Source organism: Lactuca serriola, chromosome 9, assembly GCF_051521515.1.
Source record: "Lactuca serriola cultivar US96UC23 chromosome 9, Lser_US96UC23_V15, whole genome shotgun sequence".
Classification (NCBI taxonomy): Eukaryota; Viridiplantae; Streptophyta; class Magnoliopsida; order Asterales; family Asteraceae; genus Lactuca; species Lactuca serriola.
Window position 1 is genome coordinate 205,720,476 of NC_136416.1, and position 72,089 is coordinate 205,792,564.

Sequence of the window (72,089 nt, forward strand, 5' to 3'; positions counted from 1 at the left end):
CGGAGATGGGTCGCCCGGCGAAGGACCGTTTAATGTTCGGAGGCCTCTGGTTGTTTTCAAACAAGGGTTTCGGAGTCGCCATTATTGTTTGGTGGAGTGCTCCGATATCTGTAATTTGATTCGAGATGGAGACGATGGACCTTAAAGTAAGTAATCTGCAAATATTTCTTCAATTTCTTGAGATGGATATATCTTGTAATAGCGATTTTAATGATCAATTGAACAAAGTTTATAGAGATTAGTTGATATATATACAAACGGAAGATTATCTGCACCAGCGACGCCATTAACGATCTGTTGGTGTTTTAATTTCTTCATTCAATTAGCAGTCATAACCTTATCTGAATTTATGATATCCACAAAGGTACCAAATCACTACTATTTCAGTGAAGATCTCTGATTTAGTCCAATGTCGAAGAGAATCCAATTCATTCATCTTTGTTCTATTATAGTTGATGATCCAGATTCTGAAAAATCGAAGAGATTATGATGCTGATATTGAAAATCGAAGGTAGGTAATGATTATTCGTTTTCAAGAACATGGTTAATTCATTGTGTTACATTTTTAGAGGCATTCCTTTTGTTTTTGATTGTTTCCTGGATACCTTTCTACACACCAAAAGAAAAAAATATATATAATGCATCTTTTTGATTTTACAGCTCCTTCAAGACGTCTTCCCAAAATATTGAATGCTGCTTATTAAGTTATCATTTTTAGTTCCTTTCGATTCGTTGTTAATTCATAAAAGTGGCAAAATAAAGTGTTAATTCATGTCTAGCCTATAGAGGGAAATAGTAGGGTGGATGGTGTTAGCTACTGTCAAAGGAACTGTTGATCCTTTTTTTTTCTTTGTAGGGTTAATATAGGAATGACGAAAATCATATAGAAAATATAATACAAGTATCTATTTGGTTGGAATTAAATTTAAAATTTCAAAATCAGAAAGGATTAATATAGGAATATCCGAAATCATATCCGAATATATCCAATCCGAACCAGATTACACAAGTATCCATATTCCAACAAAAAAAATTACCGTAGAATATGGTCCGAATTTATCCAAAATCCGGTATTGGATTATCTGATCTAGAAGAAATATGATATTAGCTAGTTTTTCGGTTATCTAATAGAAACATAGCCTAAATAGGCATATTACTTGATGCAGCTAGGTTGAGTAGATGATAACTACACTACCACCAAAACCCACATAAGAAAAATGTCAAAGTTCCAATGTAAAATCGTATAAGAATGTGTATAATTGCTTGTGGAATTCATCAAAAGAAAATTTAAATAAAATATGGGTTAGTGTACATCAGTTCCTCGTACAAAACTTGGCTGAAGCCCATTAAATGCTAAAACAAACCATGCAAAGCCCACCTACCTTTTTATGTTTTCTCATTATTATATCATACAAATAATATTAATACAAATAATATTAATAAGGGAAACGACACATTAGTTCGTTTTGGAATTTGCCAAATCAACCATTTAAAATCTTTTGATGCTTTATGAGGGCATAAGATAGATGTTGACCTGCTTTTTAGTCATCAATATCTAGTTTTTTTTTTTTTTTTTTGTCGTTGCTACCCAATGAGGCAATGACCACTCAACTAGTTTGGGGGCTCTAAGCAAACCAAAAATTTAAAGCCCTTTGACCTTTACTATACTGAATATTATAAACCATCCCATATGATAAACATGTTAGAACTTAGAAAAAATAAATAAATATCACATTAATTAAAAGTGTTCAAACAAATAATTATACAACAAAGTACGTACTGTCATAGATAATGAAGGATAAGCCATGACATACTCATGACAAACATCAGGAGCAAAGGGACTTCTTTTCTCTTTGCATACAACTCACTCTATATCACCAAGACAAAAAAAAAGTAAATTGGAAATAAATCAGTAATGGATTATAGATTGGAAATACTTGTTTTGACTGTTTGGCAAAGTAAGATCTTGATAGTTCTTGAGTCTTCACATCCTTGACCTTGACTCCATGAGAAAACTGAAATGGAAATATGGAATTGCAACTTGGCAACTGAAATTCATTCCAACCAATTAACCAAAATCGTTCCAATATCCAAAGTCTCCAATATCCAAAGTTCAAATCTGATTCTAAAATCCAACTTGACACAATGAATATTAAAGAACTACGTCTAACCCTAATAGATAGTCTAATCGAGAAGAATCAACAATGGAATTATCAGTTATCAGTTTTGGAGAAATAAAGAATCAGAGGAAGAAAATACCATTTCTTCACACTTGACAACCTTTCAGAATGAAGAATCAACAATGGACTGATGGAGAATCGATTTTTGAACAATCAAGATTCAAGAATTGATTTTTTTGATTTTTTAACAATACAGATTCAAGAATCAATCTGACTTCAGAGTCAGGAAGAAGAAGATGAGAAGAAGAACAGACGCTTGGCAGAGTTGATGCTTAGTTTCAATCAAAATTGTGGTGTGCGTGTCTGCGTGAATGGAGAATCTAGAATCAACAATCCCTTAATTAATCGACATTTGGGTTAAGTGGGGCCCTAAGCCCTTGTTTAATGTTAATCAATGTAAGGCCGACCCTCTTGCTACCTACTATAATATGTTTCATAAGCTACATAAGCATTTGAAGTTGATGTGACTTTCTTCTTAATTCTAACTCACCCACAAGATGATATGATTTTTTTATTTTCTCAATTTCACCATTGTAATATTCTCAAAGTTGTTGATTTCTCCTTCGTTCTTCAACCCGAGAAAGCCTTCAAAAGATCATCCTCCTTATTTTCATAAACTCTTAAGCCTACAAATGATTTTAATCACACAATGACCTGTAATGAAATCAAAACAATAAATATTTAACATTCAAACTTCCAAAAACCGGAGGTGAAATATGTATAAGAACCCGATACATCAAAGCTTAAATTTTGAGTAAGAACCTAAAAATCAAAGCTTAAATATACTTGTAATCAGAATCAAGGTTATGATACGACTCAAAGGGAGGACCTGCTTCTCCCTTGGAACTCTCACTTCTCTCTGTCCTGTTACAATAGGATACCCGATCCGATGTCTTCTTGTCGGAACAACAACAAACAAAGCATTGCAGATAACAACGATTCCAATCAAAAAAATATCGAAAACCTCATGACCTTCATGTCTCGACGACGGATAAAAAGAACTCACAACATTCTGATCCCTCAACGTCATCGCTCTAAACACCAACACCGAAAATAAACTAATATTTCCTCAAATCGATTACAATTTTTAGATCGTAATAATCAAACACCTACACCCCTTTAATAGTTGTGAATCCATAGAAAAGTTGTCCGTCATCGGACTTCATGCTGTTGGTAAAGTAGGCAAGCAAGGTGGGGGTCGCCAAGAGGAGGAGGAGGGTGGAAGTTAGGGGTGGGTGGGGCATTGCAAGAGCCATTGTTGGTGAAGATGGGATTTAGGAGTTGTAAGGCTAAGAGGGTGTCTATTGGGAGGAGTTGGGCTACGTTTGTTGTGTACGAAAGTCAACCTCCTATCGGTAAAGTAAGCAAGCAAGGGGTAACCTGGTTACCCCTTTCATTTTTTATCATGATCAAGATTGTTAAATCTGAGTATAGGTATAAGCTTACCTTTACTTTGATTGTTAATCCTTTAAAAGTTCTTTAATGGTTCATGTGGTTTACATTAGTGTGTGCTTTTGATCCTTAACTCTTTTTTAATTTAGAGACTTTATATAATAGGTTTTTGTTGCGTCTTTGATCTATATATGAAAGACTATATTGTCCATATTTGTTTCTTTTTCAATTAATTTATTGTTTATAATTACAAAAATGAAAATGGTCCCACCCTCACCATCACCCCACACCCACACCCACACCCACCCCCACTACCACCTTTTTAACCCACGACCGTGCCTTCCCTTCGGCGTCTTCTCCGAGTAGAATGAAACAGATTCCAACAAAACCTAGAATTCTAAAAACAAATCTTGAAATTAAAAATCTAAAACTCAAAATCGATGAGACTTATGAAATTGAACATGAAACTCAAAAATTAAACTAAAAACGTAATCAATCTTGATGAAATCAAACTGAAACTCAAAATCAATGGAACCTATTAAAGCAAACCTAAAACTCAAAACCGAAAACAAAAAACCTGATGAAATTGAACCTCAAACGTAAAATTGATGGACTTGATGAAATCAAACCAAAAAAATCAAAACCAAAACTAAAACCTCTATGAAAGTTGATGAAATCGAACCTAAAATCACACCCAAAACATAAAACCAAAGATGAATTCATTTTTGGAGAACTATTACAAAAATGAAATTGGTCCCACCCTCACCCTCACCCTCACCCCAACCCACATCCACCCCACTACCACCTCTTTAACCCACTACTGTGCCTTCCCCTCGGCGTCTTCTCCGAGTAGAATGAAACAGATTCCAACAAAACCTAAAATTCTAAAAACAAATCTTGAAATTAAAAATCTAAAACTCAAAATCGATGAGACTTATGAAATTGAACATGAAACTCAAAACTTAAACTAAAAACGTAATCAATCTTGATGAAATCAAACCTGAAACTCAAAATCAATGGAACCTATTAAAGCAAACCTAAAACTCAAAACCAAAAACAAAAAACTTGATGAAATTGAACCTCAAACGTAAAATTGATGGACTTGATGAAATCAATCCAAAAAATCAAAATCAAAACTAAAAACTCTATGAAATTTGATGAAATCGAACCTGAAATCACACCCAAAACATAAAACCAAAGATGATTTCATTCTTAGAGAACTATGACAAAAAAATGGTTTTATCGACACTTGAATCCCTAACGAAAACAAACTTGAACAAGTAATCATAATCATCATATGCAGGAAACACCCCGTGTCGTTAAAAGGAGATCGAAATTGTGAGTATGGAGAAGATAAAAAGAGTAGGATATATAGAGAAAGGCCAAAATAGAGATATAACATTGGCAATAGTGGTCTAGTAGATGTGAAAATCGAACCTAAAATTGAGTTTCATGCCGATATTTTAGGAGAGGGAGACATTAGTTGAGGTTCACATTGGTGGTCAATGAGACGATAACAGTGGTTTATACTTATGTTGGTGTTGAGTTTCACCGGCACTACCGGTGGTCAAATGAGATGAGGTCGGAGAAAATGGTTTCAAACCCTTGGGAAGATCCAAAATTGAAAGTATAAGCGGTTTAGTGTGAGATTCCATCCTTTTGATAGGGGTGGGGAAATGAGTTAAAACACCTGAAAAATTAATAGAAAGTACACGCAAAAAAACGTATGAGGTACCGAAGAAAAACACCTCTCCGGTCACTACCCATGGATTTCAGGATCCTCCTGTACTGATTTCTAATAACGAAATCTTCGCTATGATGAAGCGATTGGAACGACAAGTCATTCAACATCAGGAGGATAACATAACGATACTCAACGGAGTGGAAAGGATGAGGGCAGAGATCTGTAAGCCTCAAGAAGCAGCACCCTTGATCTTGCAGCCCAAGATCCTGAACTTTGACAATACAAGATCCTCAACGATCCACTTCGAGATAGGATCCTCAACACCGACCTCTGTTTCTGCCTAGGGCATGACACCAAGAGAGCAAGTCCATATGATCCAGGATCCCGGTGAAATCTTCGTTACTCCCAATAATAAGGATCCTGGTAACTCCGTCGATTATAATACCTTTACTACTAACTCTATGATGGGTTTTCAACATAGCATACAATCCTGTGTGTGCATGCAACCCTAAATAAGATCTATGTCTTCTCTAATTGAACATACAATTATGAACAACAATGTATAAACCCTAGATCTCTAGTAAATATTCGAAAATTACACAATAAGGGTTATGATACGTACCTTTGATTGTTATGTAGTAATAACAATCCAAAATCCTTGCAGATGTTGAAACTTGAGAGCAAGTGGCACAAGTGTAACACCTCTAATGAATCACAAACACACTTAGCAAGAGAATGAAATATGAGAAAGGAGGAGGAAGCTTCAATTTTCGGCCACTCTTCTTAGGGTTTCATGTGGCCAAAATACCAAGGGTGAGGCTCCTTATATAGTGAGGCGACTTAGAGTCAAAGCTAGGGTTTTAAGAGGAAACCCTACTTCCTTAGCTTAAGGACCAAGCAGCCCACAACCTTCCATCCCATAGCCCTTGGACGAAAATTCTAGGGCCTTCCTAGAAATTTTCGTCCAAGCCTCTTTATGGAGGTTCTAGACCTTTTTTCCTCAACTATCAATAAATTTCCAAACAACCCCTGCACTTTTAATTAATTCAATTAATTCCAAAACTAATTCCAATTAATTTATGATTAACTATTAATTAAATAATATGATTTCCAATTAATATATTATTTCCATAATACACTAATGTATCATTCCTTTCAATTTATTAATCAAATAATAAATTCTTCCTCTTTTTCAATAGGTCATCCGGTCTAGTTGCTAGTATGAAGGCAACCCAAAAGGACTGTGCTACTATCAATTGTAGTATATACTATTATAGTTATAGACTTAGACACCTAATCCAACAGTCTCCAACTTGGATAAGTCTAATAACAATAGTTTCCAGTATAACTTCAAAAACTGATTAGCAAATTGTGGCTCTCAAAGCCGCTGATGAACTCTAACCTAGTGTGTCCTAAGACAAGTGATCATATAATCCTCCGTTTTGCAAGATATTATGTGGAAAAATGACATGGAATAGAATCAGTCTCATTTTCTGATACTTTGTTTCTCGATTTCTGATTTGTAATGACGAAGAACTACAATTGAATAATCTAATTATTCGGGAAGTAAAACATGCAAAATGAAACACAGTAATAAACAATTGACAAATGACAGTGTAACGACGGAAAATTTTAACCAAATTTTGAACTTTCAAAACACATTGATTTTAATAATTAACCATAAAATGCCACAATGTCAATTCACCAAAACTCATGTTCAAAAGAAATTAGTATATAAAAACTCCAGGATTCCCTAAATCATAAAACAATCTCCGGTGTGTGTGTATAATCAAACTGACGCCTTCCCGTGATCCTTAGAAGTACCTGAAACACATAACACATAACACGGTAATCATAAAGCTTAGTGAGTTCCCCAAAATACCATACACATCTCATTAGCCACTCTAGGCCACAACTTAATAAGACCCTCCGGTCAATGTGTCTCAGTGAAACCCTCTGGTCCCAACACAGTAAACTCATAGTAATAATATTCAACAATAATCACAAAGACATAAAGCAGAATATTACAATACACAGATAATCACATAAGGATACCACTCTTGGTAAGTATAGTGAGAAGACTCACCTCGTAAGTAAGCTAAGTGAATGAATACTCTCACACACGAATCACCAAGTCTAGCCTCCTCCTAATCACATAAGATAATTATGTCTAATTAACTCTTTAAATTACACATTTTACTAAGTTATCTCCCTCTCTTTCTTGAAGTGGGAAAACACCATTTTGCCCCTCCATGTTTTCCCAAAGACAAGGTTAACCAAACCCTAAGTCAACAGAAGTCAAACTCGAGTCAACAGTCCATGTTGACCCTACTCGTCGAGTGCACTTATGGGACTCGACGAGTCTGCTCGCCATCCACAGAACCACTCAAAAGTCTGGCTCAACTCACCGAGTTGCTGCACAATCAAAACCATCGGGACAAACCCATCCGACTCGTCGAGTCGGCTCCTTGACTCGGCGAGTCCATTCAGACTCATTTCTCATTCAGTCGTTTTTCAAGGCAGAGAACCTCCCTAAACTCTGGATCTACACTCCTAAGGCTCATCAATCATGTAAATTCACATGCTTTACGTTCATGCATGATATTTTGGGCTCAAAATGCCAAAAAACACCCCAAAAGGGTTTTTCACTCAAGATCACTATTATGGTTGGATAAAGTTGGGACTTTTGGACTCTAGGGACCTCACATGGTCCAGATCTAAAGTTCAACACTCTCAATGAGCATGAAACACTCAAGGTCCTCATATTTGGGTTGAAAAACCCTATATTCACAAAATCATGAGATCTATACAAAATAATGAGAAAGGTGTAAGCTTTATACCTTTCTTAGAAGCTGTGAAGTGTAAGAACCTCAGATCTAGCAGCACCCTCTTCTTTTTATCTATCCCGTGCATGGCTTTTCTCAAGCCAACAGTGTGACCAACTGCCCTAGTCCGACCGGGATGCTCTCTTCTTAACACTGCTGTCAACGAATCTTCTCCAGGTTCAGGGACCCAATCTCCTCGGGATATCTGACTTTCGACCTCTGCCTGTTAACATAGGCAATGCGATTATTAGAATAAAATCCAACATCAACATTTGAATGGAACAAAGATATCTAGGAATTACCAGTACAAAACATTGATGTATGCTTAAGTTGTTAGTTGAGAGATAGATAATTCCCATTGATCTAGAGTTCTATATTTGATGGTTAGTTTACTTTTATCTTACCATGATTTCTTAATGTACTGGAATTCAATTATTACAATAGAAATGATAACAAAATTTAGAATAAAAAATTATCTTACAAACTTAGTCACTGTTGCTTGCATGTCGGGTGGTGCATAATATGATCCAGACTCATTTTTAGATAGCCTACCCATGACAAAATCTTTTGAACGCTGGCTTTTTATCTTGCACAATTCTGATGCTAACTCTTCCGACAACCCTCCAGATGCAATCTCTTTTTCCCACTGAGCTTGTTTACCCCGATACCCATGTGGACCTAATCGTCCAGGATTTTTTTTGAAGCTTCGCGTTGGCTCTCGCTTTCTCACTTATTGCCTGCAAACAGAGGTAACACAATTTAAGCATTTGCATTACAATAATTAATTTCATCATAAGAATCAGATGAACTAAAGTCCAACAAACCCGAAATTCCTTTGAAGATCTCTTTTTTTTGAAGGTTTTCCATGTATCAGGGTCTAGATATGGGTAGATTGGAATTGGATCTCTTCCACTGGCCATGAAATCACGTATGAGCCTCTTCTTGTAGGATTTCCATGCTGTGTTGCAAATTTTAAGCACATCACCTCTGCGTTTATTATTTTGAATATTCCAGTGTCTCTGTTTATGTCAAAGTAAAAATTTTAACTGTTAATAACATATTCTGACTAAATGAAAACACATATAATAGGTCTTAGATATCATACTTTAATCGTTAACCACAACATTTCAAGTTCACCCTGCGGCACTTTCTTCCAAGTTCGATAATTGATAGAAATCATCGATCGTGTGAGGACTCCACACTCATTGGCGAACTTAATTTGTTTATCCCCATAATGCAGACCAAAATGATTGAAATCAACTTCTTGTGGCTCTTGACTGTCAATTAGTTGTGTGGCTATTCTCTTTTTTCTCTCGTGTGGTTGCAGTGGCTGTTGTGGTTGATCATTCATTGTATACCTCAATAGTTTCCTGGCTATGGCGGTGATGAAGCTAAGCATTGGCGTTATCTGTGTGTATTGCTGTATTGGGGATTTAACCTGGTGGTTTCTGAGTTTTAGTAGCATAGAGGAGCTTAAAAAACGCATAATGGGTTAAATGGCGGGATATCGAAAATTAATGGCGGTAATTTTTCTCCATTACACAACGTGGTTGATTGATGGTAGAAAGTACGTAGAAACCGATTTGTTTTACAAGAAGTAGTTATGGTTAATTTTCATTATGGAAACAAAATTTTGATTAATTAATAACGTGTGATGGAAAATGGTGACGTATAAGGTCCATTTACCATTAATATAATCTTGTTTTTTAATTCCCCATGCCTAATGTATAATGTTAATCTCGATTGGTATACACTTGTTTTCTTAACTCCCCATATTTGCATAAAATTAATATCAAATTTGACTAAATCAATAGAATATTTGTTTGCGGATATTAAAATTGTAAATGATTTAACTTCCATTTCCTTTGAAACTTTTCAATTCCAAACGCCCTCTTATACATAATTTATGTCACATTCATAAAATTTAATATAATATAAATTTTAATATAATGAAATTTAATAGAGATATTTTTTAGATATTATTGATATTCTAGTTTTATTAAAAAATAATGTAATAATATTCTGCTTATAGGTTAATAATAAATTTATTTTGTTGTTGAAGTTTGTAACGCCCTGTTTCGAATCATTTCCTAATGTAGGGTGGTGACCCGAAGACCGAGTATCATCAGGCTTCGAGCCTTTGATGAAAAGAGATTTAGACCAATTTGGGTGTGGGTAATGTAATTTGGATGATCCGGGAGTTCGGTTTGTGTTTTGGAGCCAAATAGTATTTCGGTAAAGTGTTAGTTCGGGCTTTTATGGAAATTGGATTTTCGTTCAGGAAGTATTAAGGCAACTATGAGTTGATAAAAGTGTAGAGCTTCTCATTACCTCTTCGTGGATACAAAGATTGTCGAAAATGGACTTATAACGAAGAAGTTATAGCCTTCGGAATTTTAGTGATTTTATGGCTTAATCGAGTATGTGAGGCGTACTAAGTAGTGTGATTGCGAGTGTTCTAGGGAGTACGTTGTGCTTACTCCAGTCAGACCCACACCCTAATTTAGGATCTTGGACCTTGTTTAAGCTCCTTAACTTACCACCAAAAACCCTATTATCTTCAGCCGCCATCTCTCTAAACCTTATAAATGAAACCCTAGCCCCTATTTGAGTGGTTTTTGAGCTTTTGGTGGTATTTCATGCATTTTGGTGATCTTTGAAGAAGAAGGAGCTTCTTGGAAAAGTGTGGAATTGCTTGGAGCTTTTGGATCCAACCTTTGTGCACCTTGATCTATCTTTTGGAGGTATAAATTTTTTATCTTGATGACTCTAGGTGTTAGATCTAGTTTAAGGAGTATATTGGGTTCATTTTGGGTCCTTAAAGTCATCATTGTGAGTATGGACTACTCCAAGAGCTTTGTATGTTGGATGTTGACATTCGGGAGGTCTCTTGTTCATAAAATGTCATCTTTATGAGTTATTGTGGTGCATGCATGAGTTTGGGTGATTATTACAGATTGTATTAAGGTTTTGGTCCCATTAAGCCTTGCAAATGAAGGGTCTAGTTTATGGTTTGGGCTAGGTTATCTGATGTATAGGTCTTAATGGGTATTTTGTCATGTAATAGAGTCGTTTGGAAGTATTTATAGCCAATAGTCTGTTTACGGTCGTGAACAGGTTTACGGTCGTAAACCTGTTACGGCCAGCCTTTCCCCTATATAGGGTGTGTCTGAGTTTGTTATAGAGGTCGTTGTCAGTCGATAGAGTTTACGGCCATTGTCTAAGTTGTACCTAGCGTTTTTTCGATATTAACGTGTGCAAAGCTTGGTTAATTCATCTCCTACTCCGTTCTTATCTTATTCAATTGTTAGTTTCTTGATCACTAGTTAAGATCCTTGACGGGCTAGGCCCATTGTATGACGGGCTAGGCCCATTGTATGACGGGCATTTGTATGACGGGCTAGGCCCATTGTATGTTATGTACGTGCTAACTATCTTTGTGACTTTTACATTTGTATGATAGGGATAGGCCCAATGATTTGGCAGGGCTAGGCCCATTATGGTGTGTTGGGCCTAATATGCAGGCTATGCCCAATGGTTTGTATGGTATGTGGTATTTTGGGGAACTCGCTAAGCTTTGTGCTTACGGTTTTTATGGTTATAGTTTCAGGTACTTTCGCTTCGAAAGGGAAGGGCCCGACTATATCACAACGCATCCACCCACGTGTAGCACCTGGTTCCTGGTACGTACTCCTTGTAATTTATATTTCGTAATTTATGCAATTTTGCCTTGGACTCAGCGAGTTGAAGGACCAACTCACCGAGTAGAAGCGGGATGAGATGCGGGGTCTGAGCCTCAGACTTGGCGAGTCGGTTCCCGGACTCGGCGAGTAGGCCCTGTTTGGGCAAAAACCCTAACCCGGGTGTTTGCACCCTATTTAAGCACACTAACTCGGCCTCCCTTGTCCCTAACACTTCCTGGAGAGTTGTAGAGCGAAATCCTAGCCCCTTTTTGTCCTTGTGAGTGATTTTGGCCTTGTGAAGGAAGTTTGAAGCTTAAGAGAGGAAGAAGGTGGTGGAAGAGTGCTAGGAGGGGAAGTAGATCCGACATCTACCCTGCAAGAGGCTTCCATTCAGGTAGAAAAGTTCCTACCTTGATCACTAGTTCATTAGATTCCCTTCTTGTCCCAAATTAGTGGTTTTCAATCCCTAAATCCTCAAACTCCATGTGTTTATGCTCTATGTTCTGAAAGGACTTCAGAAACCCCTCGTATCTGCACACGAAACTAGCAATTTAACGTGTAGCAAAGGGGAGGCCAACACCTAGATATGCTAGTCGGTATCCGGTCGAGAGGACTGAAGGGGTAGGTCGGGCACCCAGATATGCCTGACAATATATGTATGTTATGTGGTTATATGGTATGTGGTACGATGGGGGAACTCACTAAGCTTCGTGCTTACGGTTTTCAGCTGTTGTTTCAAGTACCTCTTCAGCCAAGGGGAAAAAGTTGGCACGGTAGCGGCATATCACACACACGCTTTTGTTTTCCGCACTATGAGACATTCTGGTATTTGTACTCTGACATTATCATGTTCTACGTTTTGGTTTACTAACACGAGACATGTTTTTATTAAACGATATGGTCGAATGATATTTTGTTACAAACGTTTTGCAAATCACTTAATTAAAAATGAAATTTTTGGCCTGTATTTTTGGGATGTTACACCACGTTTCCACATCATCATAACTTTGGGATTCTACTCTAATAATTGTTTACTTATAAAAATACTATTGAATATTTGGATAAGCAATTATTGAATGTTGACTTAAAGATAACTAATGTTTTGGTTGAATTAAAAATGAAATTTTTTCATCATAATTTTGGGATGTTGCAAAGTTAGTTTAATTTGAACTTAAGAACAATCATTTTTTTAAAAAAACATTTCAATACAAACCAAAATTAAAAGGGTTTTTGGACCTAAATAATTAAACTGAAAGCCTAACTACATTAAATCTTCTCTAAACAAATCCAATGAGCAAGAACATCTTCTTATCTCATTGTTGTTCGACCTGTAATAAAACAAATTGTATTAATATGTTGATCATAATAGCAACTTTACAATGAATTTTGTTTGTTTCAAATCAAATAACTAGGTTGTTACCTTTTAAAAGTGTATTATGTCATCATTCCCATAATCCTTCGTCGTGGTCAAATCTTAAGTAAGTGGTATCATCAACATTATCATCCGAAGATGGGATACCAATGGAAAATGGAGGTAGCTCATCAAAATGATCGTATTCTTCTTCATTTGTGACATCATCAACACCGAGTATACGTCGTTTACCGTGCAAGACAATGTGCCATCCTGAATCTTTTGGATCCTCAACAAAGAATACTTGGGTGGCTTGCTTGGCTAAAATGAATGGCTCAGATGCATAACCATTTGTTGAAAGGTCGACAATAGTGAAACCATCGTTGTCAATTTTAACACCTCGTTGGTTGTCAACCCATCTGCACTTGAACATGGGTACAATGATGGAATCATATTTCAATTCCCAAATTTCTTGAATGACACCATAGTAAGAGTCTTTAGCAATCATGCACCTTTCCTCGTGATTAGCCCCACTGAATTCCATTGTAGAGGCTATTAGTGTCACTCCACTATTTTGAAATGTACTTTTACCATCTTGTCGATTGGTGTAAAATGTATACCCGTTGATATCGTAGCCTTGGTACGTTGCCACAAGATTTTGCGGACCATTTCCCAAACTCACTACTACTTCATCCATACTTTCTCCGTCATAACTTGCTTTCACTTTATTTTCCAGCCATTTTGCAAAGGTTTTGTTATGCTTGATAGTCAACCATCTTTCGCCCTTATTTTTATGCTTCGTCTGTAGCATTCTTTTGTGCTCATTTATGTATGGAGCAATGATTGTCATGTGTTGTAACACTATAAAATGTGCAAGATGAAATTCCTCACGATCTGGAACGAGTCTTTTCAATCCAATTGTCCCGGTCCCTACAAGTCTACCCGCATGTCGAGATCTCGGAATGCCAATATTCTTGACACCTTGAAGATACTCTGTACAAAATTCAATCGCCTCTTCTGAAGCATATCCTTCAATAATACTACCCTCTGGTCGATTTTGGTTCCTTACATACCCTTTTAAGACACTCATATATCTCTCGAATGGATACATGTATCGTTGGAAAACTGGACCGCAAACCTTTATTTCTCTTACGATATGAGATATCAGGTGAACCATTACATCAAAAATAGAAGGTGGAAAGTACATCTCGAGTTGGCATAAAGTCATGATAATCTCACTTTGCCATGAATCCAACTCTTCGTGGCTAATAACTTTTGAATGAATCATGTTAAAAAACAAGCAAAGCTTTGTGATCGTGTGTCGAATACGGTCTGGAAGTATTCCACGAATTGCAATGGGAATCATATGTGTCAACAAAACATGACAATCATGGGATTTCATACCTACCAATTTTAACTCATTCATCAACACCAACTTCTTAATGTTAGCAGAATAGCCAGATGAAACCTTCATACTATGCAAGCATTGGCAAAATTTTTATTTTTCATCCTTGGACATGGTATAACATGCTGGAGGCAAATACGTACGTTTCCCAACATTCTCAACTGGAGCAAGCTCGGGTCTAATTCCCATTGCTACCATGTCTCTTCGAACGCTAGCCCCATCTTTAGACTTCCCTTTAAGGTTCAATAATAACCCTAACAAACTTTCGCAAACATTTTTCTCTATATGCATGATATCAAGACAATGTCGGACTTGCAAGTGCTTCCAGTATGGTAAATCCCAAAATATAGACCTCTTCTTCCAAATAGTATTGGTAAAAGATACCTTTTACTTTACCGAACACAATGTTTAGATTTTCAAGTTGGGAAAATAAAATTTCTCCATTTAATGGTTTTCTTGCCTTTTTTTCTCGATTCTACCATTGAAGACCTTTTTTTCTCTACGATACTGGTGTTTATGTGGAAGAAATCTTCGATGACCCATGTATACAGTTTTCTTGCAGTTTTTTAACCACAATGAATGTGTGTCATTTTCACAAATAGGGCATGCCTTTTTCCCTTTTGTACCGTATCCTGATAAATTCCCGTATGCCGGGAAATCACTTATGGTGCAAAAAATCATGGCTCTGAGTTGGAAATTATGCCCTATATATGCATCATACACTTCAACGCCTGAATTCCATAATATTTTCATATCGTCTATTAATGGAGCCAAATACACATCGATGTCGTTTCCAGGTTGTTTTGGGCCTCGAATTAGCAATGACATCATAAGATATTTTCGTTTCATGCATAACCAAGGTGGGAGATTGTAGATACAAAGTAGTATTGGCCATGTACTGTGACGACTACTCAGACTTCCAAATGGATTAAATCCGTCTGAACTAAGTCCGAATCGAATATTTCTAATCTCTTGACCAAATTCTTCAAAATCATTGTTGATATTCCTCCATTGAGGAGAATCAGCCACATGTCTAATCTTATCGTCTATTTTACGCTCAGCATGCCATCTCAGCAACTTTGCATCTTTGGCATTCACAAATAACCGTTTCAATCTTGGTATGATTGGAAAATACCAAAATAATTTAGCAGGTGGGCCTTTTTTGGTCACTTTAATATTTTCTTCTTCCATCTGGGCTTTCCTCTTATACCGGGAAGTACCACATATAATACACTTATCTAGGTCCGCATGTTGGTTTCTATATAACATGCAATCATTTGGACATGCATGTATTCTTTCGATTTCCAATCCCATTGGACAAATTAATTTTTTTGCTTGGTATAATGAAACAGGCAGCTCGTTATCTTTGGGAAGCATTTCATGCAAAATCTTAAGTAGACTTGTGAAGCTTGTATCACTCCAACCATTGGTTGCTTTTATGTTAAACAATTTGAGCACAGTTGAAAGTTTGGTAAATTTTGTACACCCAGTATACAATGGTTTTTCTGACTCGTCAAACAGTTGTTGAAATTCGTCATAATATTCCTTCTCAGGAACATTATCCTCACAATCATGCAACATATCAGACACATTATCACAATCCACATTCAAATCATTTTCATTGTTAATTTATGAGAAACTTGTGTTCTGATCGAGCAATGTCTCACCATGTCGTGACCAACACATATAGTTACTCATAAACCCACGAGTTATCAGATGTTCTTTTATTTTTGTAGAATCAGTGTACATATGACAATCGATACAAGGACACCATACGTAACATTCTCCCTTTTTCACCCGATTTTCCTCTGCAACTTTTAGAAAATCGGCCAAACATGCCAAGTATCTAACGTCTGAACGTTTCATCCCGTACATCCAATAAGTACGATCCATCTATAATTCAAAATATATATTTTAATAAAATCACTATACTAGAAAAAATATTAATATAATTGACTATACGAGACAAAATATTTAAAAAACAGTCTTAAAATAAGAATCCTAAAAATTAAACTCTATTGCATTAATTTTGGATAAGTAAATATCTAAAAGCATATGCAATGTACATCATACTAACTAAATTACTAAATGGATGTTGCAAATATACGATGGATTTCCTAAAAAGTGATAAAAAATATACTTACTTTCACAATTTAGATTAAACAATTAATATATTTTTTTCTTTTATCAATTCAATCAAATTTTAAATTAAATACCACTTAAATATTTCAATTTGAAAATGACAATAACAATTCTCATAATTTCGAGTGCTATTATTGTCTAAATTTCTAACACAAAAATTTATAAATAAAGTTTTTAACAACAGTCAAAAAAAAAAATAAAAAAAAATAACAATGTAAACAATAAAACAAAATATGTGACACATATCACGTACCATGATAATATATATATAATTTAATAATTAAAAACATTAAAATTTATTTTATTCATTTTATAATGGTTAGATATCATTATTCTAATTAGTTTCCCTCTCTCACATTGATTTTTCCTTCCCGCCACTCTGTATTTCCCTCCAAAAGCCAAATCCACATAATTCTCAATATGGTCTGATAGTGATGGGGTACGAATTAGTTTTGGAGATTAGAGTATTGTCATTTTTCAACAAGACATAATGGGGATCATTGGAACACGGAAATCTAAATTCAAAAGGAAAGGGAGTGACACCGAATATGGAAATTGGAAATCATAATATTGGAAGAAGAGAAATTGATTGGAGAATTCGGTAAGAAGTCGAATGGTCATCATCGCAAAATCTAGGGTACATCTCCTCTGCTTCTCATTGACCACCGCTTATAAATAACTCTTTGTTTCTATCTCAATCTCTTTCTCTGCAGAATAAAAATAGAGAACGATGGTTGTATTTTCATTCTCAATCACCCTCAGTGCCGTATAGGTGGTGGACCGGTGAGTCGTGAATGAAGATGTTATTGATTACGATCTTCTTGAGGACCTGATTTGTCACATTGATAAAACTTACCCTGAGGGTGTAATACTGGTCTTTCTACCGGTAAGTTTGTATACTGATCTTATATTCTATATTGTATGATTTTCTGTATGATAATTTATATAGAAGTATAAGAATAAGATAAATTTATTTGTTGCAACTTGCAACAGGGAGTTTCTGAAATTCACACATTGCTTGACAAGTTAGCTGCTTCTTACCAATTCCGTGGTGTAGCATCGGAATGGCTTCTACCATTGCAGTCAAGCATTGCAGCATCTGAGCAGAAAAATGTTTTTCAAAGACCTCCTGATGATATTCGTAAGGTAAATTACAACATAAGTTTCTTTTCTTTTGTCCTTATCGAAGGGCATTTTCGTCTTTTACGATGTAGTAAAACATATTTATTAGAGCTGTTCAACTTGGAATATTAGATTTGTCTTTTACAACTTATACTTTTTAATTTTTATTATCAAATATGCTGGAGAGAATGATGAAAGCACATAAAAGTGATTTCCCCTTGTGGGTTTCCAAGACTCTTGAGGTAAAATATTTGAAGGGTTATTTGAAAAAATAGCAAAGTAGTTTCATTTTACTTGTTTTTTTATAAATTTATAGCACCATACTTTCATTTGGTCATGTTACAACAAAGAAGTTTAAAAAAGTTGTGCAATAATAGCAATGCAAAACAAATAAAAAGTAATTTTTACTGTTTTAAATGATTAGTCTGTTTCGTTAATCATCTCATGGTTCATATTTTATTTTAATCTATTGATATATGTACTTAATTGTAGGCTGAAATGTAATGGGGCACTCACTTTTTTTTGCTGTCACTACTAGCTATCATGAAGAGGTAAATAATTTTGGTTAATTCATTTGCTATTAATTGCAGGCTGTGTTTTCTCCAATTTATTCATTGTGTCTTGCTTCGTTATATTGTTTGTTTGAGTAATGACTTTTATGCTTTTTATTAAATTCCCAAAGTTATATTATTTGTTTGAATTGTTTAGTATAAAAAGTGACAAGAACTTTACTGCAATACAAGTTACAAACTATGAGAAAGACCAATTTTTGTAGACTTTTCCACCATTTGGTGGTTCTTAATTGCCACTCTTCTCATCTTTTTGCTTACATGTATAAATTTCAAAGTGTTTGAATATTGTTTCTCTAGTTAGCATCATGTAGATTTCTTTAGGATTTTCAAACACATAATGCATTTTAATTACTTTATTATAATATCTTTTCAGGAATTTGTAAACTTGTTTAATTTATTTTTTAAAACTTTTTCAGTAGGCTCTTGCATCAATTTAGATTCTAAATCTTAAAGGCCATTTGAGTCACTAAACCAAAGACTTTGATTCTCTTGACTTAAACTCGTTTTTTTGATGTTTGTGAAATCATTACAATACCTTGTCTTGTTGTATTTGATATGAGATTTTGTAGACAACCCTCAAATTATCGTAATATCATTGTAAAGTAGTCATGTGATGTGTTGGTAGTTTGGTAATTATGTCAAACAGAGTTTTATTGCGATGTATTACGTACCTAAAATATTAAATAAAATCTAGAATAATAAGAACGATTGCTTAAAAGTGGTAAAAAATGTTACCTTACTTGTGCAGATTAGATCGAGCTAGAAAAGTGTGTTTTGTGGTTCAATTGATTTCTGACGGCATTCCTGTTATATAAAAGAATAGAAATATTTTAACAAAACTACTCGATCTCAGGAGTTAAATGCAAACTTATAAAATAAATATACAACAGAAATAAAAGAGTTATCACAATACCTTAAGAAAGTGATGATGAATCGATATTGTGAAAATAGTGCAAAGTGGTGATCCTGTGCTATAAAAACTAGAACCCTTTTAACAAAATATAACTTACAAATGCAAACTTTTCAAATAAAAATGTAACATAATTAAAATAATAATCATAATACCTTTAGAAATTGAAGTAAAATTTGATGGTGAACCAGGAACGTGCAAAGAATGAAAAGACGTAATGGTTAAAGAAAAGAATATAAAATTTGTAGTTTATTGAAACCAGGTGACTTATATGGATTTATACATAATCAATTGAGATTAATTAGGGAGTTGAATAACCAGCTGTCATTGGTGATAAAACTTAATCTCATAAAACAAGTTGTTGCTCATTCATCCGTAAAAAAAGTCTGGCTGTTAAGTGGGGCCTATGAATTCGAGAAAAAGGTCGTCCAAGAGTATAAAACCCGGTTATTTATTTTAAACCGGGTCATAAATGAAAAGCCCCTATTTCCTTATTAATAAAACCCGTTTTTTTCAAAACCGGGTCCTTTCTAAAGGGTCCCATTTACTTTTTTGTAGTAGTGCAAGGCCTCGATTGTTTCTTGCTACAATAGAAAAGTTCTTTTCAGCCAACCATTATAAGAACAACATGCAGATCCGAAATAAACTTGATAATCAACTATTCAACTTCAAAATGAAGAACCTTGCTGTGATATTAGGACTCGAAACTATATACCCTTTCTACATTTATAAGACAAGTTTTCTATTATTACTTATATTTGTAACATTTATGAAGGGGAGTGATTTTCCACATCAACTTTTAATCCATCCATACAAATTTATATATGTGTATTACTAGTTTTACCTTTATTTAAATCTATACTTGGGCCTCCCTTTTAAATCAGGAAAACTATTATTTTTTTCTTCTTCTTTGTCTTTCTTTACATCATTCTTATTTTATATTTAAAATTTTTAATACTTGAATTCCTTTTATGAAGTAGTGAAAGATCCATCCTTATTTTAATATTTTACATATATTTTTCTATAATCATTTTCGATATATAGATATATAAAACTATTCCACATTGAATCACTTGACAAAATAAATATAATTTCAGATTAATGTATATCAAATCACAAATTGAAGTTGTATTTATTTCGTTAAGTGATTAAATTTTGTAATAATTTTATCTAATTAAGATTTTTTTATAAAAAATGATTATAGAAGAAAAACTTCAATTATTAAAGTGAGGGTGGATCTTTGGTTTTGTTCATATTTATAAAAAATAAATTTATCTAATGATAGTGTAGCGGTGTTAGTTTTAAAAAATTTTGACCGGAATTTTTTTTTGCAACTTATCATACAAATATTGGTTCTTAAAAAAACTTTTAATTGTGTTCATATTTAATCATTTTTTTTACTCAGTATATAATAAGTTGTTTAAATTGTTCATGTTTTACCTTTTAACATGCAGCAATCGATTACAAGAATAAAATATAGACAGTTTCAATAAATTTGATTTTATATGATCTAAAAAGAAAAAACCAAATATAAACCAAACAGTAGTTCGTTAGACTTTGAGTAATTTCCCAAAAATATTCAATACCCATTCTAAAAGTGTACATATATATAAATCCCAGTATTATTCAAAGTACTCAATTGCTACTTCAAATTTAGACACAATCTACAATCTGTTGGTAAGCTGTCCGAAATTCATCACCGTTTTATCAAGAAAAATTCCGCCATTAACCTGTGTCTGGTCTCTTGTTGATGGTACTGTTTTACGACGGGCCACATATTTGTTGCTAAGCCTATTATTCTAAAAGTGAAGCACATGCAAACGTTATTTTAACAAAGCAACTATATTTTTCAGAAATAAAAAATATCATTAATTTTGCAATTTCGAAACTATTATTAAAACATCCAAACTATTTTTACAATTTCTAAATTATCCTTATAAATTACGAAATTTTCCAGCATTTTGGAAACTTATTTAATATTTAAGGGTTTTATATGAGGAGTAGTTTCGTATTTTACAACCCGACCAACTAGAAAATTGTGGGTATGTTTTTGTGATTAGTCAAAAAAATTTCAAGCTATTAAATTTTAAATCCCTATTCTAATAAAAGAATAGTTTTAATCTCCTTTTGACACGTGTCATCATATTAGGCCTCCTAATTAATATACATTTTATTCTTTTTTTGTCATGTGTCTCCTTATTAAACTTCTTAATTAATGCACGACACTTGTCAACATATTAATCATCTATTTCAAATTTTAAAATTTTCATTTTAATTACAATAGATTAATAACAATGGAATAAAAATTAAAATAAAATTAATACAAATTATAAGGTAATATAATTTCACATATTTATTTAAATTAACGATTATAATTTATTAATAATTTTGTGTTCTAACTATTAAAGTTTAATTAATTTTGTAGCCGTAGTTTTACGGTTATAAATTAATAAAATAATATTGGTAAATGTCACTTAAAAAATACGTGTTCCTAAAAGCAATTCATATCATAAATGGCATGCGAAAATTTACCTTTTATTTGCCAAATATGGTAGGTACCAGGCAAATGCACATATTCTATAATGATTGAAAGAAGGTAAAAAATCGTAAACTACAGTTCTAGTCCATATAATATTACTTATATTTCAAACTTAGTCCAACAGTTTCAGTTGTATCAAATTAAATCTAAAATAGTATTTTTCCTTTTATTGTAACAATCATGTCCAGCTTTAGACATCGCCAAAATTAATCTCACAAGTGTCATGGTGCTCAAGACGTGATGGACTTTCTGGTTATCTATACATATCATCTTCAACTTCAATTATGTTCTTGAATTAATGTGCATTTTATACATCAAACAAAATTGAAAAACGCAATAATACACAAAAATCTAATATTTATCAAAATCAAAACAAAAACCCAGTTTTTATTACAACCAAATCAGCCGCATTAAATGCACAAGATTTATGTAAATGGTGATGCATCATCTGATCGATCAGTGTTTGATCATATGCCCATGAACTTCATGTGTCGCACAACAAAACGAATTAATAATGAATATTTCTGTTAAAGCTCAAGATGTCAAGCCATATTGAAAACATTTTATTATTGTAGTACATGAGAATTTTGTGGGAGAAAAATTGCTGAAGAAGAAACCCCAACATACACACCATAATTAGCTCATGAAAACCTTCAGAGCTTCTTTCGTCATATGTGTTCTATATACCCGGATTACCTTAATTGTTTCATTAGTGATTCACCTAAAAATAATTAAAGCGATTCATGGGATTGATGGCGGTTTTATTCTTAATACCTGGTCAAACCTTTATGCTAGTCCTTGGAAGAATATTGTCATGTTCTTAAAAGGGTTAGGTGTTATTGGTATTGGCATCTCTTCTTTAATGACAAAGAAGGTGAGGAATATGGCTTCTGACTTATTTTTGGCTTGATGAGTGAATTAAGTACCCTACCCCCTTTTAGTCTTGTTTTCCTAGGCTTTATGTGCTAGAATTTGACAAACATTGCAGAGTGAATTCCAAAGGTACTTTGTCATATCTTGTGTGAGGAGTCTTATTAAGATTATTGTTATTGGTGAAAGTAAAACTTGGTGGAATATTTTTAAACAAATATAAATTTACATTCTTACATGGAGAATTTAGCATGCCCATTTTCCGTTTCCAACAAATCTCGACAATCGGGGTATTGATTTTCACCCTTCCTCAATAACGATAATCATGGACAGCATATAATGTTAGACATGATTGTTACACAAACTAACCTATTTTGTACTTGAGTTACAACATTTGAATCTATTAGACTAAAGCTGTGAATTATGCAATAGTATAGGGACAATACTATTAATTAATGATACTCTGGAAAATATCAGGCGTATAAAAGAAAATAAAGCCACTGCACACAGCGCGCCCACTCCATCCACCACCACGTAAACCGACTCATTTCTCTATAACCCCACCACGCATACATATCAATCACTTGAATTGACGTCACTCACAAACCCTAACTTCACAAATAAGTCATAACTTGCACAATAACTACCAACATGAGTTCACTTCACTCGTAATATGCAAACACTATAACCAACAAATGGACGCCGACATCGACTCGTATAACCCATATCATGCATTGTCAGTGGTAAATGTTCCCTTAGCGTCGTCCATGTTTACCTCAAATTGCACTTCTGAAATAAAAATGAAACTGGCTTCACTAACCCCGAAGAAGAGAGATGGAAGAAAGAAGTTTAAGGAGACTCGACACCCTGTTTACCGGGGAGTGAGGAAGAGGGATTCCGGTAAGTGGGTTTGCGAGGTGAGAGTGCCCAACAAGAAGTCGAGGGTCTGGCTAGGGACACATCACACTGCTGAAATGGCAGCCAGGGCACATGACGTGGCGGCATTTGCTTTCAGAGGACGATTGGCGTGTTTAAATTTTGCTGACTCAGTGTGGCGGCTGCCAGTCCCGAAGTCTAACAATGTACAGGATATACAAAAAGCCGCTGCAGAAGCGGCCAAGGCTTTCAGACACACCGAGGATGTGGTGGAGATTAAGGATTTGCCGGGAATTCAGTTTTACGTCGACGAAGAAGAAATTTTCAACATGCCGGGGTTTTTTGCCAGCATGGCGGAGGGACTGATGATAGCGCCTCCTCAGACGGTGGTGTATGGCAAGCATGGGGATAACGTGGAATTTTGTGGTCGGGAGTCTTTATGGAGTTTCTAGAACTGTGAGTATATATATACAAGAAGAAGACCATATAGGAAGATCTTATAGGAATATTTTGGAAATATTAAATGATAATTAGTATTGTGAGAAAACTTATTATAAATAAAATTATACAGGAATATGATAAATATTGTGAGATATAGGGATTTATTTGATCCTTTTATCTAAGTATATATCCAATGGCTTTAATGTGGTAATCAACATTAAGATTAACCCGGATAGGAGAATGTAAAACTAGTATTTTAAAAATCAGATTTTTAGTTGAATAGATGTTGTTTTTGATTTGATTTTTGGTTTTTGATTCGACCTTCAATTCAACCTGACTTCCATAATTCTTATGTATTATATATATATATATATATATATATATATATATATATATATATATATATATATATATATATATATATATATATATATATATATAGGTTCAAATGTTTTCATTATCTATTGTGTGTCTGTATGATTGATTCTGGACCAATCATTTTAGTTATTTTAAGAAAGTAATTAATGCTTATTAAATACTGAATATGTAATTAATACCTATTATATCTTCAACATTTAATATGCATTAATTAGTTTCTTAAAATAACTAAAATAATTGGTTTAGAATCAGTCATACATGCACACAATAGATAGTGAAAACAAAATAACCTAACCCTATATATATATATATATATATATATATATATATATATATATATTTAGGTTCATGTGAGACGACCTAATTTTGTGAGACCGTGAGACGCATTTTTTTTATTTATTTTTTTTAGTTAATTCAAGCTCCGAAAATAATATTAAATTTTTTTTTTTGATTTTTCCATTTATTTTGCATTTTAAAATTATTTTTAGAATATGTACAGTGTAATAATCTATTTAGAATATTTCACGTATTTTTTAAAAAAATGGGATTTTTTTATTATTTTTTTATTATTTTTAGTTAATTCAAGTTCCGGAAATAATATTTAAAAAAAGAATTTTTAGATTTTTCCATTTATTTTGCATTTTAAAATTATTTTTTAGAATATGTCAGTGTAATATTCTATTTAGAATATTTCACATATTTTTCAAAAAAAAAAAAAAAAACGGGATTTATTTTTTATTATTTTTAGTTAATTTAAGTTCCAAAAATAATATTTAAAAAAGAATTTTTGGATTTTTCCATTTATTTTGCATTTTAAAATTATTTTTAGATTTGCTCTCAAGGTCTCACAAAATTAAAATGATTTCAAATGAACCTGAACATATATATATATATATATATATATATATATATATATATATATATATATATATATATATATATATATATATACTAACCGTTTATCCGTGGCAAACGACGAGTATAAATAGTTTTTCCAAAAATTAATTTTGAAGAAGGATTAATTTTTTGTACAAATAATTATTACATCTAAACCTACTAAAAGGTGGTTAATTATGTATGCATTTGATAAAGAGTTTGTAAAAAAACTATCTTGCTCCATGTTTTCCTCACGATAAAAAAAAATCTGAAAATTTGTTATTGATCCTCTAAAAATATTATAAAATATATAGAATGTATTGATTTTTTTCCAGTTATTGTCTATAGGCAAAACGGTCATTAATATACTCTCCGTTAAGACAACATTGATAACAAAGTAATTAGGAAACTTTAAAAAAAGAAACAAATTTGCAATCGATACGCCATGTTTTGTTTTTCTTTGTTATTTCATAATCCACGTACTACCACATTATGTAAGTGATTAAAATTTGTACAAATTTTGTGTATTAATTTTTAACTGAATATTCTAAGTATTATATTATATCATTTTATATTTATACATAATTTTACATTGCGGTTGACGCATGGTTAAACCAAATATATAACCGATTTATTCACTAACTTTTCCAAAATCCAAAGTGTATGATCGTCCAACTAAATAAATCACTTTAATTTCCATGAGTTAGCAGTTGAGGCTTATAACTGTCACACCCCCGGTCGAGGCGGCGGAACACATCGGACTGTGCGACTAAGTTCATAGATAACAGGTAAACTGAATATATAACACAAGTACATCAATTAGCAATATATCATTCATGTTCCATCTTGATGTTTGAATACACGGTTTTTGCAAATAATAATAATATATGAATTGCCTTAACAAATAGACATATAATAATAAGTAAAATATGTCACCTGTAATTCAATCCATCGTGAATGTCTAGTGATTTCTTGAAAATACATGTAGCTTACAGAGTCAACACGTGGTTGGTGAATGTTACAAGTTTTTTGCTAATAGCAATAATACTTTTAAAAGCGTTTCAAAAAGTATTTTCGTTATAAGAGAAACCACAATAATTAAAATATTAAAAAGGAGCCGTAAGCAGTCACCCTTGAAGTATGAGTTCCATTTGTTCGAATTCAGTTTCTTTTGAGAAACTTGTCATGAGAAACCGCAAATCCACCATTCTTGAACTTTGAAATACTGTCGAGTCCGTTTCGTAACAAATTTAAACTATTGGGGGCTGTTTGGTAATTTAATTAACCGAAGTGGGACTGATTTGGTAAAAATAATTTCAAAAGAGGGGATAAAATGGTTATTTTTATTCAAAGTTTGAAGATTGGGATTTATTATGTAAAAAATAACCAAATGAAGGGTTGTTTGTGGATAAATGGAATCATCTTTAGGGGATTGGAAAATATTTTGAATAAAGAACTTAACAACAAAGGCATTTTGGTCATTTCTTAAATCAAAACTGACTTAGGGCTTTTTTTGTGTGTTCGTTTTATGATCAGACAAAAATAAAGAGGCACAAACTCGAACACAAGGCAGATGCGAAGGAAGGCATCGAGGCAATGATGAGTCGGAAGCAAATCAGTTGGGGAAGGTTCGATCCTCGTCTGATAGGTGAAGGGCATACAAAATCAGTTGATGGGTCCGACGGGGAGTTCGAGATTGTCAATCGGTGGTTGAGGAATAGCGAGAAGAGGAGATATTGACCCCCACTGCTCCTGTTTGCTTCATCGCCGACGGGAATGAAGAGAGGGGAACAGTGGGAAATGACAAGGGGTGTTCGATGGGCAAAAATTACGAGGGAGGCACCTTCGATTGGGGGTTGTTCGATCCTCATCTGATCAATTGTCAAGGAATGGAAACAAAAGAGGCGGAGGGTTGGATCCTCGTTTGACGAAGAACATAAAATAAAATAGAAACCTATATGAAGGGTGGGGGTAGGGGCAGTACAATCCCTACCAAAATGCCCAAGCTTGCTGCACTTATAGCAACCCGATGATCCTAGTCTACAAACTCCCTCATGAGTCTTGCCGCATTTCCCACAGTGGCTTCGGCCCTGCTGGCCCTTCGACCTAGTGTCGGATCCCTTGGGTTTCTTCCCCAAAACCCCAGTGACCTGGCCAGCCTCCGCTTTCCTCTTCCGGATGTGCTCTATATCAATCTCCCTTTCTCTCGCCCTCGTTATCATGTCTTCCAAAGGCGGGCATGCTGAGTAGCTGACATGTTTTAGGATGTCAGCTTTTAACATATCATATATTGGGTCTTCCTCATCTCCTCATCACCCGCATACAGAGGCACCAGTAAGGCGCTCTCCCAGAACTTGCCGGTAATCTCCGCCACCGACTTAGTCGTCTGTCACATGTCAAGAAACTCCCTGGCCAGCTGCTGAATCTCCATAGCTGGCTCAAACTCAGCCCTTAACCTGATCAAAAAGTCCGACCACGTCATAGCTTCAATGGTCAGGGCTCCCAAAGAATCACTGACAACTTGCCACTAATCTCGAGCTTGGTCTCTCAAACAACCTGTAGCGTACCGGACGTTCGACCCCTCAGGGCAGAAGCTCGTCAACTGAGCAGACTCGATGTCTACAATCCAGCTCCTGGCAACAATGGGGTCCTTCACCCCGTGGAATTCTGTTGCACCACATCCCCTGAAGTCCTTGAAGGAGAGTGTGTGTGTCCCTAACTGGCCAGATGGCATGTCGCTCCTGAACGCCCTAAGATGCTCCTCCATCAGCTCAATGATCCCTTCCTTGATTGACCCAAAAATCACCAGGGTCGCCTCAAGGATGCCTCTCATGATCTCAGAAGTGATGAACTCGTATAGTCCGTCATCAACTGGCTTGGAACCTTCCCCCGAACCTGAACCTGGTCCTGACCCAGACCCTAAACCTCCTGCTTCGTGACGTGTCACCACCATTTTGAAATAAAACACATAATCATAAGGGTCATACATAACCTCGAGAGGTCTCACAAAATCTACAAGTTCCCTGGTTCTATCTCAACCCTCCTTGACTCGAGCACGAATCCTATGCTTTCAATAGTACGGGCCCATACTACCTTCCACATCTATCCATACTTTCCTCAAGGATTGCCTTGACTTCACCAAGTCCCTTCTAATACTACTGGTTGCACTAATCTCATCCTAGGCTTACGCTAGGGTAACTCTTCGACCTACTCTCCGCCATCAGCTGCATGAGAAATCCATTCTACATTTACCTAACTAGCTTGCGAATACCAATACATATCACTACGACGATATAATTCTTCGAATGAGAGGTCCTACCCTACAACGGTTGGAATCAAACAAGAGCTGCAAAATAAGGCTAGACGTAACCTTCTTAAATTATTTAGTCCTCGTAATATGTAACTTAACGTATTTCTGTACTAGTTAGTTAATGATAACTAGAAATCCTAAAAGCACAAAGCAAGCAGCATTCGAGCATTGAGTAACAAAATCAAGCATATACTATTCAAGCCATCTTATCAGTGACTAACAAGTTCTAGCACAAAATTCGATAAGTACATATAGCAGACATATAAGGCATCTTCCAAGATCCTTAGCCCAAATTTAGCATGCAGTTCTCATACACATACTTTGGCAGCCCTACTCGTCGAGTCGAGGCCACTCGACTCGTCGAGTAAACTTCAAGTCCTGCATCCTTTCATTTGTTCATACTCGACGAGTCTGTGGCCTCCAAATCATCGAGTCCCTTTGCAAAAATGAATAATTCTATATTAACATACATACTAGGAACCCGACGTTACATGAGGCCTACTAATGGTAAGACTGACTCATCTTATACACACACACACACATATATATATATATATATATATATATATATATATATATAAATTAAAATTTTAATATTATAATAGTATAAGGGTGTATTTTAAACTTTTAAAATACTAAGATTTTTAATCTTATTTAAAATTTTTGATTTAATTTAAAATCTTCAATATAAAAAACCTTGATTTAATAATTATTCAAAATTAAACCATTAATTTAAATTATTAAATCTCATAGGATTATCCATTAAATTAAATAAATAATTTAAACTAATCCCTTTATCCCCTAGTTTTCAAAATTTTTGGAAGGGATATATCAAAATCATCAATCATCTGAATCTTAGTTGGAGACATCAGAACCTCCCACTGCATCACGGCCTATATCTTGGTCGGATCGACCAAAATGCCCTTCTGGTTGACAAGGTGCCCCAAAATTTGCACCTTGCGCAACCAGAACTCACACTTGGAGAACTTTGCAAAAAGTCTCTCACACCTCAGTGTCTCCAGCACTTCCCTTAGGTGCTCCTCGTGCTGTTCCTGAGTCTTGGAATAAACCAAGATGTGATCAACGAAGACTATCACAGACCGGTCCAGCATCGGCATGCACATGTGGTTTATGATGTCCATGAATGCGGTTGGAGCATTGGTGAGACCAAACGACATCACCACAAACTCATAGTAACCATAGCGAGTCCAAAAAGCTGTCTTCTGCACATCCTCGTCTCTGACTCGCATCTGGTGATAACCCAATCCCAGATCTATCTTGGAGAACCAAGATGCACCTTGTAGTTGGTCAAACAAATCATCAATCCTCGGGAAGGGATAACGGTTCTTCACCGTTATCTTATTCAGCTTCCTGTAGTCTATGCACATCCGATGTGACCCATCCTTCTTCTTCACAAACAGGATCGGGGCTCCCCATGGCTAACTACTCGGCCTGATAAATCCCTTGTCTAGCAGCTCTTGAAACTCTGTAGACAACTCCTGCATATCGGGATAAGCCAACTGATATGGTGCCTTGGCTATCAGAGCCGCACCAGGGACTAGGTCAATCTTGAACTCAACTTGCCTCTCCTAATGTATCATAGGCACATCCTCCGGGAATATATCCGGGTATTCTCGCATGATCGATACATCATCCACTCTCGCCCTACCCTTATCTCGGGTATCCATAACATAGGCGACATACCCTGCGCAACCCTGCTGAAGGTAGCGCCTCGGCCTCGTTGTTGAACATAAAGTTAGTTTACACGGCGACCTCTCGCCCTAAATCATTAACCCTCCCCCACTAGGAGGCCGAACTCTCACTAGCTACCGCTCGCAGTCGATCGCTGCCCCATTAGGGCTCAACCAGTCAATACCCACTATAACCTTATTCCCTCCTAGGGGAATAGGGACCAAATCCACGGAGAACTGCTCGTGGAACAACTGTAGTGTACATCCCCGATGCACCCTCGCAAACCGAACGGTCCTATCATTTACTATCTCTACATCTAGTGGACAGTCAAGCTCCCCGGAGCTCCAACAAATCGCTTGCTAAGTGCGAGCGACACAAAATATCAGGTAGCCCCCGAATCGAACAATACCAGAGCTGATATATCGTTCACTAAGAACGATCCTATAAAAAAACAAGTAAACATAAGCGATAATCAATAAAAAAAAACAGATAAGGAGAGAATACATACCCGTCACAACGTCGAGAGCTGCATGTGCCTCCTCTGCAGTAAACTGAAAATCCCTACTCCTTACCATAGGCACCTCAGCCCGGCCCTGATGGCCATCTTTAATCCTCAACGTAGCAGGAGCAAGCGCCGCCACCTGTCCTGCCGCTGCTAAACCCGGACACTGGGCCCTTTTGTTTACCCTCTGATTGCACTAAAAGCAAATCAGATCTCAAACAGCTATGGTGGTGGTTGTAGAAGTAGAATCCCTACTCATATGACCAGTTCAACCACACTTGAATAAGCCCGAACTCCCTGCCCTGCACGCCCTCTTGTGTATCTTGCCGCACTTGCCACACCGGCTGCGGCCATGCTGGCTCCTCGATCTCTGATCTGATACCTTGGGCTTCTTACCTGAGCTACATGTCTGAACCCCATCTGGTCTCCTCTTCCTCTCCATCTCCAAATCCAGCTCCCTCTCCCAAGCCTTAGCAATCATATCCTCCAGCGTCTTGCAGATGGATCGACACACAAACTAGCGGATATCACTTCGTAAATCTCATGAAATCGGGCCTTTTTCATCTCCTTGTCTGCCACGTACTGCAGAACGATAAGGGCCCTCTCCCTAAACATATCAGTGATCTTAGCCACCATCTCCGTAGTCTACTGGAGGTCCTGGAACTCCCTTGCCAGCTGTTGCACCTCAATCACAGGTGGAAACTTGACCCTGAACCTGGCCGATAAATCACTCCAAGTCATCACATCAGTAGCGACATCATCACCAATAGCTCTCCTAACCTGCTCCACCAATCTCGTGCTTTGTCCTTTAGGAGGCATGAAGCAAGTCGAACCTTTTCCCCCTCGGGACATCTGCTGGTGCGAAAGGCATTGGCGAAATTTGAAAACCATTTGCTGCTAGCAATGGGTTCCCGAGCCCCATGATAGTCGGGAGCTCCACAGGCTCCGAACTCCCTGAATGTTAGTGTGCGCGACCCCATCGTGGCCACCACTTTAGTATGGAATGCACTCAACCTCTCATCCAAAAGCTCCAAGATATCCTCCTTGATCACACCGAAGATCATAGGAGTCTGGTCTAAAATGATGTGCATGATCTTAGAAGAGGTGAACTCTCTCGTCTTCTCGTCTAACTGCCCGACTCCAGAGCCTTAGCCTCAGCGCCTGAAGTGCCAACTAGTCTAATGCATAGCGTCACCATACTGAAAATACACCATAACAAACATCATTATACATATCATCACTCGAGGGATCTCACACACTACAAGTTTCCTAGGTTCATCTCAGCCATCCTTGATTCGAGTATGGATCCTCTACTTTCAGTAGTATGGGCCCATACTACCTTCCACATCTATCCGTACTTTCCTTAGGAACTGCCTAGACTCCACCATGTCCCTTCTACTGCTACTATTTCACCCGCTAATCTCATCCTAGGCTTCCCAAGGGAAATCACCAACCCACTCTCCGCCATAAGCTACATAAGAAGTCCCTGCTATTTCCCCTAATTTGCTCGTGAATACCATTGCATATCACTAAGACAAGATAATTCTTCGAATAAGAGGTTCTACCCTACAACGGTGGGCCTCAAACAAGAGCTGTGAAATAGAGCTAGACCTAACCTTCTGAAATTATTTAGTCCTCGTAATATGTAACTTAACATATTCGATCACTAGTTAGTTGAAGATAACTAGAAATCCTAAAAGCACAAAGCAAACAACATTCGGGCTTTGAGTAAACATAATCAAGCATATCCTATTCAGGCGATCATATTACTGACTAATTAGTTCTAGCATACAGTTCAATAACCTCATAAATCAGGCACATAAGGCATCCTTCCTAGATCCTTCACCCTAGACTAGCATGCTATTCCTCATGAAGAAGAATTGTATTGAGTAATCGAAAGTAAATCAGAGTAATTCAAGTAATGATTTAGAATGAACACACAATGTAAATATGATCTGGTTTTAGCTTTGATTACTTTTAGAAACTTGAGTACAAAAACAGATAATACAAGTTGTGTCAACTCTCTTACCTACACTCAAGTTCATTCCATATTTATAGGATACTGAAAGTAGAAAAATACTAAGGACTCAACATTACGTTTCAACTGAACATGTGCCTTAGTGAATACATATGAAATTACAATACAAACACTTTGACTCTTTACAATATTTTGACCTTAACACGTCATACACATATAATAGGAACATAAGGCATCATTCTTAGATCCTTAGCCCTAGTCTAGCATGCAGTTCTTATAAACATATCATAACATAAACTAGTAATGGTAATTTTGGAGTTCTTACTTGAGCTCGGCTGATTTCATTCACCACAAGCTTTCCTTTTTCTCCTTTAAAAAATTCTTTTCTCTTTTCAAAGTTCTTTTATAAAATGATTTTTCTTTTGAAAATTTTCATACCAAATCCTCAGTTTGATTCCAGACACGCTCAAGAGTGTGCACGAATCCCTTAAACTAAGGCTCTGATACCAACTTGAAACATCCCATAAATACGGTCCAAAAATTTCATTTTAAATCATTAATAAAAACCCATAAGTATCATTCATCATATAAAAGTCATAAATCGTGTATCTCAAAAATATCGTAACATCTATCAATATATCAAAATCATATGTCAAAACATCAGAGTGAATCCTCCTAGGCTAAAAGTTGTGGTGTGTGCAATGAAGTTATCCCGAGCTCTTCCCCTTACTAGCGGAAGTACTTGAAACCAAAACTAAAAACTGTAAGCACGAAGCTTAGTGAGTCTCCCCAAACTACCACACACCATTCACATATAAAATACATTGGTCCCCGCCCTGCTACATCGGGCACTGTCTGGCATCGGCCATGTCCAGCATCGGGCCTCGTCCAGCATCAAACTGCATCCGACATCGGGCCCTGCCCGACATCGAGCAGTGCTCGACATACATATAAGCATATCTACTAATACACATAACATGATCAGAATTGCCTAAACATATACATATAAACGTTCCTCGGGCCCCGTCCTGCATCGGACCGAAATCCGGAAAGCATACAAACTTTCCTCGGGAACTGGCCCGACATCGGACCGTAGTCCAGAAACATACAGATACAAACACGTGTAAGAATCACAAAGACATCAAGCATACTAACATTCTTTGGGTACCGCGTCGACATTGGGTCGAAACCCGGAAAACATATAATCCTATATCGGGCCCCGCCCGGTATCGGACCTTAGTCCGGAACATACTAATATACATAAACGGGCCGGCCTTGGTGCATTCGACCCATTCCTACTGGAGGAAAACTCACATCACAAAGCTAACTGTGAAATCTCGTGTAAGGAATCTCTAACGACTTCTCCAACGACTCCCCGACTATCATTATCACAATAACACTTAGTCAAAATCTGATCATCCTTCTTAGGGTAAAATGACCATTTTACCCCTGGTCAAAGTCAACATTTTGGGTTGACTCAACTCACCGAGTTGACCCATCATCTTGTTGTGTTCTATAAATCAAAAACCCTAAAATCACGATCCAACTCGTCGAGTCATCCCCCTGACTCGTCGAGTTCCCTGGGTACTCATAGTCGTGATAGAACGAGTCAATTCGTCGAGTCCTTCACAGACTCATCGAGTTCTACCTTGTACAAAGTTGGGACAAATCGGCACAACTCGTCGATTTCCTCTATGGACTCGACGGGTTCCTCTGTCGGTTTGGGCCATCTTAACGGATTAAGCCCCTACACTTCAGATCTATGCTTCTTGCTTGTCATCCACATTGAAAACATCCTTTTAAGGGAATGTTAATACCCTCATTTGACGGGTTTGGCTCACACCCTAACTCTTTAGGACTTACATCTTGGTCCATAAGTCATCCACACACCAAACTAAAGCATACAAATAGAGATCTAGGCCTTAAACATAATTTGAACATGTAAAGTTTCTGCCTTTACCTCAATGCATTGCTTGCCATTTAGGGCTTAAAAGGCCAAAATGACATCTTAGAGCTTGCATGGGGGCTCCAATGGCAATAAAGTTTGCAACTTTATGCCATAACAGCCCTTCAAGGTCCTAGATCTGGGAGAATACCCACTTGGGTCTTCAATTTCCCAAATGTTAACATTCTTGGACCAAACACCCCCATAAAAGTGAAACGAAGAGATCTAAGAAATCACTAAGCAAGTTTGAGACTTGCTTACCCAAAAATGCTACAAATGAAGTGAAGTTTCTGGATCTACTCTCCTCTTCTTGGGTCCTCTAGCTGTTTCTTCTTCCACAAGGTTCAAAAGCAAACGATTTCTCTCAAAAAGGTCTCACAAGCTCACACAAGGTTCTAGGGTTTTGGGACTTGGAGGCTGTGAATGAGGCCAACATAAGGGGATTAAGATGCTTAAATAGGGTGAAAAACCCTGAAATTAAGGTTTCATTCTCGCAGTCCTACTTGTTGAGTTGAGGCTATCAACTCATCGAGTAAGTGACTTAAAATCCCGCGTCCATTCTGGTTTCTACTCGACGAGTTTGGGGCTCCCAATTCATCGAGTTGCTCTACAAAAGTGAATAAATTATAATTAAATGCGTACCAGGAACCAGGTGTTACAGTTGCTCTGACAATTCGAAGAGTTAATGGGGATTTTCCCGCTTTGTGGATGCTAAAGAACTCGATGAGTTGTTGTAGTAACTCGGCGAGTTGACTCGAGCTTTTCACGACTTTCTGTTACATGAACAAACTCGACGAGGCAGGAGATGCACTAAACGAGTTGGGGTCAACGTGGTCTGTTGACCTTGATTGTTGACTCTGACTTTGACCAAGTTTTACTTTGAGGGTATTTTTGGTAATTTGGGATTTAATGAAATGAGGGTATCTTGATAGTCAGTGCTATTTGTGAGGTGAGTTTCCTCACTATACTCAAGGGTCGAAGGCACCAAGGCTGGCCCTTTGGATTGTTATCCTGCTTTATCATTGTTGTGATCTGTTAGATCGGTATCCTAATAGATAGGATGTTCTATGTGGTTATGCTCTGTTAGATCGGTATCCTGGTAGATAGGATGTTGTTATACTTAGTGATTTGTAGATCGGTTTGACTGGATATAGACTGGTTATGTACTTAATTGCTATTTATATTTCGACATGTATGTGTGTGTGGTTGGGTTGAGGCGGTCCTACTTTGTGCTGTAGGCCAATAGACCAGGGCGGTCTGGACAGACTGAAGGCCTTGTGAGGCAGTCCAGTCAGGTCGGAGGCCTGACGAGCGGTCCGAATAGGTTGTAGGCCCTGTGAGGCGGTCTAGTCATGTCGAAGGCTCGAGAGCGATCCAGATAGGCTAAAGGACCTGCAAGGCAGTCTAGTCAGGCTGAAGGCTCATTATATATGTTGTTATTGGTTATGTTGATGTGATGGTATTTTGGGGAAGACTCACTAAGCATTGGGCTTACAGGTTTTGGTTATGTTTCACGTACTTTAGATGATCGCGGGAAGGCGAAGGCTTCATCGTGCACCTTCTCATATTTTGTGTTATGATTTCTAGGATTTTATCTGATGTTAAACTATTTTGAAAACAATTTGTAAGCAATGGATAGTTTTGGAATGTCTCAAAAGTTTAAAATTTTTGTGAAATTTGTAGATGTTATAGAAATACTCTCACAACGCTCACAATGCGATTATCCACAATCTCCACCTTGAGTGGGGAATGCAAAGTCCCCGGAGCATCTCGTAACTTCTTGTTCAACGCAAGAGATACAAACGACCGGGTAGCCCCTGAATCAAAAAGAATCTGAGTCGACAAACCATTGACCAAAAAGGTCCATATATAGAATCAAAATAGCAAAGCATAATAATAAAATAAACAAGACAAAAATTGATAACATACCAGTCACGAAGTCAGGCTCTAGCTTCCGCTTCGAGTGGAGCTTTAACTCAATTTCCCATTCCTGGACCTTCTCCACCATCTCATTCTGGGTCTTACACCCTGAAAAGCTCACAAACTCACAAATATCATCCCTCAGCATGGAATGATACCTCGTTTCCTTCATCTCCTCATCCGCAGTGTACTGTGGAACCAATAATGCCCTCTCCCATAACTTGGCGGTGATCTCCGCCACAGGCTTGGTAGTCTGCTGTAAATCCTAGAACTCTCTGACCAAACGATGCACCTCAATGGATGGTGCAAAATCCTGATCAACCCTCCTCACAAACTCCTCCCAAGACATCTCGGCCACACCTACGGATCCCACCTCACGGGTCACCCCCTCCCACTAATCTCTTTCTCGATCCCTGAACATACAAGATGTAAACCCAACCTTAGCTGCATTGGGGAAAGAGCTTGTGAGCTGACCATTCTCCATATCTGCCATCCATCGTCGACTAGTAATGGGATCCCTGAACTCGAAGAACTCAGGCACTCCACACGCATTAAACTTCCTAAACGAGGGAGATCGGGCCCCAATCTGGCCTGCATCAATCTTGGCATAGAAGGACCTGAGCCGCTCCTCCATGATATCCATGATGCCCTCCTTGACTGTACCAAAAATCACCGGGGTAGCGTCAAGGATGCCATGAGTAACCTCGGTTGTGATAAGATCGCGTAGCCTCTCATCAACATGCTCTACACCGGAGCCTGAACCTGATCCTGATCCTTAACCTAAACCTCATGTAATCATCACCATCCTCAATTAAAAATATCACAATTAACAAAAATAAGGAAGTCGAAAGGGATTCCTCCTCATCGGACTCTTAAGAACTATTAGGTCTGCCATTGATTTGGTTACATGTCATTTACTTTTAGTAGTACAGGCCCATTACTACCTTCCACGCCTACATGTACCTTCCCCAAGGCCAAACCTGAAATTCATGTATGATCCAATCAAAAATAATGACTCATAAGCACAACACTAAATCAGATCCTAGACTGCTCTAGTATTCTTAAACCTCACCAAACCAGAAACTTAAATTAATCATAGCAGTTTTCCATATGCATGCAAGTTATACACAAAGAGAATCATATAGACTGTCAAATAAAGCTTCTACCTTAAACCACAACCAAACAAGGAATAGGAATATGGCAGATCCCCTCATTCTAAGGTAGGCAATCCTAAGCATGTACAACTTTGAAAGCATACTCTTAGCAAACAATCCATGCAACATTAATTTTCATATATACTATAGCATGGCTAAGACATTGGGAACTTACTTGAGATCGGTCGATTACGCGCATTGCATTCTCCCCCTTTTTTTTTTTACAAAAGTTGCTTTCAGGAAATTTAACTTTGTTTCTTTTTAAAAAGCAATTTGTTACCATTTCCTCAGTTTGAGTTCTAGCACACTCAAAAGTGTGCCTGAATCCCTCGAACTAAGGATCTGATACTAACTTGTAACAACCCAAATTTTTACAGAAAATTTTTAACTTTTAATTTCATAAATATCAATCACAATGTGTCCAAAAATCTCATTACATATCCATATTATTTTAAAATTCATAGTACGAAAACTAAATGTGAAAACATCGGAGAATGCACGTCGCGCCATCAAGTCGGGTCCTTACCCTTATCACAAGAAGTACTAAAACATTGAAACACCCATAAAATTCAAGACAATTTAAAACTTTTCAAAACATTTAAAACCATTAAGTTATTAGAATTTGCTTTCAAAATAGTTTAAACATCAGAGTATCTCCAGAATCAATCTTGAAAATATAAGGAGGTGCACGATCACGCCTTCGCCTTCCTGCGATCATCAGAAGTAACTGAAACAATAATTGATAGATGTAAGCTCGAAGGTTTAGTGAGTTACCCCCAAAATACCAAAGCCATGCAATCATAATCATATCATATAACATATAAGCAAACGCATGCATAATGAGCCTTCATCCTGACTAGACCGCCTCGCAAGCCATCAACCTATCTAGAATGCTCTCCGAGCCTTCGGCACGTCTGGACCGCCTCGTAGGGTCTATAGCATATCCGGACCGCTCATCGGGCCTTCGGTATGACTAACATGCCCTCTTGGGCCTATAGTCTATCTAGACCGCCCTGGGTATGTTGGCCTTCAGCACAAAGCAGGACTGCCTCAACCCAACCCCCAATCAAACAAACATGTGCACATAATATTGTACGCTAGCATATATAATAGTCAACTGATCTAACATATCATCAATCATAGCAACATCCTATAATCAGGATACAGACCTATCCGGTCACTAGCATAGCATCATCCTATATACCATGATGCCGACCTAACCAGGTCATTAGCATAACATCATCCTATATACCAGGATACCGACTTAACCAGGTCACTAAGCATATCACCATCCTGACTACCAGGATGTAAATCAATAAGCATATCATGTAATAACCCGGATACAAATCCAAAAAAGTGTTGGCATTGGTGCCTTACACCCTGCCGATATAGTGAGGAGAGCTCACATGGCACTGATGAAGTCCCGCACATAAAACTCCAGCTACTGGTTGATAGATTTCCGAACTGTCAACATCAAACAATACCCAATTAATAATTGGGTTCGAAGCCCAAGGTCCAAATCACACACCAAAGGCCCAAACGTCAAGTAATGGGCCAAAGCCCAACATATGGCCTAATTTCCAAATTAGGCCCAGACCTCTACATGGTCTTTCATGAAGGCCCATCCAATTATTATAGTCCAAACTCTTGGTATCCCCATGACCCAATATCACATAATTATCAAGTCCTAGTTATGGCCCAATTTTCCAAATTGGGCACAAGTCCTTCACATGGGCCTTATCCTAAAGCCCATCCAAATATTTTAGTCTATTTACTAGTTCGTGGATAGCTCATCGATAGCCCAATCACCAAAACCCAAAAGAAATGCCCTACTTAAGGCCCAAGTGAAATTAGGATTTTCATATTAAAAGACGATTAGGGTTAAGTGTTCCTACTTAACCCATCAATGACTTAATCCATTAAGTCCACTATTGCCTTAGGTTAATTTGGAAATGATTATTAATTAACATTTTCAATTTAGTAATTAATTCAAATGCGGGTCCCGATAAATCCCAAAAATTAGGGTTTTGTGACATTAGGGTTTTCCAAACCTAGGGTTTTCCAACCCAAATACTAGCCCATTAGTCAGATGGTTGGGCTTTTAGGTCAATTAAGGCTTTATTGGGCCCATTTGGGTTTCTCTTGTCGGGAACCACCCACTACCACCTTGGGGAGTGGTGGTCAACGACGGCTCACAGCGGCGGCGGCCACCTCATGGTGGTGGTTATGGTTCTAGTCCATTTGTTCAAGCATCCAAAACGAATCAAAACACAAACAAGGCACACCGCCACCCAACACGGTGGCTGGTGGCGGCAGCCACAACCTCACAGTGGTGGTTATTAGTTTTCCCTTTTATTATTTTTATACCTATTACAAATTACAATACGAAATCTCGAATAAACACACACACACACACACTAAGATAAACACACACACAACCACCCTATTGGTTGCCGGTGGTGGCACATGGTGGCAGCCACCACCTCACAGTGGTGGTGGTGGCTGTTCTCGTGATTTCCGACCAAATGAAGCCTCAAACAATATACACACAGAACACATAAACAAACAATCAATAGCGGCGGCGAGCGGCTGCAACTAGGCGGTGGTCGGAGTGCGAAGTGGTGACAGCCACGTGGCAGCAACTGCAATGCTCAGACAAGCTTCAGAAGGGATGGAGAGGAGTGAGGGAAATCATAGCAGCAACACACGCACATACGAACATGAGTTCCACACAGAGCCGACGACTGCCGTGTCGTGTGGCTGAGGATGGCGACGAAAAAGAAAGAGAACGGTCGGAGAAGGCAACGGTCGGTCATGTTATCACCGGCGGCTAGGGTTTCAGTGGTTCACAACAGCAGCTAATCCCCGACCGTCATGCTCTCATTCCGATGTAGAAAAGATTTGCTTTGGCGGATGGCTTCAACAGTCTCCGATGGACGCGGTGTCGGCAACGGTTGCTGTGACTTGGTGGTTTCTGACCTCATCAATGGAGACGGCGACAGCCGGTGGTCTTTGTTGATAGAAAAAATAGGCGAGCGGGTAGTACCGCTGGAGATAGGAGCAAGTGAAGGTGGCGGCTATGAACAGTTAGGGTTAGGGTTAGGGTTAACGTTGTATACCCGCTCCTTAAAAGTTATTCTCCATATTGACATTATTAGTCGTTCCTTCTCCTCTTTCTTTCAATTTCGATCCATAATTTACCATTCTAACCCGCCTTCCGAAAACCCTTCCAACCAATTCCGAAATCTTACCAATCAGCCCCTCCCTCCACAAATTATTTTCAACTTCAATCAATTATTTAAAAAATAACCCCCATATTTCGCAATACATTACATTTTAGGCACAATACTTACCAAACACCCCAAGGTCCTTCATAGCGAAACACTTCCCAAGCCAGGACTTAACCTCCCGAAAGGTTGGGATGTCGTTTCCTATGAGCAATATGGTATCTACATACAATACCAGAAAGCTTACTATACTCCCACTAGCATTGACATATACACATGACTTATCCTCGCTTCTCGAAAATCCAAACTCTATGACTTTCTCATCAAAAAAAGATTCCATCTACGAGATGCTTGTTTCAATCCATAAATGGATTTCTCAAGTTTACACACTCTATTAGGGTACTTAGCATTGGCAAAACCCTGTGGCTGACTCATGCAAACATCTTTAGCCAACTTTCCATTAAGGAAAGCGGTTTTAATATCCATTTGCCATATTTCATAGTTATGAAATGCAGCTATGGCTAGAATAACCCTTATAAATTTAATATTCTCTATTGGTGAGAAGGTCTCATCATAGTCAACTCCATGAGTTTGTGTAAAGCCCTTCACAACCAGTCACGCCTTATATGTGTGTACTTTCCCATCCATGTTGGTCTTCTTCTTGAAGATCCATTTGCACCCGATTGTCTTACGACCCAATACATTGTCAACCAAGTTCCAAACTTGATTGTCACACATGGACTAAATCTCGTTGTCCATAGCCTCTTTCCATTTTGTGGACTCTGGGCCTACCATGGCTTCCTTGTAGTTGTTAGGTTCATCTAGATTTACCAGTGTGTATCACTGATAAATGTATCACCTTCAACTGTTACATGAAAACCATATAACATAGGTGGAACACTAACTCTACTGGAATGCCTTATAGGTACGGACTCGTCAATTGGTTCAACCGGAGTTTCCTCCATAAGTTGATTGCTAGTGTTTGAGGTTCTTTCACCACTTGACTCTTGAAGCTCTTAATGGTCAATTTCCACCCACTGTCCCCTTGGCATATGAGTTCTCTCTCACAAAAGTCTCCTCTCCTCGCGACGAAGACAACATTGTCGCTCGGTCTATAGAAGATATATACAAAGGACTTGTAACACCGTAAATTTAAAGACAAAATTTTCATTTTAAATAATCATTTTATTCTTAGAACACTTGTTAAAAATCTCATTCATAATCAAATTACAAAACATAGCTCCATTTTCACTTGCATAGAAAACCAGGATCCTCCAAAATATGACTCTTGCTCTGGTGTGTACAATCAAGCCGGTGCCGTACCGTGATACTGAAAGAAACCTGAAAAGAACATAACACAAAACACTGTAAGCACGAAGCTTAGTGAGTTCCCCAAAATACCACACACATAACACATATAAGCCACTCGAGGCTATAACTCTATGGGTCCGTGCACCCAAACTCTGTGAACCCTCAGGTTCTAACTCTGTGAACCTTCCGGTTCTAACTCTAGGGACCCTTCGGTTCCAACTCTGCAAACATGCACAACATAAATCACATAGAAATAATGCAGTACAACACATAACATACATAGCATACAAATACTCTGTCACATAACTCTGGTTACCTACTCAAGGTAAAGTATAGTGAGAAGACTCACCTGGCAAGCAAAAAGCAGATATCTCCATACTCGGATCTCGAACTCGCCACCGCCTAACACGTAAGGCAAAACTCTCATGACTATAACTCTCGAGACTAGAATCAATCCTCTCAATGCACCCTCTTAAGGGTAAAAGACTATTTTACCCCTCTCTTGGCCCAAAGGCCACATCGCTGACCAAACCCTAAAAGTCAACGGTCAACCCTTGGTCAAAATCAAAGTCCTCAGTCAAAGTCAACCCCTGTCTGACCCTACTCGCCGAGTCAACTCTATGACTCGCCGAGTTCCTATAATCAGAACTTCACTCAATCCGCGACCTAACTCGTCGAGTCACTCTGAGACTCGCCGAGTCCAACAACTCTAAGTCCACTCGCACACAACTCACCGAGTCATCCCTTGACTCATCGATTCTCGACTCCACTAGGGAATATCGGGACTCTTCGACAAGACTCGCCGAGTCCAAGAACAGACTCGCCGAGTCCAAGACTATCATCAACCTACTCGCCGAGTTGTTCATACAACTCGCCGAGTTCCAGGCCATCTTCATCCAACTCGTCGAGTACACCCATGTGACTCGCCGAGTACCACCGGTCTGAATCCATTCAGAAGCATTCCAGGCCATGCAATTGCTCCAAAACATAGATCTAGCCTCCTACCACTCATCCATCACGTAAAGTGGCAAACTTTACGTGAATCCAAAGAGATCTAGGCCATTTGCACATTGGGCTAGGGTTTGGGACATGAAAGCTTCACTAAACACTCCAACACAGGGACTTTCATGCTCTCTGATTCTTCTCCCTTCCAGATCTGAGGTAGCAACCTCAGATCTAACCTCTAGACTTCCCATTACATCCATAGACAAGTTCCCACAAACCCCAAAATGAAGAAACACATAATAACAGCCCAAGAACGAGATATTACCTCCAAGAGATGCCCCAACTGCAATGTAATTCGAATCCAAGCAAAGCCCCTTGCTCCAAGCCTTCAATCTCCCAAAATTCCTTCAACAATTACTTCTCCAAGCTCCAATCCACTCAACAATGGTGCTTCTCCGCGATTTAGGGTTTTCTGGGGCTCAAGGGGTGATAAGGAGGCTGGGAGGAAAACATAATGTTCTTTATATAGGGCTCAACCCCGAGAATTAGAGTTTTCTCCAATCAGCGCCTACTCGCCGAGTCCTCCTCACTGACTCGCCGAGTCGGCTACTTAGCACGCGACCCAGTCGCGACTCTACTCGCCGAGTCCATCCATGGATTTGCCGAGTCACTCTTTCACAACTTACTCTTTTAGCCCTTCAACTCTACTCTTGATATTTCGGGATGTTACAATTCTCCCCCACTTAAATTAGGCTTCGTCCTCGAAGCCTATGGCAATTCAACTCCAAAATACTCCCACGACACGCCACCTGGCCCTAACTGGACCAGGTTCCTCAAAGCATAACCATCGAACTCGAACTCACTTCCTCTTTCCTTGCGGTGTCCTGACCACCGTCTCAAACCGGGAACCGGTTGTACCCTCTGATAATCACACTCAACAATCGAGAATTACCCGAGATGTATCACTGCTCCAAATCTCAACAACCCCTCGACCCATAAGGGCTAGAAAGCCATGAACCATCGGATCCCCGATCCGAATCCCACTTTATCCATTCCGTGCTGACAGAAAGACCCACTCTTCAATCTCAGAGCAACTCCCACGAGTTCTCCTCTTGCAATCACATGCGCATGCTGAACTTGCCCAGTACCCTCGGGTTGGGAAAAACCCGATGCACTGATGATATCCTCCAACATCCCCCCAGGATGAACCACTAGTACATATCCAATACCCTGATCAGAATCAAGCTGGGAGTCCCCGACTCCCTCCCCACATTCATCCTGAGACTCTTGGCCCTACTCTCGCGGAATCCCTTCCGCGTCCTCAGCAGACATCCCAACATGATGTCATTCCATACCACTATCACAGACACAATGTTCAACCACCATACTCCAAATCATCCACTCTCACTACTACTTTCACTTCCGTGAACCAACACTCCCCCCCGGGGGTTACATACCTTTCTCTTCCCTTACCTAGGGAAACCACTAGCCAACCTTGCCACTACTCCATGTATCACACATGCTCTGGATCTGCTCGCAAGGGCCCTCGGGTCCATGCGCTACCTCTCCCTAACAAATGAGGGTCCGACACCTCCTCCCATACAACAGCTCAAAGGGTGGCATACAAATGCACTAATGATAGCTGTTGATATAGGATAACTCAACCAAAGATAAATACGTGCCGCAACTCCCTCCGAGATCTAATACACATGCCCGAAGCATGTCTTCGAGCGTCTGAATCGCTCGTTCGCTCTGAAGTGTCCTCAGACATCATCATGATCCAAATAACCCACTAACTTCCTCCCCGTGACCACTATCCCGACCCAGGGACGAGCAAGTCACAAAATTCTCTTTTCCTCATGCGAGAAAATACAATCCAACCGAGGATCGCCTAAACTCTGATCTCTGGTTTCTGCTGCGCATATCCCTTGCGCATCTCACCGCATCTCCCGACAGAGACGGTGACCCCAGTCTCGCCCCCGGTTCAACACCCAGGCTCCAGAACTCAATACTAGGGATACTCAAGCCCAAAACTCTTCCACATCATACACTGATCGGAGATCATTCCATCATCACATTCTCTTGCTATCTAGTGAGTACTACGGCTCCCCGCAGTATCACAACACCCTCTAACTAGTGAGTACTACGGCTCCCCGCAGTATCACAACACCCTCTGACTAGTGAGTACTACGGCTCCTCGCAGTATCACAACACTCTCTGACTAGTGAGTACTACGGCTCCCCGCAGTATCACAACACTCTCTGACTAGTGAGTAATACGGCTCCCCGTAGTATCACAACACTCTTTGACTAGTGAGTACTACGGCTCCCCGTAGTATCACAACACCCTCTGACTCCACTAGCTCATGCTCCGCAGACTATCACATGCAGCTACCCATACTCGGCTCGAATACACATTCCAGACTCTGGAAGCAATCGACATATCAAAATGCCCACCCTTGCGAAGTTCCATTCTCTTAATAATCTCCCTGGATGCCCATACTCGAAGGGCTCCCACTAGATCCGTAGATACCTGATACACCACAAATCGTTTCAACTCAAGATTTACGAGTAACTCTGAAATAAAGGTATCATACCCGGATACCTCAGAATATCCCAACAGAACATTACAAGATCCTGCCACAACCACTGATTCCCTTACTCCCAATACCATACACTCATGACAATACATTTCCTTTGAATCCCATAAAAATTTCTGATATCACACGATGCGCAACTTCAGTGCATCCAAACACTCAATTGGAATACAAGGAAGGCGCTAACCCTTCAGAACACACTGATGATCCTCCGAAACCCTTTCCACTACCACTCAAAATTCAAGCAAGAATACACATCCTAGCCCGGGAATTGGCTACTTGATAATCGGCTACCCATATCTCAACCCAGAAGTTCTCAACTGCCCATACCATCATTACGAGCCTTCCACTCGAGACGACTCTGACCACCATCAGATTCCTGATCATTGACCACCCGCCGTGGAGACACCCATCCTTCTCTTAGACATATATCACATGCATTATCTCGCCCTGCACCTTCCTTAATCACCCATGACCCTGATCTCATGAATTCAAGCTGCAGGTTCTGCATCCAACCCCTAACCGCTCTTGCACCAATCTCTGGTTCTCTCAATAAACCACCCAGTTCTCCCCCACTTAGGGTTCGAACCATCACTATCTGACACATCAACAACCTCACGAACTATTTCCACCAGCAATAACGCACCTGCCCATGGAAAGTGCTACGCAACACCCGATAATCCCCTTTAAGGAAATTAATCGATCTCATAACTCTGATCCTCAGATGAACTCCTCAAGAACTTTTCGCCACGACTGCCTCTAGTCGTTCCAAATCTCGTACCAATCAAGTACCAAACAACTGAACTGCTCAATAACATCCCTGGCTCATAAACCGAACCACAAAATCATCGCACCCCTCACCTCAACTCATCAAACGTCGCTCCAATACCGGGATCATCCCAAGAACAGGGACCCACTCCCATTTTCAACACCCAACATAGATAGAAAACTCTCTACACTGCTAAACTCGACTGAACTCCCCACTGATACCACTATAATACATCCTATTATACTCAAATAGGTGTAGTGTGGTCCTCGACTATCTCAGTCCCAACTGACTATCTGCTCATGACAAATCACTGCCTCGCGGCACACATGCTACCTGATACTCTGGAAGAAATCATCATCAATAACGACCTGCAGGGTTTACCCCCAAACCCAAAACTAAAACATCAGGCCTTTCATGTTCCGCACACGAACATAAATAGCACCACTCACATAGAAGGTGACCTCTCCTCTATCGACTGATTGCTCAACTCAGACCGAAATTCTCCTCTCCCTCTAACTCCTTACCAAAATACTCTGATAGGCTCTCGACTTCCCTCTCGAGGGACGCCTCTCCAAATTCAATCATGGCCTACAGGCCTAAAACCCATAGCGTCCAATCTCTACCTCATCAATCGTAACCGGATAACCAGAGAATCACAAGCATCATTCTCTACGAACCATGGTACTCATCCCATGACATCTCTTCTCAATATGCTCCGGTGTATGGTACCCGAACCATAGCATCACTCCTCCATCTGCTCCGATGTATGATACTCGAACCATAACATCACTCCTCAATCTGCTCCGATGTATGGTACTCAACCATATCATCACTCCTCAATCTGCTCCGATGTATGGTACTCAACCATAACATCACTCTTCAATCCGCTCCAATGTATGGTACTCGAACCATAACATCACTCCTCAATCTGCTCTGATGTATGGTACTCGAACCATACATCACTCCTTAATACGCTCATTAGAATCTTCAGAATACTCCCTGTATCAAGTATGGGTCCTCTGCTTTCAGTAGTATGGGCCCATACTACCTGCTACATCTACCCATACTTTCCACACGGACTATCCCGGGGCTCCTAAGTAGCTGCTCGACCTTCTCGTTCACCAATTCCATCGCGCGCTTGCTCCCCAGCGAAATTCTCTACCCTGCCATTGCACTCATCTGGCTAAGGTTACTCCCTAGGCTCTTCTCAGATTCCCACACTTCTCTTCCATCAGCTGCTGAAGAGCTCCTAATGATGCCAGCCATCTACCTCCGGAATATCGTCATATTCGCTTGGTAGCTGACTCCCATCATCGAGAGTTCTACAAAGCACGAAGCAAGCAGCATTCGAGCATCGAAGAATATATATGACTCACTCTGGGTGATAACTCCGCTTGCTCTGCTCATCCTCGGAAGTACCACCGAACTCTGCAACTCTTCCCCTCGCGGGCTCTAACTATTCTTTCTCCAAGTACTACAGTACTCATCTAGGTATCTTCCCTAGATTACTCCTCTACTCAAATCCCCTAAAGGATTCCAATCAAATATTCTCACTCATCACATACTCAAAAGCACGACGCATATCACAGCAATTCCTAGGCTAAGGCATCATAAATCAGGCCACTCTAGTCCTAATATATGGAATACCTAGCCTGTCTCTAGCATGTAATAATATCTCATAAAGTGCATCATAAATATCTCATAACACAAAAGTAAGGGTATTTTGGGAAATCACCGTTCGGGCTCTGGCTGATTGTACACACTGCTCTTTCTCGTTTTCTCTTTGAACTCTTATTCGCTTTAGAAAATTATTTCTTTGAAAACTTTTCTTACTTCCTCAGTTTGAGTCCAAAATTACCCGAAGGCGCATCCGAATCCCTCAAACCAAGGCTCTGATACCAACTTGTAACACCGTAAATTTAAAGACAAAATTTTCATTTTAAATAATCATTTTATTCTTAGAACACTTGTTAAAAATCTCATTCATAATCAAATTACAAAACATAGCTCCATTTTCACTTGCATAGAAAACCAGGATCCTCCAAAATATGACTCTTGCTCTGGTGTGTACAATCAAGCCGGTGCCGTACCGTGATACTGAAAGAAACCTGAAAACAACATAACACAAAACACTGTAAGCACGAAGCTTAGTGAGTTCCCCAAAATACCACACACATAACACGTATAAGCCACTCGAGGCTATAACTCTATGGGTCCATGCACCCAAACTCTGTGAACCCTCAGGTTCTAACTCTGTGAACCTTCCGGTTCTAACTCTAGGAACCCTTCGGTTCCAACTCTGCAAACATGCACAACATAAATCACATAGAAATAATGCAGTACAACACATAACATACATAGCATACAAATACTCTGTCACATAACTCTGGTTACCTACTCAAGGTAAAGTATAGTGAGAAGACTCACCTGGCAAGCAAAAAGCAGATATCTCCATACTCGGATCTCGAACTCGCCACCGCCTAACACGTAAGGCAAAACTCTCATGACTATAACTCTCGAGACTAGAATCAGTCCTCTCAATGCACCCTCTTAAGGGTAAAAGACTATTTTACCCCTCTCTTGGCCCAAAGGCCACATCGCTGACCAAACCCTAAAAGTCAACGGTCAACCCTTGGTCAAAATCAAAGTCCTCAGTCAAAGTCAACCCCTGACTGACCCTACTCGCCGAGTCAACTCTATGACTCGCCGAGTTCCTATAATCAGAACTTCACTCAATCCGCGACCTAACTCGCCGAGTCACTCCGAGACTCGCCGAGTCCAACAACTCTGAGTCCACTCGCACACAACTCACCGAGTCATCCCTTGACTCACCGATTCTCGACTCCACTAGGGAATATCGGGACTCTTCGACAAGACTCGCCGAGTGTAAGAACAGACTCGCCGAGTCCAAGACTATCATCAACCTACTCGCCGAGTTGTTCATACAACTCGCCGAGTTCCAGGCCATCTTCATCCAACTCGTGAGTACACCCATGTGACTCGCCGAGTACCACCGGTCTGAATCCATTCAGAAGCATTCCGGGCCATGCAATTGCTCCAAAACATAGATCTAGCATCCTACCACTCATCCATCACGTAAAGTGGCAAACTTTACGTGAATCCAAAGAGATCTAGGCCATTTGCACATTGGGATAGGGTTTGGGACATGAAAGCTTCACTAAACACTCCAACACAGGGACTTTCATGCTCTCTGATTCTTCTCCCTTCCAGATCTGAGGTAGCAACCTCAGATCTAACCTCTAGACTTCCCATTACATCCATAGACAAGTTCCCACAAACCCCAAAATGAAGAAACACATAATAACAGCCCAAGAACGAGATATTACCTCCAAGAGATGCCCCAACTGCAATGTAATTCGAATCCAAGCAAAGCCCCTTGCTCCAAGCCTTCAATCTCCCAAAATTCCTTCAATAATTACTTCTCCAAGCTCCAATCCACTCAACAATGGTGCTTCTCCACGATTTAGGGTTTTCTGGGGCTCAAGGGGTGATAAGGAGGCTGGGAGGAAAACATAATGTTCTTTATATAGGGCTCAACCCCGAGAATTAGAGTTTTCTCCAATCAGCGCCTACTCGCCGAGTCCTCCTCACTGACTCGCCGAGTCGGCTACTTAGCACGCGACCCAGTCGCGACTCTACTCGCCGAGTCCATCCATGGACTCGCCGAGTCACTCTTTCACAACTTATTCTTTTAGCCCTTCAACTCTACTCTTGATATTTCGGGATGTTACAGGACTTCTGTGGGTAGCCGATGAAAATACATCGCTCACTCCAAGGTTCAAGCTTGTCATTAGTCTCGCGTGAAAAAAACTTTTATGTGCCTTAACGAGGGAACCTTCCCAGTCCACATCTCGTGAGGTGTTTTGGAAACCTTTTTGCTAGGGACTAGATTAAGGATATGGGCAACACATACTGTCACACCCCAAAACCATGATCAGCGGAAATGTTTTGGGGCGGAGGACGTCATGTACAGTATCACAACAATGAAAAGTAGTAAACAAGCAACAACATCATCCATTGCATTAATAATATAATTTTAATACAAGTGTGTTCTATCAAATTATGATAAACACTAAAGTATAAATCAAATGAAAGATGAGTCTTGAACGAGCTTCATCTTCTCTAAACCTTGCATCAGTACCTGTCTATCATTGACCTGAGGATACAAGTTAATTTGAAAGAGAGTATTGATGGGTTTTGGTCCTAAGAACATCCTATGTGCTCATACAAACCCTTATGCTTGGATCTAGGTTTCTCTATTGTACATGCAAGTTATCCAAGACTATAAACCCTAATTCTAGCATTCAAGTAATCATATTAACATGAGAATAGGTTTAAGATATTACCTTGATTGTTATGTAGCAATAACAATCCCAAATCTCCTTGTATTGACTTTAGAAAGCTTAGAGTCACAATTGTCACTCCTCTAATGGTTCACAAACACCATAAGCAAGAGGATGAAGAGGAGAGAGGATGGAGGCTGCCCAAAACGTGTTCTAACCCTAAGATAAAGCTTCACCACGTTTTTGGGTCATAAGGGAAGTATATATAGTGAGGCTATTAGGGTTATCTAACAAGGAAACCCTAATTTGGATGCTTAAGCCCAAAGCAACCCATGAACCCCTTTCCTTAAGGCCTTGGATGATTTCCTTATGGGTTTCCCCATAGAATTCGTCCATTCCTTATTATAAGGCAATGCATGGCCCAAATTGCAATTACCTTATAATTACAATTCTAGTCCCTTAAGTTTAATTAATCTCTTTTAGTCACAAAACTAATTACCAATTAATTATTGACTAATATTAATTAAACAATATGATTTCTCCTTTACTATATTATTCTCATAGTATATTAATAAATCATATTTAATCCTTTCTCTCCATAATTCATCCTATCAAGTTGCTTTGGTGACGGCAACCCAAAAGGACCATGCACCATCGGGTCAAGTACATACCAAAATAGTTATGGACTTAGACACTAATCCAACAGTCTCCCACTTGGATAAGTCTAATAACTATTTTGCGTATGACTTCAGATCCTGATCTGCAATTGTAGCTTTCCAAAGCTGCTGTTAACTCTGATCCTATCAGATACGCGTGTCCTTTAGATAAGGGATCATATATTCCTCCATTCTAGATATCGTATGAGACATGATTTCAAATCATTCTCTTTGTACTATATCTCGATTCCCGATTTATGACGACTGACTAATTGAACAAATCAAATTAGCCCTAGCCCGGTCGAGCATTTACGTTTGTCATCACTAAATCATCAAGGGGCCCAAAGATATCGCTTTTATCCTACCTTGGATAAAAGGTACGGATAAACTTTGATACAATGCTCACTTGCACTCACTCACCGAATCACACACAACAATATGTTTTATGACACCAAGTTACTAGTGCGTTTACATATTATCAATGTGCAACCGATTTGCAAGATACAACTCACACATCTCGGTTTCAAGAATATAAGATGTTATCGTCTCACCAATCACTCGTGATACAATCCATGGAGTGATCCAAGTGAGCGTGGGTTTAATCCAATGCTCAAATCATATTCATAAGCACTCATGAACATTGCAGCAAACATTTTCTTATGTCTAATACCTTATAAACAATCCACACACCAATTCATGACAGTCTTCATTCATATCTACTTCCAACATATGAACGACTGTGGTCCATTCGAATAATTCGATTATTCTTAATAAATTCAATTATTCTGGAAGTCAAAACATGCAAATGTGAAACACAAGAATAATACTAATCCCATATGGCCTCAAACCTTTGAGTATAAATAAAACTCCTTTTATTTATCACCATATTGATTACTCATTATTTGTCGTTTCGGGTAATCAACTTCTTACTTGAATTACAACACTTGTCCCATGCTCCTAGCATGCACACAATGTTTACCTATGGTTCTTACTTTGTGAAATAGATCACATCGAACACATTTCCAATCATACTCATTTCACAACTCCAAATCCTTTTTCATAAGTGAAAAAATATCAAATTCTTTCCACTTATAGAATATGCTAGATTCTAACATTTTATGCAATTATCCTTTCGTAATGTCACTGCACCAAAGTCACAAAGACTATTGCCAATGATATTACAAAGTCCTCTATCTGAGATTGTTACAAGACAATTCCTTAGATATGATGTCTCTCACTCAAAGTACATTCCTTTGAACATCCTTTTGCATAAAAGTTTCTAATCTAGACATAGATTTTCAATATCCAATTCTCAATATGGACACGTTTCCATATTTTCCATATGACAACTCATTCTTAATAGAATCTTATCTATTCGTAATGATGTCGATATGGTCCATCCAATACCATGCTTCCAACTACTCACAAGCGACCAATCCTTGTCAAACTTTCAATTGTCCTTTGATAGTTGTTTAATTATTTTAGTCAAAACCAATTCTAGTCCCTTTTTCCCTCTAAATACGCTAGACATTTGGAAAATTTTAGAATGGTCAAACATTAAAGCATTTGCAATCGATCCTATACCTGAAGCGTATGGGATACGACGCACAATGTTTTATTTGCTATGTTCTCAAAATTCGAATTGTGAAGAGGAATGCCGTAATCATAATCGAAATTTTAAGAACACACTATGTACCTTTGGCTAAATTTATTAAAATTTCTCAACCTAATCCTTTAGATTTGAAATGAAGCATAATATTCTCTCCCTTAATTATAGCAAAACAACTTTACAAACCTTACGACTTTGCAAGGTATAACTCTTGTTTTCTATAAGTAATATTGCCAACTTGCAATATGTGCCTTAATAATCATACAATCATAACTTTTATGCTCCCACTATCATGATGATTATTATAAAGAACATAACACTTATGCTCCCACTAGCTTTGACATGTATTCAGAAACAACTTAACTTTCAGAAAAAAAAACAATGCTTATTGAATTTCTTAAGTTCATGTTTCTAATACTTAGTGCTTTGATAATCTTTTATCAAGGCTTCTTGAACTTATACACCTTTGCCTTAGATAGTTCATATGTGTGTGTAAACAATTGCCAAACCTCACAATTCAAATTATGGAAAGGGATACCGTAACCATGATCGAATTCGAGAATGCAATTTTACAATTACAATCTTCTTAAAATCTTTCTTAGTGAAAGTATTTCCTCACAATCATTTTCATGAAGGAGGAAATCTTATGACACTTAGATTTAAACGGTGTATGTGTTCCTATCCATGTGAATTTGTTAAAACCAAAGTTTACGACAAATTCAAACTCATATGGACCGAACTTTCTTGATCTCGATTTCTTGCCTTTATGGTAGCACAGCTGCCCACCATGTATTCCAAGTAGTTAAGCAGCTCACCTTTTCTTATCAATGTACTTTCCATTGATCAAGGTCCTTGCCTTTTATGCATTCAAATGAGAACTCATAGAACTCATATGCATAATTAACTCAATTGGAACGACATAGAAACAAAATAATGTCAACACGATAGGTTGTAAACCTCAACTCGTGTGCTAGTGATGATTGATAAGGTTTATTTGATTTGTTCTTGAAACTTTTCAAGACCATTAAGACTCCCACTTACTCCTTGACATATAAGATTCTCTTGTCAAAACATTTCTTGACAAACAAATATTCAAGAGTTAGTGTAGCTTTTATCAAAACTCTTCATAAATTGGTCCTAGTTGGTCTTTGTCTTATCCAAGACATCACAACTTTCTACATTTGATGAATGTTATAAACCTTCTTAACACTTATCACTCAATTTCACAATCTTAACTCTAAGACTTGTTATTGGAACGAAGTATGATAGACTTCTTTATTTAACCATTTCTTCAATTCTTGATTCCTCTTCTTAGACATACAATTGTACTAAGACTCACTTAGAGGATCAATTGAGATATGGTTCTTAATCATTAAGACCTATCATAAAGCATAAAAGCTACTCTCCCTTCTTCTTAGAATGGAGAAACTTTTATCTTTCTGCCTACTTGATTCTTCTTATTCGTTCTACTATTGATTTGAACCTTTTTGAATCAATCTAGAATTACACTTAATCTTGTGAGTATAATCACATTTACTAAACCTTTAGTAAATCATGACGAATATCTTTGTTACTCTTATGGTGGACTTGATCAACACATAACTTTGTGTAGTCGATCTCCTAGTCCTTCACTTGACATTTTGTCAACGAATTAGTCTAATTTCCAAATATGAAATTTCTCATTCATCATGCAACCAAGTTGCATGATTCCAAGTTTCTGTCCAATTGAAACATGGGCGATGAGAAAATCTCCCTATTTGGTAAACTCTCGACTTTCCATAAACAACATAATAAGAACCAAATCCATTATTGCTAATAATAGAATAATTTTAACATCAATTTTTCATACACGCCATTGCAAGGATAATATAAAATCAAATTTTATTTTATGCGGAAAAATTTGTCCTTACAATGCAACTCATTGAAAAACTTATGCTAATACATCTTTCTTAGTAATCTAATTCTAACTCTAAGTAGTAGCTTAAGAATCTAATCTTCGAGAAATGCGATCGAAATCCATTCCTTCACGGTTAGATTCTGCTCACTTCTTCCTTTAAGCTCCCTTTCTTTTCTTCGATTCTACAAAACATCAATTGTAATCTTATCACATTATGTATTAAGAATCTAGAATAGAAGCTTAAAAGAGTTGGTTAGTGGATTTTACCTATATTAGAGCCATACGTTTCGACTCTCCCATCTCTTAGATCTCTTAGGTAACTGGGGCAGCTTCGTTTCCAATGCCCTTTCTCTTGGAAATAAAAGCAAATTGACTCCTTTGGAACTTGACATGGAACTACTTCAGACATTTCCTTTCTCTTATGATCAAACTTTTCGATCATAGCATGTCTTTTGTTGCCATTGTCTATATCCATAGAGGTCTTGAAGACAGATTCACCAATCAACTTTGCTTTTCTATTGTGCCAAACCATTGCTGATTCAGCAGCAATAAGCATATAGGTGAGATCTATAAGGGTCACGTCGTGGTTCATCATATAGTACTCTCTTACGAACTCACTATATGAGTTAGGAAGTGACTGAAGAACCCAATCAACAGCCATTTCCTCACAGACAACGGATCCCAACATTCTTAACCTATCAATGTGTGACTTCATCCCTAGGACGTGTGCACACACCGACTTTCCTTCTTTATGTTTACTTGTCAAAAGGGCTTGAGTGATCTTGAACTTTTCAAGCCTTTGAACTTGTGGGTTAGGGAGAATAATTGGAGGATGAGGAGGAAGTGAAGTATGATCTCTTGTTCCTCGATCGAATCGTGGAATATCATCTTCATGTGGAATGCTTGTTACACGGGATTTGGGAAGACCATAGTTGTCGAACTTTGACATCTACAATACGGGAGAAAACGAATTCAAGTTAGTTGATTGAATGAGTCCTTAGCAAATCATCCAAATGAGATACTAAGGCTTGGACCCAACACAATATTCTACAACTCGTGAGAGGGATGCCGTAACCCTAATTGCAGAATATTTGAAGGTAAGTGAATGACGATTCACTAATTTCCACCATGAAAAACGAAAAGAAATTTAAGTTTTAAATCTATGAAAACTCCTAGATCCTATGAGATTCATTGAACATTTTCAATGGCATGTTTAAATCTCGATATGCCCCTCTTGTTTGTGACTGGGATGCCGAGGATCACAAAGCGGGTGTGAATAACCATGCAAACTTACATGGTGCCCTCACATGTTACAGTCACCTTTTCGATGTGCCGGTATACCACACACGCTCCACCGAACTATGATAAACATTGAGTCACCCTTTGCTACCTTTGCTTAGAACCATTTAGTGTGCCAGTAAACCACACACGCTCCACTAACGTCTTTGCAAGGGCACAAAGTGTAATTTCATGGAATTGCATCAATTCACTTTTGCCTAAGTAACTAAGATTGGGAATTTTATGAAAACATTTAGTTACTTTAATAATTCATTATACTTATAATGGAAGGTTTCGTCCTATCCTACCCGTTCGGCTAACGACCCTCCACTAGTCAAGAGTGCGGTGGGTAAGAGTGGATACCCATTCAATTGCCATTTTATAGGCAATTTCCTTAAACATCCCTTATAGACCAGCTTCGTGAATGAGGCCTACTAACGGTAAGACTGACTTTTACTCATACATATATATAATGTTAGACTTTTAAGGTTATATATATAGTATAGGGTGTATTTTACACTTTTAAAATACTAGGTGGTTTAATTTAACAAGTATACTTTTAATTCAATTAAATTGTTAACCTAAACTTTTATGGATTTATTAAACCTCTTTTAATTATACACCTTAATTAATTAATAAAACCATAAGGGAGTGATTTGGACTTTTCAAAACATTACTAGGGTTTTAGAATTTAACATTCCTAATTAAACTTTTAATCAACTTTTAAATTCCAAAACTTGAGGGCAAGTTTTGAAACATTTCAAAACATTAGGGTTTAGAATTTAAATATATACATCAAAATTAAACAATTAATCAAAATTTAAATTCCAAAACTTGAGGGCAAGTTTTGAAACCTTTTTCAAAACATTAGGGTTTCAACTATTTAAATTTCAAAACAACAAAACTTTTTGGGTTCAAATTTAAACTATAAAACCTAAAAGGGAAAATATGAAACTTTTCAAAGCACAAGGATCAAATAACAAATAATCTAAATTAACATTTAATCACATAATTATCCATATTTGATTTATTTAATGATTTCTTGCAAAACAATTTACCAATTTAATCAAAATAATTAATCAATTATCACATAAGGAAACAAATGTTTTATTAATTGATAAATATCTTCAATTAGATCAAGAATATAGTCAAATATATCATAAAATCGGATTTATATTGATCCAATATGATAAGGTAACTATCCCAAAGCAAAAACAGCAAGAAATCCCGAGATATGCTCCATCTGACGAGTTGACTCGTCGAGCCAGGCTTGGACTCGTCGAGTCTGCATGGACTCGGCGAGTTCAACTATGGACTCGGCGAGTCCAGCCTCCAGAAACCAAAATATCGAATTATTCAAACATATCAAGCATCAATACAATAGAAACCAGTCTAGGCTCTGATACCACTGATGGGTTTTGGTCCTAAGAACATCCTATGTGCTCATATAAACCCTAATGCTTGGATCTAGGTTTCTCTATTGTACATGCAAGTTATCCAAGACTATAAACCCTAATTCTAGCATTCAAGTAATCATATTAACATGAGAATAGGTTTAAGATATTACCTTGATTGTTATGTAGCAATAACAATCCCAAATCTCCTTGTATTGACTTTAGAAAGCTTAGAGTCACAATTGTCACTCCTCTAATGGTTCACAAACACCATAAGCAAGAGGATGAAGAGGAGAGAGGATGGAGGCTGCCCAAAACGTGTTCTAACCCTAGAATAAAGATTCACCATGTTTTTGGGTCATAAGGGAAGTATATATGGTGAGGTTATTAGGGTTATCTAACAAGGAAACCTTAATTTGGATGCTTAAGCCCTAAGCAACCCATGGACCCCTTTCCTTAAGGCCTTGGATGATTTCCTTATGAGTTTCCCCATATAATTCGTCCATTCCTTATTATAAGGCAATCCATGGCCCAAATTTCAATTATCTTATAATTATAATTCCAGTCCCTTAAGTTTAATTAATCTCTTTTAGTCACAAAACTAATTACCAATTAATTATTGACTAATATTAATTAAACAATATGATTTCTCCTTTAATATATTATTCTCATAATATGTTAATAAATCATATTTAATCCTTTCTCTCCATAATTCATCCTATCAAGTTGCTTTGGTGAAGGCAACCCAAAAGGACCATGCACCATCGGGTCAAGTACATACCAAAATAGTTATGGACATAGACACTAATCCAACAAGTATCAGCTTTAAAGCTGGTGAGATCATAAGTATTTTAGTGTCTTTATTTGTATGTAAGTATTTGTATGTATATGAACTGTAAGTATTTGTATGTATATGAACTGTAAGTATTTGTATGTATATGAACTGTAAGTATTTGTATGTATATTAACTCTAAGTATTTGTATGTATATGAACTGTAAGTATGAAAATGTTTTGAACAATCCTAGCAAGCCCTATGCTTCCTATTGAGAGTAGCTTTCTACAAAGGCATCTAGTATCTGCATGTGTCTCCTGTAAGAGTGTGTATTTTCCCAAATCTGATTATCATTAACCAAAAATATAGCTTCTACATTTCCGTGCATCGTGTGAATGTTCACAAAGTGAATGTAATGGGAAAATGAAATAGTACTATGGTGTAGTATCGAACTACAACCGTAATAACTACCTTAAATCTATTGTAATTTAAAGTAACATGTGATCTACTTGTATCCTGCTACCGAATATAGTAAAACGACGATGTAATATGCCGTAAGAAATGACATTTGGCACCCGTAGACTTGCAAGTCCCACTGTAGCGAGCAACAAGGTGTAGGATAGTCAATCCAGTATAGATCTATATGCAAACTCATATGATCCCCAATTAAGGAGATTCAGGATACAAGAGCGGTCATGGCAGGAAGTGCCATGAACCGCTCAATGGTTCACGTAACTGCATGAATGTATATGTAATGAATGTGCTAACTGAAAGTGTACTCTTTCTCTGTCTAGCCTGTATGTACTGAAACGTTCTGTGTGTGCTAGCTGTAATGTATGTTCCCTCTCTATCTAGCATGTATAGTAATGTACTGTGTGTACTAGCTGAAATGTGTGTTCTCTCTCTATCTAGCAAGTATTGACTCATGAATGAACTGACTCATTGTATGATATCGCATTCTAGTATCTTCCTAAACTACCCATATGGTAGCTTACTAGTAATGTAACTGGTACATATGAACATGGAAGTATACCCTTGCTACCCAAGGGTATTGAATGAACTGGAAGAACCTTTATGACTATGTATGTACACATGATACATAACTAATATTTAAACGACCTTCGGATGGATACCCGTTACCTCACCAGACCACATCCCAACGGTTAAAAGGAAATAGAGTGGATAGCGTCCTTTAAACATTTCTTATATAATTATACATATATAGGCATGAAATTGACAATATAAAAGCATAAAATAAGTTTTGTAAAACCTTTGAACATGATTATTATCTAAGAAAAGGTCGACACGATGTCAGCCTATAAAACGGGTTAGAAGTATTTGTTTGATAAAACAGTTTAAGTACAAAGAAACATTTGTTTGAAACACAATTGTAAATGAGTTTGAAATGAAACATAAAATGTATAATGAACAGTCAAATAAGAAGTTTTTAAACATATAAAACGTTTATGAAAAATCATGTGAAGAAAAATGTTTGGTAAAACAGCTAATATGTAGTAAATCATTTGAATGCTGCTTATTAATCACATGTGATTGATATAATAACTAGCATGATTCCACTTGTATCCCCCTATAAAACATTTAAAAACATTTAAAACATTGATTAAGGGGTATGAACTCACTTGTAGTGAGTGGTACGGATGAACTGAAGATGTAGGAATGCTAGGTGTCAAGTGAAGTCTTGAACACACTCTATGATCCTAGTTAACATATAATATCACATATATGTAACAAATTAATCTATAAACAACTAATAAAAAAATTCAAGACACCCTAGGACATGCTAAACACCTTTAACATGTGTTATTAGCCTCTAGGATTGCATCCAAGTGTTGTAGGGAAATGCTATTGTGTGTAGGGTTCAAGGAAAACTCCCTATTTGGAGTTCACGGCCCTAATGTCACTAGAAATGAGTTTACGGTCGTAAACTCATGAGTTTACAGCCGTAAACTCATACTTACATGACCATTTGATGTTTGAGGTTCTACAAGACCATAAGAAGCATTTCTACTTAATGGCAAGGTCTTTGGAAGAGTTTAGGGCATCCTATAACTCCTTTGAGGAGTTCACGGCCCTGGGACCAAACCCCTTGGAGATTACGACCGTAATCTCCCATGGAAAGGGTTTTTTTTGGTGTTTTCAAGCCCCTAACTTAACTAGGAATGAATCTAGGCTAGTGTCCAAGGCTTAAGGAGAGTTTAAAGCACCTTTTGGCCCTATTGATTGGAGTTCATGGTCCAAGAACTTCTTGGGACGTGAACACCTTACTCTTGGTGTTCTATGGATGTTTTCCAGTCCTAAACACATTAGGATAGGAGTCTAAGCTAGTTTCATTGCAAGAGGAAGGGACTAGGGCATCATTTGTCCCTTAAAGAAGGGTTTACGGTCCAAGATGTTCTTGGGTTGTAAACTCTTAAATCTTGATGGTTTCCTATGATTTCTAGTGTATTAGACACATACCAAGCCTTATAACACACTTAGATAGAAGTACTCACGTTTTGGGACGAGAGTCCGAAGATCCTTGAGAGAGAATTCAGCTTTTCTCTAGTTGGAAATGTAACTAATGAATAATTATGGCTCAGAATCATATATATACTCCTGGGGTTTTTGGCAGAAATATTTTTATTCAGGCATTGAATTCTAATATCATGAAGCTTTGGAATAACAGAGTTGCACAATACCCTAGTGCATTCACTCTCCTGATATCTCCTTAAGTGTAAATCATGAAATACTCGACTTATACTAAAAGTTTGGAAATTTACTGTAACTGTTCTAACTTCTATTGACTTGATATGGTTTGTACAGAATGGAAATTTCGGGTTGTCACACATAACCCCAGAATGAGATAGGTAACGAATCTCGACTCATCATGGAAAGAACCATGTCTAGCAAGGTTCGATTGCACCTTTTAGCCACACCATTAAGCTGTGGTGTCCTAGGTGGCGTCAATTGTGAAACAGTTCCACATTCCTTAAGATAGTCTAGGAACTCGATAGTAAGACACTCTCCTCCTCAATTGGATCGCAACATCTTTATCTTCCTTCCCAATTGATTATCCACTTCATGCTTACACTATTTGAACTTTTCAAAGGTTTCTGACTTATGCTTGATTAAGTAAACATAGTCATATCTACTATAATCATCAGTGAAAGTCATATAAAAGTGGTTAGCATCCCTTGTGGCGGTTCTGAATGGTCCACGCACACCACTGTGTATGAGGTCCAATAGACCTTCAGTAATGCCCCGATTCTCAGGTATGGGTTTAAATGAAAGTTATTTGGTTTTGAGACGTACTCGACGAGTTTGTTGCCCTACTCGTCGAGTATCAGCGAGGTGGGATCGCGAATTTAGTGGCCTACTCGCCGAGTCCATAAAGGGACTCGACGAGTAGGAGTTGGCAGATGAAACCCTAAATCCCGGGGGTTTCCACCCTATTTAAGGAAGCATAAGCCTCCTTTGGCCTCTTTGCAGTCCATTGAGAGCCCATAAAACCCAAAATTGTTGGTGCTTCATCCTTGTGTGTCTAAAGCTTTGGAGAGGAGATCTTTTGAGAAGAAGAGCTTGGAGAACAACAGGCTAGGGGCAAGGAGGTCTGAGAAATCCGGAATCTACCTCAGATAGCATCATTTGGAGGTATCAAATCGTAAGCTTTACTTCATTCTTCTTCTAGACCTCTTTTGGTTGAGATCTAGGGTTTTTATGGTTTGGTTGAGATGATAATGATGGAATTGAGCTAGATTTGAAGTTGTAACTTCAGATCTGGACCCTTCTTGGGTTCTAGAATCATAAAGCCTGAATGTGGTCATGTATGAAGCCTCTTTGAAGTATGAAACCCCATTGTGAGATTGGATTTGATATTTGGAGCCTTTGTAGCTATGCATGCACTTAAAGTTTGCAACTTTACGTGAAAAGCATGCCTTAGAAGTTTGGATCTGTAATTTGGAGCCACTGCATGGCTTAAAAGAGTCTGTATGGCTTAAGGACTGAAGGAACTCGATGAGTCACAAGGTTGACTCGGCGAGTCTCATGAAGATGGGCCTGGACCCGACGAGTCGGATGAGTTTTCCCTAATTTATGTATGCGTGTGTAATCGTCGAGTTGAAAGAAGGAAAACTCGATGAGTGGCCTTAGAGTTCGATCGTAAACAGAAGGAACTCGATGACTCACTCTGTTAGTCAGCGAGTGGACAAGTATTTCAAGGAACTCGGCAAGTTAAGTTCAACATGGATTGTTGACCTTGACTGATGACTTTGATTTTGACCAGGGTTTGATTAGTTGACTGTTGGGGTACCTTGAAAGGTTGGGAAATTATGAGTATGATTATGCTATGGTATCAGGTGGTGGAGCTTTTGACAGTGATCCGAGAGTTGGAGTTCATCTACCGAGTCCACATCTTCAAGGTGAGTTATCCTCAATTTATCGATACGGTCTATGGCACCAAGGCTGACCCTTAAGTTGTTATTGTTATGATGTGCTACATGTGGTTGTGATATGTTAGATTGAAATCAGGATAGACAGTATATTATGCTCTTTTGATCCGTAGGGAATGGTATGTTAGTGACCTGATAGGTCGGTACTCTAGTTACGAGAGATTTCTATGATTGATGATCAGTGAGATATATATGTTTGATGTTTGTATATGCCAGTATATGTTAGTTATGCGCACTTAGATATTCTCTTGTTGGTTGGGTTGAGGTGGTCCTGATTTAAGCTTAAGGCCAACATACCCTATGAGCGGTCCGAGGAGACTGTAGGCCCACATGGCGGTCTAGTTATGCCGAAGGCTTGGAACAAATTCAGATAGACTGTAGGCCCTACAGGGAGGTCCAGTCAGACCGATGGCCCAGTATGCATGTTGTTAATTGTCTGTTATTGATATGGTATTATAGGTGTGGTATTGGTATTTTGGGGGTAGCTCACTAAGCCCTTGGCCTTACAGTTTCAGTTTATTATTTGAGGTACTTCAGGAGAACATGGCAAGGCGACCGCGTGACCGTACCGCTCCTTATGTTTTTGATCTAGTTATTGGGACACTCTGATGAATAATGATTTGAAAACATTTTGTAAACAAATACTATTTGGTTTTATCTATGATTGAAAAAGTTTAAATTTGGCATAAAATTTTTGGATGTTACAAGTTGGTATCTGAGCCTTGGTTTGAGTGAATTGGAGGAACACTCGTGTGAATCTAGTCTCAAATCAAGGGAATTTTCGGAATAAACACTAAAATGGTTTTCAAAATAAGGATGGAGGATGCAGAGGGTACGATCAGTCGGAGCCTCTAGGTGAACCCCAAAATACCATACAATTATTTGATATTATGATATGATAGAACAACATGCTAGTACTAGGCTAGGAGTCTTCAGGAATCGCATGATAAGATTTGCCTGATTATATGATTCCTACTAGCCTAGGGTTTCTTGTATTTGGAATTGACATCCTAACTGTAGATGTTTAGTGTATCCATCACTGCTATGTATAATCAAGATCTTATAGCCTGAGAATGTCTTATTCGACCTACGTGTAGGATTGGATATTCAAAAGTCAATTGGGTCCAGCGTTATGTGTGGCTAGCATACACTAGCATTGCAGGTTTAGTGAAAGTTTCATGGAGGTGTGAGCTGTGAGAAGCTGTGAGACCAGTTGCGAGATAGTCGATATTCCCCTAGGAGTGAGGGTTGAGTGCATATTATGTCGATGATAGTGTTAGAGCGTTGCGATGATACTTGAGAAAAATATGCGTAGGTGTGGAAGGTAGTATAGGCCCGTACTACTGAAAGCATAGGACCCATACGCGTAGCAAGGTAGTCACAACCCCTAGGATTGTTAGAATTGGTCTCCTAATATCATGTCAATTATCTGACGTCTTGGTTATATTTTTCAGTATGGTGGTGACGAGACGTTTTGCTACTGGATCCGGTTCAGGATCAGGATCAGGATTGGAAGACGGAGGGTCGGAGGTGCCGGTAGCACTTGAGCCCATGGTATAGATAGGGACAGAGGAGTTGGATGCCAGGATTCAGGAGATTTTGCATGATAAGATTGCTGCAGCGTTCTGAGCGCAGCTGCCAGAGATGTTTGGGTCGATTAAGACCGCGATTGTTGAGTACTTTGATGAGTGGTATGTAGCTGTAGCAGAAACAGCTATCGCAGCAGCCACATCGCCTGTAACTGTGGTAGGGGTTGGAGGATGATCTGTCAGGGCTTTCCAGTATCGGGACTTCGATAACACGAAGCCCCCGACGTTTGATGGTATGTAGGATGTGATCAGGGCTATGAGGTGGTTATCTGACGTGGAGGGCTGTTTCTTCACGTGTTCATGTCCTGCTAACTAGAAGGTCAGGTGTGCCCTGAACCTGCTGAGGCTTGGGGCGAAGGATTGGTGGAGATTGACGACAGGGTCTTACACTGATGATCAAAGAGCTGCTATTATTTGGGAGCAGTTCTGGGATATGTTCCGCACCCGCTACGTTCCATGCATTGAGCAAGAGCGACTTGCTCAGGAGTTTTTGACATTGAGGCACGATGGGGAGTCAGTGATGGAGATCACTCGTATGTTCATGGAGAGGGCTATGTTTTGGTCGGGGTTTGCTTCAGAGCAGCCTCAGATGACGTGTTATCTGAGTATGCTCAAGATGGACATGCGATAGTTTGTTGCTACGCAACGTTGTGAGACTCTTTTGGATCTTCAGGAAGCCGCGAGGCGGCGTGAGTTAGAGATAGAGCTGCAGTTGAGGGAGTAGCGTCAGGTTCCGACACAATCTCAGCCAGCACCTAAGCGGTCCAAGACCGCTGATACTCAGACCGGGGGTCAGCAGAGCCGCACTTGTGGAAAGTGTGGCGGGGGTCATTCTGGGGTTTGCCGATCAGAAGGTGGTTGCCATAAATGTGGCAAGGAGGGGCACTATGCTAGGGACTGTCGCCAGTCCGCCCCTCTAGTAGATATGAGTATTTGTTACCATTGTCATCAGGTTGGTCACGTGAAGACCAACTGTCGGTAGCTCGCCGCCAAGTCGGCGCAGGGATCCACATCGGCTACTTTCAGGATTGGGTATGGGAGGCCAGTCAAGGTGGAGCCTCCGAAGGCTCAGGGGCATGCCTTCCAGTTTACGGACGAGGAGGCCTAGGCAGCACCGGATGTGGTTGCTGGTATGTCTCTATTTTCTATCTCAGTTATTATATATGTGGTATGCTTGTCAGTTGCACCTATGGTTAGGTACGTTTCTAGTAAACTCTTTTCCTGCTTTGGTTCTAGTCGACTCGGGGGCGAGTTGGTCGTTTGTATCTCAGACTTTCAGTAGGGAATTTAGGGTATCGGTAGATGAGCTTGAGTTTCTGTTGCGAGTTTCGATCATCAATGAACATGGGGTTTCTGCTTCTTCGGTCTACCGGGGATGCGAGTTGGAAATCACCAAGTAGACTTCAGGATTGATCTAGTGTCGGGTGCGGTCCCTATCGCTAAGACACCGTACTGTCTGGCACCGCCAGAGATGCAGGAGTTGGCATCTCAGTTGCAGGAGCTGCTGGGTAAGCAGTTCATTCGCCCGAGTAGTTCTCCTTGGGGAGAACCAATCCTCTTCGTCGGGAAGAAGGACGGTTCACACATGATGTGGATTGACTATACAGGGTTGAACATGTTAACGGTGAAGAATCGTTATCCACTTCTGAGGATAGATGATCTTTTCGATCAGTTGCAGGGCGCATCTTGGTTTTCCAAGATCGATTTGAGATCCGGATATCACCAAGTCAGGGTGAGGGAGGAAGACGTGGAGAAGACCGCATTTCGGACTCGTTATGGTCATTACGAGTTTGTGGTGATGCCTTTTGGGCTCACCAACGCACCGGCAGTGTTCATGGATTTGATGAACCGAGTCTGTAGACCGATGCTCGATCGCTCGGTCATTGTGTTCATAGATGATATCTTGGTATATTCCAAGACTCGAGAGCCGCACGAGGAGCACCTCAGGGAGCTGCTGGAGGTTCTGCGGTGAGAACAGTTGTATGCCAAGTTCTCGATGTGTGAATTTTGGTTACGAGAGGTCCAGTTCCTCGGATATCTCGTTAACCAGGAGGGGATTTTGGTCAACCTGGATAAAGTCGAGGTGGTTATGCAGTGGGAGATTCCGAAATCTCCCTCAGACATTAGGAGTTTCTTGGGATTAGCAGGGTACTACCGGAGATTCATTCGATATTTCTCCAAGATTGCAGTACCCCTCACTTGTCTAACGAGGAAGGGGTGGATTTTTGGTGGGGCCCTGAGCAGCAGAGGGCGATTAAGACCCTCCAACAGAGTTTATGCAAGGAGCCAGTATCGACACTCCATGAGGGAGTCGAGGATTTTGTAGTATTTTGTGATGCATCCATCACAGGTTTGGGGGTAATCCTCATGCAGAGGGACGTGTGATAGCCTATGCATCACGACAGCTGAAGCCGTATGAGACGAGATATCCTACGCACGATCTTGAGTTGGGAGCGGTGATATTCGCTCTCAAGATCTGGAGGAATTATCTGTACGGGGTCCGTTGCACTATATATACGGATCAAAAGAGTTTGAGACACATCATGGATCAGCTGAACCTGAACATGAGGCAGCCAGGTGGATGGATGTTGTTAAGGACTATGATTGTGAAATCATTTACCATCCTGGTAAAGCAAATGTGGTTGCAGACTCTTTGAGCTGCAAGTCAGCTGGGTCTTCTACCCCAACGAGGTGTATGAGGATAGCGGTGGATTCCCCGCTTGTGAGCTTCATTAAGGATGCCCAGGTTGAGGGTATGAGACTCGAGAGCTGGAAGTTGGAGAGGATTAAGGGTGAGAGCACCCGGTTTGTTCAAGATAGTCGCGGGTTATTAATCCGATACGGTCGGGTTTGGGTTCCGATGACCGGAGGGGTCCGACAGACAGTGATGGAGGAGGTTCATAAGTCTCACTTTTCTATACACCCGGGGGCCACCAAGATGTACCGCGATTTGAGTTCGAGTTACTGATGGCCCAGTATGAAGCGGGAAATCGCTTGGTTTATTGAGAGGTGCCTGACCTGTAGGATGGTCAAGGCCGAGCATTAGAAGCCGCATGGTAAGCTGAAGCCGCTGGAGATTCCCATGTGGAAATAGGAGCATATCACGATCGACTTCATTATGAAGTTGCCGAGGACGGCGAAGGGGTTCGATGCCATATGGGTCATCGTGGACTGGTTGACCAAGAGTTCCCATTTCTTGGCCATACGGGAGAGTTCTTCGGCTGAGAAATTGGCTTACATGTATGTCAACGAGATTGTCTCTCGCCATGGAAATCCGGTCTCCATCGTTTCTGATCGGGATGTGAGGTTTACTTCCCGTTTTTCCCAGAAGTTCCATGAGGAACTAGGTACACGGTTGCACTTTAGTACTGTTGGATTAGTGTCTAAGTCCATAACTATTTTGGTATGTACTTGACCCGATGGTGCATGGTCCTTTTGGGTTGCCTTCACCAAAGCAACTTGATTGGATAAATAAATAAAGAGAGAGGTTATTATGATTTATTAATATGTTATAAGAATAATATATTAAAGGAGAAATCATATTTGTTTAATTAATATTGGTCAATAATTAATTAAGAATTAATTTTGTGATCAAGTGTAATTAATTAAACTAGAGGGGCTGAATTGTAATTATGTGATAGTTACAAAATAAGGTAAGGATTATCTAAAATATAGGGTGAACGAATTTAAGGAGATAATGCCTTAGAATTCGACTAGGATAAGGGTTTCTAAGACTTATCTTATGGTTGCTTGGTGGGCAAGCAACTAGATAAGGATAAGGACTAAAACCCTAAACTTTACACCTATATAAACCCCCTAAGGCTGATGAATTCGTCTAAGCCTTCCCAAGAAGTCCTAAGGACGAATTCCTACCTCTCTCCTCTCTCTTTATACCTTCTCCATTTGCTCTTGGTGTTTGTAAGCCATTAGAGGAGTGACACTTGTGACTCTAAGCATTCCAAAGTCAATTCAAGGAAGAATTGGGATTGTTATTGCTACATAACAATCAAGGTAATATCAAAAACCTAATTATATGTTAATATTGATTTCCATATGCTAGAATTAGGGTTATAGTCTTGGATTCAAAGCATGTACAATAGAGAAACCTAGATCCAAGCATTAGGGTTTGTATGAGCACATAGGATGTCTTATGACCAAAACCCATTAGTGGTATCAGAGCCTAGCTTGGTTTCAATTGTATTGATGCATTGTACAACTGGAAAATTCGTTTTTTGGGTTTCTGGAGGCTGGAATCGCCGAGTCCATAGCTGAACTCGCCGAGTCCAAGGTGACTCGACGAGTCAACTCGTCAGATAGAGGTTATCTCGGGATTTCTTGCTGTTTTTGCATTGGGATAGTTACCTTATCATGTTAGATCAATATTAATCCGATTATATGATATATTTGACTATATTTTTGATCTAATTGAAGATATTTATCAATTAATAAGATAATTGTTTCCTTATGTGATAATTGTTTAAATTATTTTGATTAAATTGGTAAATTGTTTTGCAAGAAATCATTAAACAAATCAAATATGGATAATTATGTGATTAAATGTTAATTTAAATTATTTGTTATTTGATCCTTGTTGTTATGAAAAGTTTCATATTTTGCCCTTTAGGTTTTATAGTTTAAATTTGAACCCAAAAGTTTTGTTGTTTTGAAATTTAAATAGTTGAAACCCTTATGTTTTGAAAAAGGTTTCAAAACTTTCCCTCAAGTTTTGGAATTTAAAAGTTGATTAAAAGTTTAATTAGGAATGTTAAATTATAAAACCCTAGTATTGTTTTGAAAAAGTTCAAATCACACCCTTATGGTTTTATTAATTAATTAATTAAGGTGTATAATTAAAAGAGGTTTAATAAATCCATAAAAGTTTTGGTTTACAATTTAATTGAATTAAAGGTATAATTGTTAAATTTGACCACCTAATATTTTAAAAGTATAAAATACACCCTATACTATATATAACATTAAAAGTCTAACATTATATATATGTATGAGTAAAAGTCAGTCTTACCGTTAGTAGGCCTCATTCACGAAGCTGGTCTATAAGGGGTGTTTAAGGAAATTGTCTATAAAATGGAGATTGAATGGGTATCCACTCTTACCCACCGCACTCTTGACTAGTGGAGGGTCGTTAGCCGAACGGGTAGGATAGGACGAAACCTTCCATTATAAGTATAATGAATTATTAAAGTAACTGAATGTTTTATAAAATTCCCAATCTTAGTTACTTAGGCAAAAGTGAATTGATGCAATTCCATGAAATTACACTTTGTGCCCTTGCGAAGACGTTAGTGGAGCATGTGTGGTTTACCGGCACACTAAATGGTTCTAAGCAAAGGTAGCAAAGGGTGACTCAATGTTTGTCATGGTTCGGTGGAGCGTGTGTGGTTTACCGGCACATCGAATAGGTGACTGTAACATGTGAGGGCACCATGTAAGTTTGCATGGTTATTCACACCCGCTTTGTGATCCTCGGCATCCCAGTCACAAACAAGAGGGGCATATCGAGATTTAAACATGCCATTGAAAGTTCAATGAATCTCAAAGGATCTAGGAGTTTTCGTAGATTTAAAACTTAAATTTCTTTTTCGTTTTTCGTGGTGGAAATTAGTGAATCGTCATCCACTTACCTTCAAATATTCTGCAATTAGGGTTACGACATCCCTCTCCCGAGTTGTAGAATATTGTGTTGGGTCCTAGCCTTAGTATCTCATTTGGGTGATTTACTAAGGACTTAATCTATCAACTAACTTGAATTCGTTTTTCTCGCGTATTGTATATGTCAAAGTTTGACAACTATGGTCTTCCCAAATCCCATGGAACAAGCATTCCACATGAAGATGATATTCCACGATTCGATCGAGGAACAAGAGATCGTGCTTCACTTCCTCCTCCTCCTCCAATTATTCTCCATAACCCACAAGTTCAAAGGCTTGAAAAGTTCAAGATCACTCAAGCCCTTTTGGCAAGTAAACGTAAAGAAGGAAATCCGGTATGTGCACACGTCCTAGGGATGAAGTCGCACATTGATAGGTTAAGAATGTTGGGATCCGTTGTCTGTGAGGAAATGGATGTTGATTGGGTTCTTCAGTCACTTCCTAACTCATATAGTGAGTTCGTAAGAGAGTACTATATGATGAACTACGACGTGACCCTTATAGATCTCACCCATATGCTTATTGCTGCTGAACCAGCAATGGTTTGGCGCAATGGAAAAGCAAAGTTGATTGGTGAATCTGCCTTTAAGACAATGGCAACGAAAGACATGCTATGATCGAAAAGTTTGATCATAAGAGAAAGGCAATGTCTGAAGTAGTTCCATGTCCCGTTCCAAAAAGAGTCAATTTGCTTTTATTACCAAGAGTAAGGGCATTGGAGACGAAGCTGCCCCATTTACCTAAGAGATCTAAGAGATGGGAGAGTCGAAACGTATGGCTCTAATATAGGTAAAATCCATTAATTAACTCTTTTAAGCTCCTATTCTAGATTCTTAATACATAATGTGATAAGATTACAATGGATGTTATGTAAGATCGAAGAAAGGAAGCTTAAAGGAAGAAGTGAGCAGAATCTAACCATGAAGGAATGGATTTCGATCGCATTTCTTGAAGATTAAATTCTTGAGCTACTACTTAGAGTTAGAATTAGATTGCAAAGAAAGATGTATTAGCAGAAGTTTTTCAATGAGTTGCATTGTAAGGACAAATTTTTCCGCAATAAAATAAATTTTGATTTTAAATTTTATTAATTATCCTTACAATGGCGTGTATGAAAAATTGATGTTCAAATATTTCTATTATTAGCAATAATGGATTTGGTTCTTATTATGTTATTTATGGAAAGTCGAGAATTTACCAAATAGGGAGAGTTTCTCATCGCCCAAGTTTCAATTGGACAAAAACTTGGAATCATGCAACTTGGTTGCACAATGAATGAGAAATTTCATATTTGGAAATTAGACTAATTCATTGACAAAGTGTCAAGTGAAGGACTAGGAGATCGAGCACACAAAGTTGCGTGTTAATCAAGTCCACCATAAGAGTAACAAAGATATTCGCCATGATTTACTAAAGGTTTAGTAAATATGATTATACTTACAAGATTAAGTGTAATTCTGAATTGATTAAAGGGTTTAGATCAATAGCAGAACGAATAAGAAGAATCAAGTAGGCAGAAAGATAAAATTTTCTCCATTCTAAGAAGAAGGGAGAGTACCTTTTATGCTTTATGATAGGTCTTAATGATTAAGAACCATATCTCAATTGATTCTCTAAGTGAGTCTGTCACACCCCCGAACCAGACGGCGGAAACGTCCGGGGGCTGTCGTGACTCAATTGAATACCATAACATCGAATATATATGAAACATAACAACATTCGTCACCATTCATTAACATAGTACAACCAGTAGCGTTTACATGTCATACATTGTTTAAACATTACATTCCCAAAATTAAATTGTTTCCATTCATACAAAAATAAACTGCAACCGTCACCGAATATGATTTCCTTTGATTCACTGGCTCCCTGAGAAT

At 38.4% G+C, this 72,089-nt stretch overlaps 2 protein-coding genes, 1 long non-coding RNA gene and 1 pseudogene across 7 annotated transcripts in view; 3 read left to right on the plus strand and 1 right to left on the minus strand.

Moving 5' to 3' along the window:
* The window catches only part of LOC145075203 (uncharacterized), a 1,327-nt gene extending 450 nt beyond the window's left edge, over nucleotides 1-877 (plus strand). The window contains exons 1-3 of one of the 5 annotated variants that reach the window (XR_013692376.1): nucleotides 1-146; nucleotides 453-511; nucleotides 661-877. The exon at nucleotides 1-146 is cut by the window's left edge and continues 450 nt beyond it. Coding sequence is in view for 3 of the 5 variants with exons in the window: in XM_079021502.1 (XP_078877628.1) it covers nucleotides 1-145 (145 nt within the window). In the remaining 2 variants the exon portion in view is untranslated. The other 4 variants (XR_013692375.1, XM_079021502.1, XM_079021503.1 and 1 more) reach the window with 4 other exon arrangements.
* Nucleotides 878-13,206: 12,329 nt separating this feature from the next.
* LOC145076489 (uncharacterized) lies at nucleotides 13,207-14,589 on the minus strand. The gene has a single exon (XM_079022349.1). The coding sequence runs from the start codon at nucleotides 14,587-14,589 to the stop codon at nucleotides 13,207-13,209; it is 1,383 nt and encodes a 460-aa protein (XP_078878475.1).
* Nucleotides 14,590-17,098: 2,509 nt separating this feature from the next.
* LOC145073278 (uncharacterized) lies at nucleotides 17,099-18,613 on the plus strand. Its single transcript, XR_013691309.1, has 4 exons — nucleotides 17,099-17,299; nucleotides 17,376-17,548; nucleotides 17,656-17,808; nucleotides 18,277-18,613. It is a non-coding gene; the product is annotated as an uncharacterized LOC145073278 (long non-coding RNA).
* Nucleotides 18,614-23,345: 4,732 nt separating this feature from the next.
* On the plus strand, nucleotides 23,346-24,224 carry LOC145073277 (dehydration-responsive element-binding protein 1D pseudogene; annotated as a pseudogene).
* The last annotated feature ends 47,865 nt before the right edge of the window (nucleotides 24,225-72,089 follow it).

Bases quoted from the DNA above. Each gene is read 5' to 3' on its own strand.
- LOC145076489 (XM_079022349.1), bottom strand. From the start codon at position 14,589: ATGAAGGTTTCATCTGGCTATTCTGCTAACATTAAGAAGTTGGTGTTG.